Source organism: Triticum urartu, chromosome 5A (assembly GCF_056163025.1).
Source record: "Triticum urartu cultivar PI428250 chromosome 5A, HENAU_Tu73, whole genome shotgun sequence".
In the NCBI taxonomy this organism is placed as follows: Eukaryota; Viridiplantae; Streptophyta; class Magnoliopsida; order Poales; family Poaceae; genus Triticum; species Triticum urartu.
The window spans coordinates 580877229-580949317 of record NC_141877.1 but is presented as its reverse complement, the minus strand read 5'-3'; the positions used below and the strand labels follow the sequence as shown (position 1 = coordinate 580949317).

Sequence of the window (72089 nt, the reverse complement as noted above, 5' to 3'; positions counted from 1 at the left end):
ACTTGCTTTCCCAAAGTAGCCTAGCACTTGATCCAGCAACAGTCCGCAGAGCGGCTGTCCGATTGGCAAGGCAGGCAACTAAGAGAAAGCGGCAAAGGAAAAAAGCCAAAAGAACAATGAGCAAGAAAAGATAGATATATATATATTTACATAACATAGGCCCTTGGCCGAATTGTCGAGTAGAGGTTCAAAATACACCCCGCGGGTGGAATTGTGCGAATTAACAAGTTCTTCTAAGACTACTGAATCAGATAAAATAAAAGATACAGTGGTAGCTTAGGAGGCAGCAGACGGATTCGGAGGGTCGGAGGAGGCACCAGCGTCAGGCGTCGGGGCAGCCGGCTGGCTAGTCTCGGCTTGATCACCGCCGACGGTAGTCGACTCGGTCGCATGCGGCTCGTTGCTGGAGGCGCGTTCGGGCTGAGGCTGGCCGTCTGCTCCGTCTTCTGGTGCCTCCGCCTCGCCTCCATCCTCCACCTCGTCCTCCTCCTCGACGCTGGAGCCAATCACCTCCGCCGAGTCTTCGCCGTAGTCTGGGTTCATCCCAAACCACTCCGGCAGTACCTCCTCGCCGTCTTCAAACCACTCGGGGATGAAGATGCTGGTGTCGGTGTACTCGGCGATCGCCGCAGCACGTTTGACGAGGGCATCTTCCACAGCCGCCAGCTCCGGCTGGGCCTCCAACCGAAGCGTGGCCAACCGGTCTAGATCCAGCCCTGGGTACCATGCCTTGATGAACTCCAAGGCCCGGCGTGCTCCAGCCCGGGCCGAAGAGCCCTTCCAGGCCTCAAGACGACCAGCCGCGACCTCCAGCCAGTTGGCCGTCAGGCTGGGGGTGCGCGGAGCCTGCATATCCGGCCAAAGGGCGGCAATCGCCTGGGCACCGACGTGCTGAAGCCGGCGCAGCATCCGGTGAGCCGGCCGGAGGCGAGCCTCGATGCTCAGGATGTGCTCGTCAAGAGTTCGGGGGGCATCGGCGGCGATCTCTGCGCCCTCCGCCCTCCGACTTTCACGGTCGGCCTCGATGGCTTGGATGGCGGCCTGCGACTGCCCAGGGAAGAAGTCTGCAAAGACGCGAAGAAATGAGGAAGCTAGTCAAAAACCAGGAGTCGGCACGATTTAAATCGGCAGCTCGAAGAAAGAAAATAAAGAGACTCACCATCAACGATGTCTTCAATCTCATGGAAGCCGGAGGACAACAGCGCCTCCTTGTCAGACCAGGAGGAGCGCTCACTCGTGAACTCGGCCAAGAGGGCGGTTTCCATCTCCTCCACCTCCCTCTGCGACTTCACAAGCAGCTCCTTCTCCTCTGCCAACCGAGTGGCTAGCAGATCGCGCTCTGTGGCGAGCCTGCTGCACTCCTCCCCTTTGGCGCGCAGGGTGGAGTTGGCTTCGCTCAACCGCTGTTGAAGAGCAGCGTTGGCTCCTGAAGAAAAGGAAGAAAGACAACAGTCGTCAATAAAGTAGGTCGCAGGGGAGATCCGGCCCGACTGCTCAGCAGTCGGCCCGAATCTCGGGGACTACAGCCCACGGGTGTGCTAGCGCGCCCCCGCAGAGAAGGAAAAAAGGACTTACTCCGGCTCTCTGCCAAGTCGGCGGTCCGCTTGCCCAGCTCTTCAACGTTACGGTTGAAGGCAGTGACGCGGAGGTTGTGGTAATCCTGCGACAAGCATTTCAGACCAAGTTAGTACCCAGAAGCTCATCAATTGGAGTTCCGGGCCGCCTGCTCAGCAGCCGGCCTGAAACTCGGGGACTACACCCAGTGGGCGCGCTGGCGCGCCCCCATAGAGAGGAACAAGAAAACAAATACCAAAGGAAAAAAATATACCCGGACGGCTGCCCGCGACGCTAGGAACGCCTTGGTGCAACTCTGGAGAGCGTCGCCCTCAGCACGGAGCTTCGCCTGGACGTCCAGGAGTGCCCAGTTCAGCGGCCCTGTGCCGCCTCCTCGCACCCACCCAATAGGTGCGGCGCTCGTCGCTTCGGCGTCTGGGGCCGCCGAGCTGGCGGTGCCGGCTTCCAGGGGGCGGGGTGCCGAAGTCGCCTTCTCCAGACGACAGCGCGTTGGCGAGCCGACTTGGAGGAGTAGCCTTGCCACGGCCTCGTCTTCGGTCGGCGGCACCGGAGGGTCCGCTGGCTGCTCGCCTTGCGCACCTTCAGACAGCGGTGGAGGCGGCGGCGGAACGTTCATGTCCGGTGCAGAGGGGTCGCCGCCTTCCCTCTCCACGGAGGGGTTCTCCCCGCCGGCTTCTTCGGTCTGCCCCGTGAACTCCGGAGGCAGCGACGCAGAGTTCAACTGGGTGACGAGCAATGCCGACTGGCGGCGTGCGGCTTCCTCAGCCTGCTGCTTCGCCGCGGCGGCGGCTTTAGTTTTTTCTTAGCGGAGGCCTTCGCCCTGTCGGCCTCCGCCTTCTCCAGGCGGAGGGCCTCTTCTTCGTTGCGCTTCTCCTGTGCATTCCGCTCCGTCGCCTCCCGGAGGCCAGCAGCGGGTCAATCCGCCAAGTGGTGGCGGACGTCTCCGCTGACCCCATGACAGAGGCGGCGACGATCCGCTCAAGAGAGAGGGGAGCCCTGAAGCAAGAGGGGCAAGCAGAGACTCAGACAAATCATGAAGAAAGAATAAAACTTTGAAGACAGAATACTTACATGGAGACCAACGGCGGCTTCTTCACTTCCTTACGAAAGCAGATGGCCTTCGCGGCTGCCTCGTCCCACTGGGTCGCCGCAGCCGAGCCCTTGGGCTTCTTCGGCCGCCTGCCGAACAAGGTCGGCACGGCCCTGCGCTTCTTCCCGCCGCCTGGAGCCCCCGGCGTGGCAGAAGAGCCCGCGCCAGGCTGGCTGGCTCCTGGCCGATGGCGAGGGGCGACTTCTCCCTCGGCGTTGTCTTTAGGCCAGTCGGCGAAGGTAGCCGAAGGCCTGAAGTCGCCTGCTGTCCCTCCTCCTCCCTCGGCGTCGTCTTCCAGAGCCACCGCCCCCAAATCAGGGTCGTCGACGTCGCTCTCCGCCCGGTCGGCGAGGAACTCTAGGGCCGGCCCCGAGGTGCCGGCTGGTGGGTGAAGAAGGGGATTCTAACCAAAGCCGACTGGTCAAAACAAAACTCTGCAAGAAGAAGACAATCTAAAGAAAGAAAAGAAAGGCGACTCACCATGGGTGGGGGGTCGGCGCGGGAGTACGGCTCCTTGCCGAATCGCGAGTCCTCCGGGAGCCTACTGTCCGAGAGGTAGTTCACCATGAGGGCCACCTCTTCGTGAGGCATGTCCTTGGTGCACATCCGACTCGGGTCGCGGTGCCCGCTCATCTGGCATATCACGTGAGGGCGGCCTTGGAGTGGGAGAACTCGGCGCAAAACGAAGCGGCCAGCAGATCCGGACCAGTCAGACCCTCCGACTGCGTCAGCACTCGGAGTCGCGTGATGGCGCTGGCTCCCGTAGGCGTCAGCGACCTGGCCTGGTACGACCAGTTGGGCAGTCTCCCAGCCGGCGGGCCGGCTTCGAAAGCCGGCAGGTTGACCCAGTCGCCCCTCGTGGCGACGTTTGTGACATAGAAGTAAGATCTCCGCCACATCTTCACCGACTTTATCAGTGAGATGGAGGGGAAGGGATTGTCGGCCCCCGACCTTCGCACGATGATGAAGGCACCGCACTGAGCCGGCACGCCCGCGGCCTGGGTGCCGAGCTTGGAGAAGAAGAACTCCCCCCAGAGCTCGAGGGTGGGGAGGACTCCGAGGAAGTCTTCACACAGGGCCACGAAGGCGGACAGCAGCACCACTGCGTTGGGGGTGAGGTGGTGCGGCTAGAGACCGTAGAACTCCAGGAAGGACCGGAAAAAACTGCTCGCCGGCAGCCCCAGCCCGCACAGGCAGTGCGAGCAGAAGATGACCCGCTCGCCCTCCTGCGGTGCGGGGGAAATCTTCCCCTCTGGCGCAAGAGGTACCTGCACGCGATCCTCGCTGGGAAGCCGACGGGTCTGGCGAAGGAACTCAATGTGGTCTTCATGAACTTCGGAACCGTCCCAGGTGCCGGAGCGCACTGGGGGAGGCGCGGCAGCGGAGGAAGAACTCATCACGAGCTGTCGCCGCAGTGTTCACCGGAGCTTGGGCGTGCGGCGGAGCGAAGAAGAGAAGAGGAAGGAGGAGAGAGAGGAGCAGCAAGGAGGAAGAGAACGAGGAGTAGTGGGAAGGAGGGGCGCGCGTGCCCCCCTCTTCCCCCTACTTATAGCCCCGTGGGCTGCGAAGCCGAGGGGGCGGACGTGGGGATTTACTGCGCCCACAACCCCACGACCCCCCACGATCCACGCAAAGTTACTGCGCGCAGTAACTCCACGGGAATCCCAACCGTCCACCGGGGCCGCAACGGATCCGCTCGGGCGCCGAGGCGCGGTGGTGGCGGGCCCCGCCTATGGGCCTGTCCCGTTGCACGCGTAGGCTGGCAGGACGGCCTGGCCACGTGCCCTCGCGTGACAGGCCAAGAACGGGCGGCGGCCTGGAGGCTTAGCTAGCACGCCACTTAAAATCCCGCCGCAACGTTCGAAATACTGAGCAAGTCGGAATTCAGTGAGTCCGAGTTGGGCAAGTCCGACTCCTTCTAGACGACCCGGCAGAAGTCAATCAAAGACCATGTGTTGGGCACCCGGAAAGAGAAACTGCTGAGGCTTCTCGGCCGATCGTCCGCGGCACCTCACCAGCTTCGGGGACTACTGTCGGAGTAATGGGCCACGGGTAGGCCAACCCAAGTCCCATAACCTTTCAAGACATCGGGGCAGGCTGCGCCCCTCAAGACCCCAGGGCGAAGAGCCGCCTCCTGAGGAGTAGACGGCAGGGCGGCCGACTGCCGGGTCACGACCAAGTCCCAGGGACGACTTCCAGAGAAGCCGGCTTTGGGGAGTCAGCCGGCGACTCCAAAAACCCATGACCTCATCGAAGGGGACGGGGCAGGGGCGTGGCTACAGTGAAGCCCACTCCCCGCCCCTTACCAAGGGCAGGCATGGCCACAGCACGCCGTACCCGGGAAGATCTCCGTGCGGCGTGGCACTGTTGCCCAGTCGGCCCTGACATCAACACCACAGTACCGAATCCTGCACCCACGACGGCTTGTCTGTACGGCCTGGAGGCAGCAGGGCCCACCAGTCAGCGAGACCTCGGGAGATGGCGGGAGAACCGCCAGTCGGACCCGTCGGGAGTCGGCCCGGGGGAGTCGACCGAGCCCTCCCCCGGGGCCCACGCGCCATTAATCAAGATGAGATGGGGAGTGGCAATAGTGATCGCCCGCCAGGCGGTGGGACTGTTGCCACGACCCCATGACCAAGCCCGCGTCATTAGAAGCACGGCTACAGTAATCAGCGGCCGGCAAGACCCGCCCGCGGCGGACGCGGCCTGTCGGCTCCGTACCAGACCAGTCGGCGGGGCCCAGCAGTCGGCGGGCCCCAGCAGTCAGCGGAGAAGTCGGAGGTCAGAGGCACTGACGGCTGGGCCCGCGCCCAGTTGAATTACCATTGTACCCCTGGGGGGTAGGCCTATATAAACCCCCCAGGGCACCCATGCAAAGGGTTGGAACCCAGTAGCTCTAGACCATACCAGATAGAAGGAGAGAGCTAGCCTTGCCCTCTCCTACCTCTAAGAAACAGCTCAAGGAGCAACCGTGTAAACACTTGGCCATAGTGATCATGCGGAGACCCCGCAGAGCAGCAGTAGGGGTATTATCTCCCCGGAGAGCCCTGAAGCTGGGTAAGATTCGCCGGCGTGCATGTCTTCGCCTCATCCCGTTTCTAGGCACCGGCGACATTCTACTCGCCCCCACCATGATAAGCCATCCGTTGGCATATGTCGCACCAAACCCCCGACACATGTCATACAATCGAAGAACTTGGCGAATGCTCTTGACCGTCACAACATCTCTAGTTGAGTATTCCTGTTTGCACAACATGTATGCACAGCACAAACAAGGAGACATGAGAGCATGATTTCGCTTTAATAGCGGCCTCCTTGAACTCAACCTCCAACTATACTTGGATGAGGTCTGCCTGGAGTTCCATGATTTAATTCATGCGCCTTTTTCTGTAGTTCACCTGAAATGAAGCAAAGATTGCATCATTCAGCTAGCAAGAAGTACTTGCTCTTGTGAGCTGGCAGGTTCTTCTTTAGTAGTTGCACTAAAATTGAGGAACATTAAGGTTGGTTGTCTGGCTCATGTAAGGTGCAACTATAATTTTCTTATCCTTTTGTGCAGTTCCGCTAAAATAAAGTGCCATTGTGGCGACAATGACGGCTCCATCTTGCAAAGGCCAATAAAATGTTGCACGAGATTACCATCAGAACTTGACGGAGATTTTGGAAACTCCAATCACCATTTTGTGCAGTTTCACCAAAATTGAGAGATGTTGCCCACGAGACATTTTAGTTGGACTGCACAAGACACTCATTCCAAAAAAAAGTGTTTTGTGCAGTTCACCAAAAGGTCACAGTAGCAACAAGGTGAAATGGATATCCATATCTGCACAAAAAGATAGAAAGTAAACAGTTGCTGGTCAATAAGAATATACGAAACATATACAAAATGAAAAGAAGCATCTTAATTATGTTCATGGCAATCATGAAAGGACAGTAGAAATTTTAAAACGTCAGCAATGCTTCATGTTACTTTAATGGTGGCATGGCTTGTTTACCAAACACAGTAAATCAATAGCAGCTTAAGAGTTGGTTTAAGGGCATGGGACCATGGGGACACCAGGACACTCAGCAGCGTAAAGGAGCAACTTACTTATCATATTGGGGAAAACAACAGGAGTGCCATTTTTAACACAGTTTAATTGCATCTTATCACTGGAGGCATTAGATTAACAATAACACTGGTTAGACATGTCCCTTGGGTAACATTGTGATCGCTTCATTTTACATGCACCCTTACATTAACAACAACAAAAGGTTGGTATAAGGATGCGACAGTGGACACATCAACACAATGTACCTACAAGGAGGCATAAAGTGGTGATGCCGAGTTTGTTCATGCTATGTGAGGGCAGCAAACCTAATCCTAGAGACCTTGTACTATGTGAGGGCAGCAAATCTAATCCTGGAGACCTTTTACTATGTGCGGGTAGCAAATCTAATCCTGGAGACTTTTTACTATGTGAGGGCAGAAAATCTAATCCTGGAGACCTTTTACTATGTGAGGGCATCAAATCTAATCCTGAGACCTTTTACTATGTGAGGGCAACAAATCTAATACTGAGACCTTTTACTATGTGAGGGCAGCAAATCTAATCCTGGAGACCTTTTACTATGTGATGGCAGCAAATCTAATCCTGGAGACCTTTTACTATGTGATGGCAGCAAATCTAATCCTGTACATACTCTGTTGACTTGTCCACCAGCCGCCACTTTCTATCCTTTTTTCAACCAATAATAGATCTGTTCCTTATCCAGTTTGTACTGGGTTTTCCCATTATTTCCCTTTTCAACCAAGAGACAGGTTTGGTATCCGGTCTCTACTACTTTCACCATATTATTTCCTCTTTGAATCAAGTCCTAGATTCATGCTACAACTTTCCCCCTTTCTTCGTTGTTTGAACAAAGCCCTAGATTCGAATGCATGAAGTAGCTTTACCTCTAATAATACTTAAAATTTAGGTGGCTTTGGAAGAGCTGATGGGAGTAGAAAAAGATGCACATGCAGACACGTGGGGAGCTGGGGCAGTAGAGCAAGGCCGCTTTCGAAGAACTTATACCTGAGGGTCGTCGGGATGTCGGCGGCGGCAGGTCGGATCTGCGGACAATACGGCAGGGAGGAAGAAGGGTCGGAGGACTTCCCGAGCCAGCGCTGTGTCGGAGAGAACGACACGGGCAGAGGATCAGGCTCCTCCGGCAGCTGTGGGTTTCCTCCCTCGGCGGCGATGACCACGTGAATGATGCACCTTTTAGTCCTCTACACACACCGGCCGAATCTGTGACCAGCGGTGAGCAGAGAGAAAATGTTGCTACCGCTGTCTTGTTTATATCTGGAGAGGATGAGAGAATGAAGAGAGCAACCCTAGTAAAGCAAGCGCTCAGGCCCCTGCGTCAATATATAGTGGAGTGATTATCTTTTTTCTCTCCACAACAAGCGTTTCAATTTGTGTACGTGGCATTAAAGAAAAGAAACTCTCTATTTAAGGTGACTACTGTACGACTCCTACTTACTACTAGTAGTACTACAATATTGTTCACTTCTACTCCCCGCCCCTCCATTCATTGAACAACCCACGGGTGAATAAACATACAGTAAGTACTGTATTTATATAGAACGAACAAGCTCGAACTATTTTCGCGTAGTTAAAAGTTGAGGGCGGGGCTTTTCCCGGGCAGTACGCGCGGCAGTTTTCGGGTAGGGCCAGAAGACTATTTTAATTTTTTTAAAACTTCGAGACGGCCACATAGCATGGAGCCAACCCCAACGATTTTAAGGTTACATGCATGGTACACGCTATCCTAGACTACTCTACACATGAAACTGACACACGAGCGTCCGGGCTGCGCTTGGCTCTTCGCCTCTTCAGGAAGTCGAACAATGATGGAATACTACTGCACTGGAGGATACTACAGTACGCTTCTGGCCATCTGACACCGATTGAACTGCTGCATGTCCACCGCGTGCGGGAGGGAGAGCGTGTAGCGAAAGCTTCTCCTAGTCTTGCCAGCCACCACGCTCATGGGTGAGGGAGGGACGCTCCTGCCTTTGCGTGTATGACAGGTGGGCCCGACAGGTGTGTGGCCAACCTGTCATACAGCCAAAGGCAGGTGCAGTTAAGTCCGCGAGGGAGAGGATAATCAAACTTATCGTTGATGTACGAGTTGACGTGACACATCAAAGCACTGCACTCGATATATTTCAATAATTTGCGTGTGTGACTCCCAGATGCAGAGGCCCGGGGTCATCATCCTCCTTTTCGAGAAAAACAGACACGTGTGTGAGAGGACGAGTGCGTGCGTGCACCTCTTCTCTTCCTGTATAACGTACTACTAAACTCAGAGTACAAGTTTTTGTGGGTGGCACGATGGTGCGTGCGAGAAGTCCCGAGAGATAGGTTTAATGCGCCTGAAAAAAGACTAGCCTAGAGCTCGCCACACGGCTATTCCTGTCGAACGCACCATTAACCGTAAGATATGTATACGATGGTGCCAGTTATTGCACGTACACAACAGTACTCCCTCCTTTCCGGTTTATAGGGATTAATTCAAAAATCTCACCAACCAAGATGGTGAGTGGTGGAATATTTTTTGTAGTTTGCAAAAGCACCTAATTAATGCTCTTGTTTTTCTCAAAAGATTATGTTTATCAATGCATTAATTGCAATGCATGCATGCATAAAGTACATGCATTGGTCAATTTTCTCTTAATACTTGCATGCAATGATTTAATGCACCTTGGAATCTGAACATGTGTTGGGGAACAACCAAATTGAGCCTTATAAAATGGAAAAACTAAAATTTTTAGATAAGCCCTATAAAACCGGAAAGGAGGGAGTAGAAAAAGAAGTACTCCATCCGGGAATAGTGCCGCACTTCGAAACTAGAACCGTCAATAAATTTTGAGCTTGAGTCTTGTCACATTCCAAATTACTCCATACTATATTGAATTGCAAACCTGTTCACACCGATCACAACCTAAATGGTTTCCCACTTAGGAGCGTATTAGTACTCAGTTATAAATACTAGTATGCCAAGATGACTGCACATTCCTCCTCAACTCCTCATCCACAAAACAAACAAGTCATTCAACATCCTTCCCTTGCTCTGCCATGGCCAGCGTGAGTTCTGGGTCGAGAGATTGCCACCAGGGAGAGGTGAGCATGGAAGAGAAAGCACGAGATATGTCCCGCCTCGCTGTGAGAGCAGCCGACATGTCCCGCCGTGCGGAAGTAGCAGCACAGAGGTCCCGCCGCGCCGCTGAAGCAGCACGGAGGTTCCGCCGCCCGTCGATGCAGCAGACTGGTCCGGCCGCGCCGCGGAAGCAATAGAGATGTCCCACGACAGCACGAATGCAGCAGAGATGTCCCACCGCACCGCGGCGGCCTGGGAAAATTTCTCGCGGGCAGGCGACGACTGTTACAGGCGCATGCATGCGATCGTCCATAGCTAGATGGATCAGATCTCCGGCTCGGCGAGGTTGCAGGACGACATGATAGCCTTGTTTGAATAGGCTACTGGCATCATCCGACAACTAAGGGAGGGCAATGAGAGGCTCCAGGCCGAGTGCGACCTGCTGAGGGAGAAGATCGTCCGAAGTGCAGACCAGCAGGAGGAGACCAGTGCCTTGTTGAAGAGGACCGGCGTCATCTTCAAGAAACTTATGGACGAGAATGACATGCTCCGCAATGAGTGCCAAAGGCTGGTGGAGGAATCCGTGGATGTTCTCAAGCAGCGTCTTGAGGACACGAAAGAGCTCATTGCCGCTCGCCGTGGAGACTAGTTTCCTGGTTTCTTTTGATGTAATAATCGGTTTAGGATGTGGATTGTGTCATTGGTTGTGAAATGTTGGGTTCTAGCGCGGATGTTTGGCCTTTGTTGGCCTCTTGGGATGTTGCGATTTCAATCTGGTAGCTTTTAGTCCTTCGTGTTAGGCTGGAGTTGTGCTGAACTTCTTGTGAATTGTGGTGATTTTCAGTAATGAAAATCGGAAGGGGAAGCCCTTCTTTGATAAAAAAAAAATTAACCGTCCTTATATATATTCATCAGTCTTGCTATAAGTCGCAGTAGATGCTATATAGGTCTGTCAGATCTTACATCAAGATCCGTGCTTTCAGATTTTCTTTTCTCTCTCTTAAATCTCAGTCGAGTGAGACATAGCCACGCCATTAAACAGAGGCTCGGGCACCATTAATGGAGACCTTGGGAGAGAGGTGGACGGCAGATGGAGGTCAAAGGGCTTTCCTCCCGATAAGCATGCACAGGGGTCTGATCGCACGCCTCTCGTACTCAAATAGCTACCCTGCACGGCGCCTCCTAGCTAATAAAAAATGGGGACGCGTGGCGGCACGTAAATGGTACTAGTAAGTAGAACGCCCACAGTTTCAATAATACTTGTGTTTCCGATTGTAACGTGACAACACTTGTTCCAAAATGACTTTGTTGATTGTTAATGTGTGCGCCTTCGCAAATCGGACTGCAAATTTACCACAGCATGTTGGTGCCATGTCATGGCACCAATCCAAGTTTCATTATTTTCATGCATGTTTTGGATTTACAGGAATTAAAAAACTAAGTTTCTCAATGTTTCCAACCCAGCCACGACACCCAGAATTTTAAATTTCATTCCCATTTCTTGCATGGAACCTAGAAATTTACCCGAGGACACACATGTGATTTTTCAACCAACTTTGGTGCACTGGAACATGTGCTTGTATTTCAAATTTGAATTATGCACACAAAGGTGACACGTTCTCTCCCAGAACCATGAGCCTTCTTGAGGGAAGCTCCGGTTTGCAAGAAGCTTATACCAAAATTTGTTCCTATTCGGCCAATTTTTTTTACCACGGCATGGTACTACCATGACATGACACCATGCCAAGTTTCATGATTTTAAAACCAAGTTTCTCAATGTTCTCGACCGAGCCATGATGCCCAGATGTTTGAATTTTATTCTCATTTTTTGCATGGGACCTACTCCCTCCTTCCATCTATATAGGGCCTAATGTGTTTTTCAAGACAGCCTTTGACTATTGACAAGATTAATAGCACATGAGATGTGTACTATGAAAATTATATTATTGGAAGCTCCTTTGACATACAAAATTGAAGGTATGCTTTGTGTAAGTTGCATGTCATATATTATTGCTCTAAAGTTTGGTTAAAGTTAGCCTCGAAAAATGCATTAGGACCTATATAGATGGAAGGAGGGAGTAGAAATTCACCCGAGGACACAAATGTGATTTTTCAACCAACTTTGGTGCACGGGAGCATGTGCTTGTAGTTCAAATTTGAATTATGCACATTAAATGACCAAAAACTCAATTAATGTGTAAATAAGGCCAAACGAAGCTGGAATAATTCCAAAATTTAACAGGGCACTCATGTAGTTCTATGTTTCCTTTGTAAATAAACTCAAGGGGGACAACATATATCGTTTCGCACTCAAAGGTGGCACGTTCCCTCTCAGAACCACGAGCCTTCTTGAGAGAAGATTCGGTTTGCAAAAGCTTATACCAAAATCTGTTCCTATTCGGCCAATTATTTTACCACAACATGGTAGTACCATGACATGACATCCATGCCAAGTTTCATGATTTTCAGACGTGTTTTGGATTTACAAGAATTTTAAAACCAAGTTTCTCAATGTTCTCGGCCGAGCCATGATGCCCAGATGTTTTAATTTTATTCTCATTTCTTGCATGGGACCTAGAAATTCACCCGAGGACACAAATGTGATTTTTCAACCAACTTTGGTGCACGAGAGCATGCGCCTGTAGTTCAAATTTGACTTATGCACATTAAATGACCAGAAACTCAATTAATGTATAAAAAACGACAAACGAACCTGGAATAATTCCAAAATTTAACTGGGCACTAATGTAGTTCTATGTTGCCTTTGTTATGAAACTCAAGTGGGGGGGGGGACAACGTATATCATTTCACACTCAAAGGTGGCACGTTCCCTCTTAGAACCACGAGCTTCCAAGTCGGCCCAATTTTTTACCACACCATGTTAGTGCCATGACATGCCACCATGCCAAGTTTCATGATTTCTAGGCGAGTTTTGGATTTACATGAATTTAAAATCAAAGTTTCTCGATGTTCTCGGCCGAGTCATGACGCCCAGATGTTTGAATTTCATTCTCATTTCTTCCATGGGACCTAGAAATTCAACCAAGGACACACATGTGATTTTTCAACCCACTTTGGTGCACTGGAGCATGTGCATGCAATTCATATTTAGATTATGCACATTAAAAGTCCAGAAACTCAATTAATGTATAAAAAGGCCAAATGAACCCGAAATAATTCCAAAATTTAACAGGGCACTCATATAGTTCTATGTTGCCTCTGTAAATAAAATCAGGGGTGAGGCAGCATATATCATTTCGCACACAAAGGTGACACGTTCCCTCTCGGAACCACGAGGCTTGTTGAGAGAATCTCCGGTTTTGCAAGAGGCTTATACCAAAACTTGTCCCAATTCAACCAAAAATTATATGTATGAAAACAGGGTTTAGATTATCCCAAACATCTCGCTACCTAGACCAATAATGTACTATGATTTGAATTCAACATAAAATGGATACAAATATTTGAATTGGAGAGCGTATGGTACATGTAGTTCATAGTGAAATATGATTACTGCTATATGTATGTTTTTTGTTATCAAGATAATAATTAAATTATTGTATAACTTGACAACAATCATATTCAAATAAGGAAAATTTATTCAAATTTAGTCCATATGGTAGACGACAATATATATGTTCACATGGTGGAGTAAAATGTTCATATATGATGGAAGATCAAAATGTACGACTACATCAATTATAAACCGCAAGGTCACCTAACGATATATTCAAATTCAACATAACGTGGATTCAAAAATTGAAATTCGAGATCATGGCATCTGTAATCATATAAAAAGGGACATTACTCTTTCTTTGGTGGGAACTGATTTGTTTTTTGTTGTTGTTGAGGGAAGTGCGAATCGATTTGGTACTGTGAAGGGTAATCTTGTTCTCCTGATTTTTTTACATTTTCTTGTAGTTTTTTCAATGGCATCTATAGCAATATAGTAAAAGGGGACATGACTCTCTTGTGTCTTGTATGAATTTTTTTTACACGTTAAGTTTGTTCTGCCAAACAAGGAATCCACACCCTGTTATCCCGAAATTTTCAAGCTCGAGTATCTTTTGTCTCACCTGCTTTGAAACTCCCGCTTCTTCAACCCGCACCGTGCCTTGTTATCCCGAAATTTGGCCGCGCGCGAGAACTCCCTCCTCATCCGAAATCGCTCCCGCAGCCCAGACACGCGAAATCCCCCTTCTACCCCTCAGCTGGAAATGAAGCTCCGCGTCGCGGTGTCAAAACCGATGGGGGTACATTGGTAACTTACCCTACATTTCGGACAAGCGCGTCCCTAAGCTTGGCTCCCCCTCCCCCTTCGCCCCCATTCGTACACCGAGGCCGCCAAAACCCGCGAAACCCCATGCTCCTCCGTCGGCCTCCTGCTATGTCTTGAGCTTGCGTTGGTTTTCCCCGAAGAGGAAGGGATGATGCAGCAGAGTAGCGGAAGTATTTCCCTCAGTTTTTGAGAACCAAGGTATCAATCCAGTAGGAGGCCATGCTCAAGTCCCTCGTACCTGCAGAAAACGATAGCTACTCACAACCAACGCGATTAGGGGTTGTCAATCCCTTCACGGTCACTTACGAGAGTGAGATCTGATAGATATAATATTTTTGGTATTTTTGGTATAAAGATGCAAAGTAAAAAGTAAAGGCAAAGTAAAAAAGCAAAGCAAGATTAAAGTGATGGAGATTGATATGATAAGAATAGACCCGGGGGCCATAGGTTTCACTAGTGGCTTCTCTCAAGAGCATAAGTATTCTACGGTGGGTGAACAAATTACTGTTGAGCAATTGACAGAATTGAGCATAGTTATGAGAATATCTAGGCATGATCATGTATATAGGCATCACGTCCGTGACAAGTAGACCGAAACGATTCTGCATCTACTACTATTACTCCACTCATCGACCGCTATCCAGCATGCATCTAGAGTATTAAGTTAAAAACAGAGTAACGCCTTAAGCAAGATGACATGATGTAGAGAGATAAATTCATGCAATACGAAATAAACCCCATCTTGTTATCCTCGATGGCAACGATATAATACGTGCCTTGCTGCCCCTTTTATCACTGGGAAAGGACACCGTAAGATCGAACCCAAAGCTAAGCACTTCTCCCATGGCAAGAACTACCAATCTAGTTGGCCAAACCAAACGGATAATTCGAAGAGACTTGCAAAGATAACCAATCATACATAAAAGAATTCAGAGAAGATTCAAATATTATTCATAGATAGACTTGATCATAAACCCACAATTCATCGGTCTCAACAAACACACTGCAAAAACAAGATTACATCGAATAGATCTCCACAAGAGAGGGCGAGAACTTTGTATTGAGATTCAAAGAGAGAGAAGAAGCCATCTAGCTACTAACTATGGACCCGAAGGTCTGAGGTAAACTACTCACATTTCATCGGAGAGACTATGATGGTGTAGAAGCCCTCCGTGATGACGGCCCTCTTCCGGCGGAGCTCCGGAACAGGCCCCAAGATGGGATCTTCTGGATACAGAAAGTTGCGGCGGTGGAATTAGGTTTTGGCTCCTGTTCTGATCGTTTGGGGGTATGTGTATATATATAGGAGGAAGAATTACGCCGGAGGAGCACTGAGGGGCCCACGAGGCAGGGGGGCGCGCCCTAGGAGGGGTGCCCCCACCCTCATGACCGCCTCTTTTGTTCCTTGGAGCAGGGTCCAAGTCTCCTGGATCACGTTCAGTGAGAAAATCATGTTCCCGAAGATTTTATTCCGTTTGGACTCCGTTTGATATTCCGTTTCTTTGAAACACTGAAATAGGCAAAAAACAGCAATTCTGGGCTGGGCCTCCGGTTAATAGGTTAGTCCCAAAAATAATATAAAAGTGGAAAATAAAGCCCAATATAGTCCAAAACAGTAGATAATATAGCATGGAGCAATCAAAAATTATAGATACGTTGGAGACGTATCAGGCATCCCCAAGCTTAATTCCTGCTCGTCCTCGAGTAGGTAAATGATAAAACGAGAATTTTTGATGTGGAGTGCTACTTGGCATAATTTCAATGCAAATCTTCTTAATTGTGGTACGAATATTCAGATTCGAAAGATTCAAGACAAAAGTTCATATTGACATAAAAATAATAATACTTCAAGCATACTAACAAAGCAATTATGTCTTCTCAAAATAACATGGCCAAAGAAAGTTATCCCTACAAAATCATATAGTCTTGCTATGCTCTATCTTCACCACACAAAATATTTAAATCATGCACAACCCCGATGACAAGCCAAGCAATTGTTTCATACTCTAACTTTTTCAATCTTCACGCAATACATGAGCGTGAGCCATGGATATAGCACTATAGGTGGAATAGAATGGTGGTTGTAGAGAAGACAAAAAGGAGAAGATAGTCTCACATCAACTAGGTGTATCAACGGGCTATGGAGATGCCCATCAATAGATATCAATGTGAGTGAGTAGGGATTGCCATGCAACGGATGCACTAGAGCTATAAGTATATGAAAGCTCAAAAAGAAACTAAGTGGGTGTGCATCCAACTTGCTTGCTCATGAAGACCTAGGGTGAGGGAGTCCTGGATTAGGGGGTGCTCGGGTAGCCGGACTATACCTTCAGCCGGACTCCAGGACTATGAAGATACAAGATTGAAGACTTCGTCCCGTGTCCGGATGGGACTTTCCTTGGTGCTTTCATTGAGAGTTCCTCTGTGTCGTCGCCTTTAGGCCCGATGGCTCCCTTGATCATCAAAAACGATGCGGTCCAGGGTGAGACTTTTCTCCCCGGATAGATCTTCGTCTTCGGCGACTTCGCACTGCGGGCCAATTCGCTTGGCCACCTGAAGCAGATCGAAAACTACGCCCCTGGCCATCAAGTCAGGTTTGGAAGCCTAAACTACATGGCAGACATCCGCGGAGATTTGATCTTCGACGGATTCGAGCCACAACCAAGCGCGCCGCACTGTCTCGCGGGGCATGATCTAGCTCTGTCACCGAACAGTATCCCGGAGGCAGCAAACGCACCAGCTCTGAGCCTTAATTCGGAGCCAGTTGTGTCAATCGAGGATGAGCGGTTGCACATCACCTCGGGGGCTGCAATCTCAAAGGCGATCGAGCTGAACGCCGGCCCCACACTCCGCATGACTCACGACTCTGAGGATCCAGACTCTTCTCCGGACTCCGAACCCCCCGCGCCCCTGCCAATCGAATCCGATTGGGCGCCAATAATGGAGTTCACCGCCGCGGACATCTTTCAGCACTCGCCTTTTGGCGATATCCTGAATTCTCTCAAGTCTCTCTCTTTATTAGGAGAGCCCTGGCCGAACTGCGGTCAGCGAGGATGGGATACGGACGATGAAGAAATTCAAAGCCCACCCACCACCCACTTGGTAGCCACTGTCGACAATTTAAACGACGTGCTCAACTTCGACTCCGGAGACATCGACAGCATGGATGACGATGCAGGAGATACCGATGAACCAACGCCCATAGGGCATTGGACAGCCACCTCATCTCACGATGTGTACATGGTGGATACCCCTAAAGGAAGCGACAACGAGGAAAAAGGGGATGGAACGGGAGATCGACCCCCCGAAAAGCAATCAAAGCGTTGGCGTAAACGCCGACCCAAGCCCCGCCTCGATAAAAACCCAGCCATAGAGCAGGATGAGCCGGTAGACGACGAGCAAGCCTTAGAGCAACCGTCCGAATAGGGCAACACGGATAGAGAAACCGAACATCCCTCCTCCGGCGAAAACGGCATTCCGGACGACCTCACACCGGATAAACCCATGGAGCAGAGGAATCTCCACAAGAGGCTCGTTTCAACTGCACGCAGCATGAAAAAGCAGAAGCAGAAGCTAAAAACAGCAGAAGATGCACTCCGGATTAGATGGAGCAAAGTAATCAATACCACAGATAAATACGGCGACGGTCGCCGCACTAAAAGCTATCCGAAAAGAAAGCTACTGCCTGAATTCGACGAAGAGGCCCTAGAGCCCTCGCATTCAAAAAATAAGAAAGCCACACGGTCGGATAGACGACCCCATAAAGCGGCAAGCGGCGCCGCACTTAAATCGGCATGCGACCCACCTAAGGATTCACATCATGACCCAGTTAGGTCCATTTATGGGCCAAGAAAGCAAGCTCTCGTAAGCAATGCAATAAAGCCATCATCAGAATCCAACACACCCAAATACAGGGGTGCCGCACACCCCCTATGTTTCACCGATGAGGTCCTGGACTATGAATTTCCAGAGGGATTCAAACCCGTAAACATAGAGGCATATGATGAAACAACAGACCCTGGAGTCTGGATCGAGGATTATATCCTCCACATACACATTGCTAGAGGAGATGATCTCCACGCCATAAAATATTTACCCCTTAAGCTTAAAGGGCCAGCCCGGCATTGGCTTAAAAGCCTTCCTGAAAACACAATTGGAAGGTGGGAAGAGCTCGAGGATGCTTTTCGAGCAAATTTCCAAGGGACCTATGTCCGCCCTCCGGATGCAGACGATCTTAGTCACATAACTCAACAGCCCGGAGAATCAGCTCGGCAGTTCTGGAATAGATTCCTCACTAAAAAGAATCAGATAGTCGACTGTACGGACGCCGAAGCCTTAGCAGCTTTCAGGCATAACGTCCGAGACGAATGGCTCGCCAGACACCTCGGCCAAGAAAAGCCAAGAACAATGGCCGCACTAACAAGCCTCATGACCCGCTTTTGTGCAGGAGAGGACAGCTGGTTGGCAAGGTGCAGCCCCAGCGACCCAAGTACATCCGAAACTAGGGATGGAAACGGAAAACCGCGACGCAACAAGGACCGTCGCCGGACTAAGGAAAAAAGTCCGAAGAGCACGGCAGTCAATGCCGGATTCAAAGGCTCATGACAAAATCAGACAAAACCACCCCTCCAGGATAACAGGGACGATCCATCCAACTTAAATAAAATCCTGGACAGGATATGTCAGATACACAGTACTCCCGGGAAGCCTGCTAACCATACCCACAGAGATTGTTGGGTTTTCAAACAATCCGGCAGACTCAATGCCGAACACAAGGGGCTCGACACACCAAGCGAAGACGAGGACGAACCCCAAAAGCAGAGCACCAGGAAACAAAAGAACTTCCCACAAGAAGTAAAAACAGTGAACTTACTTCACGTAACAAAACGTGCGGCGCCCATAAAGGTACGCACCACACGACCTATCCCCAAAGGGTCCCGCCACTGGTTGTCAAAACCAATCATCTTCGATCAGCTAGATTATTCTAGAAATATCAAGAATGCAGGCTGGACTGCCTTGATACTCGATCCAATAATTGGCGGACTCCAGTTTTCAAATGTCCTTATGGACGGCGGCAGTGGACTAAACCTGATATATCAGGATACAATCCATCACATGGGGATAAACCCAGCAAGAATCCGCCGCAGCAAAACCTCCTTTCAAGGGGTAACACCTGGTCCGGACACCCATTGTATGGGTTTTCTCCGGCTCGAAGTTATATTCGGCTCTGCCGATAACTTCCGCCGCGAAAAGCTGACCTTCCATATCGTCCCGTTCTCAAGTTGCTATCAAGCACTACTGGGACACGAAGCTTTCGCTCGCTTTAACGCAATACCGCATTATGCATCTCTCATGCTTAAGATGCGCGGTCCACGAGGCATCATCTCTTTGAAGGGGAAGCACTATAGTGCACCTCCCCAAGCGGAGGACTGTGCGGCCGCTTTGACAGCCTCACAGTAAAATGGCCTCACCGGCCAAAAAAACTTCGAAATAGTTCATTAAAGACCACGAACGCGGATAGATGAGTTCGGTACAAAATCATCATTGATGCAGGCTTAGTGGCCATATACCCCCACACTAGGGGCTCCATGCATATACAATAAGAGACAATAAAGCTCAATTTTATATATTTTACTTTATACTTTGTTTATTTTAAACTTTTGTTCGGCACGACCCGTTTTCAACTCAGTTCCTCTCTTTTACAGATGAACGTCGTGCGGTGCCCATCCAGGATACGGCACAACGGAGACACAGGCGCAGACGTGCAGTAGGGACCCATCCTAAAGGATTCTTTTTAGATTAAGACCCTGCGTAAACCTTTTTTACTGTCTCTTGTTGCTACACATCCCCTGGTTTTTTCTGATATAACCAAGGAGGAGGCTGGCGTCTTGGCATGTGGCCACGTCAGAATTTTTGCACGTACCTGGACACTAGGGGCTTTTTTTAATAAAGTGTGTTGTTTTGCCCGCACTCATAAAGACCGAACACCTTAGGGAGTGTTCGGCGTCGCGAGTTTTGGCATTATATGCATCAGCTCCGAATCATGTCTTTGGTCAAATGTTGGGTTGCCCGGCTCCCGAGTTCGGCTACCTTACGTTCCGCTCTATCGGCTAAGGTAGCACCAAGAGAACTACTGCGATTGTGCCCCGGTTCGGCCGGGCGAGCACCTCAGTAGAGAAAGCCGAAAACTGACTGTCATGATGTAGCGTGAGACTGGTCAGCCACTCGATGACCTATCGGAATCTATCGGCTTCCTCCACTTTAACGAAGGGCCGCTTCCCGGTCAGGCACATACGCGCCCCGAACTCGAGCGAGCGCAGTCGCCACCAAGGGGCTACCTAAATAGTCTCACTGTCAAGCTCCTATGGCTAAGTGAAAGTGTTAAAGCATTATAGTCCGGTTGCCTGGCCCGCTGCGCTATCACCTACTTTGCAGGACCAAGACGTTGGGTTAAGTGTGAAAATGCGTCTTCTGTGAGCACCCCCGCACTATGTGCGTGGGGGCTGAAGCCAATGACTGCCATCTTTCAGATTTTGTATATATATATATATATATATATCTTAAAACGGCCGCACAGGAGGTGTTCCCAATACTTGAAGGCACAAGTATAAAAAGGCCACTACAGTTTATCAAAATATTACTTTATAATTACATATGCTATCATAACATAGCATCTTTCAAGCACTGCGTCTCTATTACACGAGCGCCTTCAAGGACTTCCTGAAAATAGTGCTCGGAGGGTACTCGACTTTTGTCCGAATCTCGGGACGCAACAACGGTGGTCTCCATCTCTGCCCAGTATGTCTTGACACGGGCAAGAGCCATCCTTGCGCCCTCTATGCATGCTGACCTCTTCATTGCATTAATACGCGGCACCGCGTCAAGGAATTGCTGCACCAAGCTGAAATAACTCTTCGGCTCCGATCTCCCCGGCCACAGATGACCCATGACGTACTTCATGGCGAGTCCGGACAACCTATTCAGTTCGGCCCATTGAACCAAACGATCGTCCACTGCCAGTGGACGCTCTGGATTGTGAAACTACGACCAGAAAAGCTTTTCCACTTCGCGATCTTTCTGATCTCGAAAGTGTTCGGTCGCATCAGCAGCACTTGCTGCCAAATCCAGATAGGTATCCTCCACACTCCACATCCGGTCCAACGGAGCAAACTTCGGATCACAAAATTTCCTTCGCAGCATAAAGGGCTTTCCAGCCGCAATCTGTTTGGCCTGACGCAACTCCTCCTTCGCAGCTCTCATTGCAGAGTGCGCGTCCTTGGCATTGGCAACGGACTTCTCTAAGTCCGTCTGTTTCGCCTGGTCTTCTTTCTCAAGAAGTCTGCAACGATCTGCAGCGCTCTTTAACTTTTCGGCCATCTCGGCCATCTCTTCCTTGCTTCGGCAATGAGCAGCCTGTTCGGCTCTCAGCTCTTCAAGGGCTTTCTTGGCAGCCGCATCAGTTTCTATTGCTTGTTCTTTAGCTCGGGCAAGTTCTGCCCTAAGACTCTCCATGGCGGCTGCACCATCTGCGTCAAGCACACACATCGTAAGACACTGGCATAAAACTCTTCTTACATGATGCCACCCGAGGAATTACATACCTTGAGCCTCATCAAACCGCTTGTTGACAAGCGCGATGTCGGCATCTGCCACGTCTAGTTGCTGCTTTAGTTCGGCAAAATCATCAGTTCGGCTCGATTCCGGACACCCTGCCGCCTACATTCAAAGGCGACATCTTAGACCTGGGATTATGATCCTCAGCGTGCCGTCATTTCTTAACGACACGCAGAGTCTCAGGGGCTACTATCGACACAGGGCGCATCTTATTCATGCGCAACTGACAAAAGTGTACATTATCTAATGTACCTCAAAACCCGCCAGTAAACTTTTGAGGGCCTCATGCAATCTGCTCTCTGCGGATGAGATCCTTTCAATCACCGTGCCCATCAATGCACGGTGCTCCTCCGAGATAGAAGCTCGCCCCAGCAGAATCTTTAGCTCCTCTGGCCGAGCACCAGACGGTGCCAGACTTGTCCCATGACCTCTTTAGAAGGCCGGATGCGGAGAACCTCGGGGGGCCACATAGCTATCTTCCGCCCCTGCCGGATTCGGAGAAACCCTCCGCGACGAGACCTCAGGGTCGCCCGCCTCGCTAGGCGGCACAGCAGGGGGAGGCGTCCCGCTCTCCATCATCTCCGGAAGGAGATCCCCCGAAGACGAGCTCTGCTGAGAATGGCTGAGGTCCGAGCTACAAGGTAAAAATTCGGTTAATCTTCTCAGATATAAATCAAGGATTTCCCTCATCCCTCAAAAGGAAAATCTTTCTCTACTTATGACTCGCTGGAGGGCTGATCCCCTTGAGGGCGTAGTCCGGCCGAGGAACTCCCCGGCGTCGGACCCTCTGACGAGGATTTTCCCCCCCCGCTTCGAGGCCATGGTTTCCGGGTCATCATAGGCGGCTCTCTTCTTCCCCTTAGGAGAGGAATTGTCGGTTCCTCCCTTCGGAGCAGCCTCCTTCGAGGAGGCCATAGTTTCCTTGTCCTCCCCCTTGCTTCCCTCCAAAGGCATTATCTCCAGCATCCTGGCCAGCATGGGATCCGGCCTGGTTTCGGGAAGGGGAGCCGGACACCCGATCAGCTTTGCCTTCGCTATCCACTCCTGTTTAAAAGGATGGCTCTTTTAGGGGCAAGTTTATGACAATTATACGGATAGAAGGTCCGGGCACAAGGTTGCTTACTCGAGTATCCGGGCGATTGCAGCTTAGGCCTGCGTCCTCGGTTAAATCCGGACACATCTCTTGTGATCCGAAGAACATTTTATACATCTCCGAGGGCGTTGCGCCCATGAAATTCTGGAGAGCTCGCGGTCCCTCTGGATTAAACTCCCATAGGCGAAGGGAGCGACGTTTGCCGGGCAATATTCGGCGAATCAGCATGACCTGCGTCACCTTGACCAGGCGGAGGTCTCCTTCCAAGAGATCCTTAATGCGGCCCTGTAACAAGGGCACATCTTTGGGCAAACCCCAATCTAACCCTCTGTTGACCCATGACGCTAGCCGTGGTGGGGGACCCGAGCGAAAGGCAAGAGGCGCCACCCACTTGGTGCTCCGGTGTAACGCCCCGAGACCGATGTGCCAAGTGTCGATCAGTTATTCTCTGTTGTTGCTTTGTCATTGCTTACATGTCATGCATTGCATATCATGTCATCATGCGCATTTCATTTGCATACGTGTTCGTCTCATGCATCCGAGCTTTTTCCCCGTTGTCCGTTTCGCAATCCGGCGCTTCGTTCTCCTCCGGTGGTCATTTCTACCTTTCTTTTGTGTGTGGGCATTAAACATTTCCGGATTGGACCGAGACTTGCCAAGCGGCCTTGGTTTACTACCGGTAGATCGCCTGTCAAGTTTCGTACCATTTGGACTTCGTTAGATACTCCAACGGTTAACCGAGGGACCGAGAAGGCCTCGTGTGTGTTGCAGCCCAACACCCTTCCATTTTGGCCCAAAACCCACCTAACTCTGCTCCATCATCTCGGTCGTTCGATCACGATCGCGTGGCCGAAAACCGCACCTCATTTGGAGCTTCCTAGCTCCCTCTACCTATAAAAGAGCACCCCTCCCCGAAATTTCGGATCATTTCGCAGTCTAAACCCAAGATCCACTCCTCCCCGCGCCACCGGACGCGTCCGCGCTGCACCGGACATGTCCGCCCCCGCGCGCCACCTCACTCCAGCCAATCAGAAGCCGCCACGTCTCCCCGCTACCGCTTCCCCTCCACTCACCGCGCGCCACATGGCACCGCGCTACCCCACTTCACCGCCGGGCCCGGAGAGCCCGCAACCGGCCCCCGCGGCCCATCCAACGCCACCGCCCAAGCCCACGGGGAGGCCGGATCCGCGCCGCCCGGTCCTCCCTTGCGCCGCCGCACGCTGTCTCGACGCCGGCCACCCGACGACGCCGCTCGCCGGAGTTCGTCAGCCTCGCCGGCCCCTCTCCGCCGCCCTTCTCCTCCTCGTCGCCTGGCCTCGTCGCCGCGAGCGCCGCCGTCTTCGCCCGGATCGGATCCGGCCTCGCCGGATCTATCAGGGTCCGCCCCGCCTCGCCTCGAAGCTCGCCGGAGCCCTCTGCCTGCCGTCGCCGTCGCCTCCATGGATCGGGGACCAGATCCCCGCTCGAAGACGAGATCCCTCCCCGCGTGGGCCACCTCGTCCGCACCGGCCCAAATGCGAGGCCCAGCCGGCCTCCTCCCCGCCGTGGCCTCCCAGGCCCAGCGTGCCGTCCCCGCCTTCGGTCCAGATCCGCACCGCGCCAGCCCAGCCGGCCTCGCCTCGGCCTCCTTCCTCCTCTACTGGGCCAGGCCCAAGGGTGAGCCGACCCCAGCGCCCCCTCCTCTATTTTCTTCCTCGCTGTTGGGCTTCCTCAGATTCGGCCCGATGCATGTTTTTTTCAGCGTCTGGATTTTTCTATTATCCTGAGACAGCAGTTTTGCAGTTTAGACCCTCATATTCATGCATTTAAAAACTCACTAACCGTGCATCGGATTAAAATGTTTTATATATGAAACTTGCTCAGAATTTTGTGTAGATTAATAATATCCAACTTTCATCTATGTTTAAAATATTTAAAATGCTGTTTGCATTAATTTGCTCCTATGCCATGTTAAAATGATTTTATTCATAACTAAATAACCGTAACTCGGATTTTAATAATCTTTATATGTAAATGGGGTAGAATTTTACCTAGTTTAACATGGTGGAATCATCTTGCATGTTTAACAACTCTAAAATTGTGTTTAGGGCAGAACAGTACCAAATCTATAATATGCTCATGGGGAGTTTCCGGAATTGTTGTTCGTTGCTTCCGGCCTCATTTAACCTTGACTAGATAGGTAGTTTTCATTTGCTTCACCCTCTTACCCTGTTTAATAACATTTAATATTGTTGGGTACATAAACAAGGGAGAACTAAATAATTGATGTGGTGTTTTGTCAATATGCATCCCGATGCATATTGAGCTCCCCTTAATTTGTAGGATTGCTTGTGCACTTTGCCATGACATGTATCATTAAACCGGACATGCATCATACTTGTTTGTGCATCATGCCATGTCTATGTGGTGGTTGTTTACCATGATTGTTTGCTTCTTTCCGGTGTTGCTTCTTCGGGTTGGTTCCGGTAACGTCGTGTTGTGAGGATCCGTTCGTCTACGTCCGTTTATCTTCTTCATGGACTCGTTCTTCTTCCTTGCGGGATTTCAGGCAAGATGATCATACCCTTGAAATCACTACTATCTTTGCTATGCTAGTTTGCTCGCTCTTGCTATGCCAATGCTACGATGCCTACCATTTGCTTGTCAGCCTCCCAAGTTGCCATGTCAAACCTCTAACCCACCATGTCCTAGGAAACCGTTGATTGGCTATGTTACCGCTTTGCTCAGCCCCTCTTATAGCGTTGCTAGTTGCAGGTGAAGATTGGAGGCCGTTCCTTGTTGGAACATTTACTTACTTGTTGGGATATCACTATATATCTTATTTAATTAATGCATCTATATACTTGGTAAAGGGTGGAAGGCTCGGCCTTATGCCTGGTGTTTTGTTCCACTCTTGCCGCCCTAGTTTCCGTCATATCGGTGTTATGTTCCCGGATTTTGCGTCCCTTACGCGGTTGGGCTATAATGGGAACCCCTTGACAGTTCACCTTAAGTAAAGCTTTGCCAGCAATGCCCAACCTTGGTTTTACCATTTGCCACCCAGCCTTTTTTCCCTTGGGAGTCACGCATCCCGAGGGTCATCTTATTTTAACCCCCCGGGCCAGTGCTTGTCTAAGTGTTGGTCCGAACTGTCAGCCGCCGGTGGCTACTAGGGGCAACTCTGGGCTGGCCTACCGGAAGTTTAGACAATCCGGTGTGCCCTGAGAACGAGATATGTGCAGCTCCCATCAGGATGTCGGCACATCGGGCGGTGTTGCTGGTTTAGTTTTACCCTGTCGAAATGTCTTGTTGTACCGGGATACCGAGTCTGATCGGAACGTCTCGGGTGGAGGTCTATTCCTTCGTTGACCGTGAGAGCTTGTGATGGGCTAAGTTGGGACACCCTGCAGGGATTTGAACTTTCAAAAGCCGTGCCCGCGGTTATGGGCAGATGGGAATTTGTTAACGTCCGGTTGTAGAAAACCTGAACTTGACCTTAATTAAAATGAATCAACAGCGTGTGTAACCGTGATGGTCTCTTTCCGGCGGAGTCCGGGAAGTGAACACGGTTGTTGGAGTTATGCTTGACGTAGGTAGTCTAGGATCACTTCTTGATCATACCTTTATCGACCGTGCTTTGCCTTCTCTTCTCGCTCTCATTTGCGTATGTTAGCCACCATATATGCTAGTCGCTTGCTGCAGCTCCACCTCATACCTTTACCTTACCCATAAGCTTAAATTGTCTTGATCGCAAGGGTGCGAGATTGCTGAGTCCCCGTGGCTCACAGATACTTCCAAAACCAGTTTGCAGGTGCCGATGAGTCCGTGCAGATGACGCAACCAAGCTCAGGAGGAGCTCGATGAAGATCTTGTCCTTTGTGTTGTTTCGTTCTAGTTGATCAGTAGTGGAGCCCAGTTGGGGTCGATCGTGGACCTTTGTCGCATTTGGGGTTCTTCTTTTATTTTGGTTCCGTAGTCGGACCATGAGTGTATTTGATTGATGTAATGTTTATTCATGTAATTGTGTGAAGTGGCGATTGTAAGCCAACTATGTATCTCTTTCCCTTATGTATTACATGGGTTGTGTGAAGATTACCTCACTTGCGACATATGCCTTCAATGCGATTATGCCTCTAAGTCGTGCCTCGACACGTGGGAGATATAGTCGCATCGAGGGTGTCACAAGTTGGTATCAGAGCCTTCCCTGACCTTAGGAGCCCCCATTGCTTGATCGTTTTAGCAGCCGAGTTGTGTCTAGAAAAATGTTTTGAGTCATTTAGGAGTTATATATCTGAGAGTTTAGGAATTCGTTTTACTTCCCAGTCTCCTCATCGCTCTGGTAAGGCATCCTGACGTAGAGTTTTGACTCTTCTCTTCTCAAATTTCACTAAATTTTTTTTTAGGATCACGCGGGTATCTTGGAATCGTTCCGATGGTTTTATGATGAGAACATTGTCTTGGTGCCTCCTGTCAGGGGTTTAGTGGAAGTGTCCCGGGGAGTTGAGCTCTGAGGTGTTGTCGTCATAATTTTATCGTTGCAATTCTGGAATACCTGAGTTTAGTACGCCGACATCGAAAATCTCTTTTATGCAGTTCGTTGGTGAGATAACCTCGACACCACCCAGTACTGGGGCGGGAGTTCGGGAGTATTGCCATAACTTGTATAACGGATGCTTTTCGAAGGTTGAGGTAGATGATTTCCGAAGGTTTCTTGGTTATGTGTTGAAGGATGGATACAGCTGGATGTAGGATTTGTTAGATTTGGGTGAGATATTATGCTTCCCCTGTATCCCCAACACCTGATTGCATAACCAGAAAATTTCAGGAGTTTCATAGGTGGGAATTCAAGTAGCTCTTAGGATTTCTTTCCGACAGATGTATGATATGAAATTGGGGTTCGACGTCTAGTTGTCCGCCTATTCACGGTCGATTTTACAGTGGTCTCGTTGTGTCTTAAAGAGTCCTTCGCTATGCCGACTCGGGGACGCTTCGTATGTCATGTGCACTGCCTTGTACATGATGGTGCTGTACGATCGAGCCCGTGTAGGTCCCACCACGAAAACTTCGGACGAAATCTCTATCATATGTTTGTTCCGGCTTATTCTGCAAGCCAATCATTTGTTTTCGTTTTGAGTTGTGGGATTCGAGTTGCTTCGAAGTCAAATGTTGATTCCATACCTTCCCCAAAATGGTGTTCTCATATTCCTATGTGAATACTAAGCCTTCTCGTTTATTGAGATTGTCTTGTCAATTTTTTCTCACCGGCGTGTCTCTCTTCAAGTGGATCCGTTCTTTTTCAACATCCGTAAGATTCAATCTCAGTTTTCTCAACGGTTTTGTTTCACCCGTCTCCTAGTTGCCTTTGTTTTTTCCCACCCTCCCTCCCTTGTTTTTCTTCAAGGACTCAGATTTCTTAATCGAGTATCCATCTCATTGATGTGAGGTCTCTCCATTCTTTTTCGTCAATTTTCTTATCCGGTGATGCTCATGAAGATACTAACGGAGCCTCAGGTTCATCATTATTCATTCTTTTCTTCTCCGGTGGAACCAATTCAAGCTTTCGGTGTTGATCATATCCTTTTTCCTCGTTTCAAATACCTTCTTATGCCGGTGCACCTCTTAATCTTCCCCGCTTGCTATTCAATTGTTCCGGAGTGCTCAAGATATCTCGAAGATTCGTGTCCCCACTCTGCTTTTGTTCAACCTCTTTTCGGGGATGTTATCTCATTCAATCCATTTAAATTCAACCGGTGCTATCTCGTTTTCAAGTTATCGTTCTACGGTGTTTCTTTTGAGTGGGCCCTAACCCACAGGTCTTTTTCCAGGATCTTACCCGACTCTTCTTATTTTCCCGGAGCTATCCTAAATTCTTCTCCAAGTTTGACGTAAGGATGAGTTATCATCAGTCAAATACTTTTCTCCAAGATCTTTCAAATTCTTTTCATAGTTGGCTCAACCTCTTTGCTTTTGATTCTTCCGGTGTGCCTCAATAATTCTTGGTGGTGTTTCTCATCGTCTTTCTCATCATTTGAAGACCGAAGAAGATTTTGCCTCCATATCTTATCCGTTCTCTCAGAGATTCGTGGTTCTAATTCGAGGTCATCCTCTCATAATTGTTTGATTGTGGGAATTATTTTTATCCTATCCGGAGCAATTCAAGATTCTTTTCAGTTTGATTATCCGGAGCCCATCATCTCATAATTATTCATTCCCAGCCTTCAGTTATCGTTCTCCTAATCTTACCGGTGCATAGTTCAAGTATTCTCTTATCGGCTCGTGATCTCTTCGTTCTTTTGTACCTAGATTGTCTCATGTGTCTTCGTTCATTTCCCAATTCTTCCCGGTGTTCCTCTATCTTCCCTTTTGTCATTTTAATTCTTACGGTGGTTCATTCAAGAATTTTTCTTCCTTCTTGTATCATATCAATTATTCGTTGTTTTCAATCCTTCCGGTGGTTCGTTGAAGACCTTCTTAAATTTGCGCTGTATCTCTCTTAATTTTTTCTACGAGAATAAGTAGTGTGTCAAATCCGTTGATTGTCATCAATTTAATTAAGGATAAGCATAACATAATTCTTATTCTTGTTTCATCCAAGTATTTAATTCTTTATTCCGGAGGCCCATCAAATTCTTGGTTTCACTTGATTCATTTTGCGTTCTCGGAGTCTCAAGCTCTGGCAATTATATCACCACGGAGATTCATCTAAATCATTACAAGGTTTCACCTTGTGTTTTCAACTTCTTTTTCCTTCCGTTGGATCATCTTTTTGTTACCGGAGTTCTTCATGGAGGTTCTACATGATGGTTCATCAAGGATTTATTTCCTTCTCGAAGTTTTCATCGAGATTCTTTTAAGGAGCTCAAGCAGTCTTCTTCTTGTAATCCGGAGTGAGATTCTGTCTACCATATTATCGGAGGTGGTGTTATGTCATTTCCGATAATTTTCCTTCGTGTTTCATGATTCACAAGTTATCAAGTATGAGATATTTTAAATCCATCAACCTATTCGTTGGAATTATCTTGGGTTATATTCCACCTAAAGCCTTCCCTAAGGTTTGTTGCTATCTATGGTGCTTATAAATGACCCAAGTTCTTCATTTATCCTCCCGGCGAAATAAGTTCTCGTCTCCTTGTTGATATCAATCCAATCCTTTTCCCGTGAGTGGCAGGTTGTCACCTCATAATCTGAGATGTATTCCATAAGACCATATCAACCTTATTCTTTTCGTTGGTGGTTTTCCAACAACCCCGTTCAACCCTTCTCCTAAAGATGCGTTGTCAAGCTCTTTTGTGGCAGAAGTTGGCATTTTCTTCTCCATTCCCCTATCTCAATTATCTATCTTCTATTCTTTTGTTCCGGAGGCATTGTGATGTTGCTCTCTTCTACGCATCTTCTTGTTTTGTCATGATAGTATTCTTTTCTTTGCTTATCCATTCAACCGGAGTGTCGTGTTTTTCTTTCGAGCTCTCTCATCTTATCAATTTTTGCATCCCTTCTCAACCGGAGTGCTGTCCAAATTATATAAGTCTTATTCCTTCTCTATCTTGTCCTAACCGGAGTGGTTTCAATATATATCTTGCCTTTCAACCTCAAGGTTTTTTCGCAATGCTCTTTGTCCCTCTTTTCTAATGGAGTGTTTTCGACCTAGTTCACCTTCGTTGTATTATTTTCTTGAATTTGTTTAACCTCGCAAGGTTCTTGCTTTCACTCGTTTGTCAAAGAAGCAATTTGGTTTACCTCTTCTCTTTCTCTTCCGTTTTCCCTCCGGTGCCATTCTAGATCTCGGGACAAGATCCTCTCGTAGTGGTGGAGTGTTGTAACGCCCCGAGACCGATGTGCCAAGTGTCGATCAGTTATTCGCTGTTGTTGCTTTGTCATGGCTTGCATGTCATGCATTGCATATCATGTCATCATGCGCATTTCATTTGCATACGTGTTCGTCTCATGCATCCGAGCTTTTTCCCCGTTGTCCGTTTCGCAATCCGGCGCTTCGTTCTCCTCCGGTGGTCATTTCTACCTTTCTTTTGTGTGTGGGCATTAAACATTTCCGGATTGGACCGAGACTTGCCAAGCGGCCTTGGTTTACTACCGGTAGACCGCCTGTCAAGTTTCGTACCATTTGGACTTCGTTTGATACTCCAACGGTTAACCGAGGGACCGAGAAGGCCTCGTGTGTGTTGGAGCCCAACACCCTTCCATTTTGGCCCAAAACCCACCTAACTCTGCTCCATCATCTCGGTCGTTCGATCACGATCGCGTGGCCGGAAACCGCACCTCATTTGGAGCTTCCTAGCTCCCTCTACCTATAAAAGAGCACCCCTCCCCGAAATTTCGGATCATTTCGTAGTCTAAACCCTAGATCCACTCCTCCATGCGCCACCGGACGCGTCCGCGCTGCACCGGACATGTCCGCCCCCGCACGCCACCTCACTCCAGCCAATCAGAAGCCGCCACGTCTCCCCGCCGCCGCTTCCCCTCCACTAACCGCGCGCCACATGGCACCGCGCTGCCCCACTTCGCCGCCGGGCCCGGAGAATCCGCAACCGGCCCCCGCGGCCCATCCAACGCCGCCGCCCGAGCCCACGGGGAGACCGGATCCGCGCCGCCCGGTCCTCCCTTGCGCCGCCGCACGCTGTCTCGACGCTGGCCGCCCGACGATGCCGCTCGCCGGAGTTCGTCAGCCTCGCCGGCTCCTCTCCGCCGCCCTTCTCCTCCTCGTCGCCTGGCCTCATCGCCGCGAGCTCCGCCGTCTTCGCCCGGATCGGATCCGGCCTCGCCGGATCTATCAAGGTCCGCCCCGCCTCGCCTCGAAGCTCGCCGGAGCCCTTTGCCTGCCGTCGCCGTCGCCGCCATGGATCGGGGACCAGATCCCCGCTCGAAGACGAGATCCCTCCCTGCGTGGGCCACCTCGTATGCACCGGCCCAGATGCGAGGCCCAGCCGGCCTCCTCCCCGCCGTGGCCTCCTAGGCCCAGCGTGCCGTCCCCGCCTTCGGTCCAGATCCGCACCGCGCCAGCCCAGCCCAGCCTCGCCTCGGCCTCCTTCCTCCTCTGCTGGGCCAGGCCCAAGGGTGAGCCGACCCCAGTGCCCCCTCCTCTATTTTCTTCCTCGCTGTTGGGCTTCCTCAGATTCGGCCCGATGCATGTTTTTTCAGCGTCTGGACGATTTGTCTATTATCCTGAGACAGCAGTTTTGCAGTTTAGACCCTCATATTCATGCATTTAAAAACTCACTAACCGTGCATCGGATTAAAATGTTATATATATGAAACTTGCTCAGAATTTTGTGTAGATTAATAATATCCAACTTTCATCCATGTTTAAAATATTTAAGATGCTGTTTGCATTAATTTGCTCCTATGCCATGTTAAAATGATTTTATTCATAACTAAATAACCGTAACTCGGATTTTAATAATCTTTATATGTAAATGGGGTAGAATTTTGCCTACTTTAACATGGTGGCATCATCTTGCATGTTTAACAACTCTAAAATTGTGTTTAGGGAAGAACAGTACCAAATCTATAATATGCTCATGGGGAGTTTCCGGAATTGTTGTTCGTTGCTTCCGGCCTCATTTAACCTTGACTAGATAGGTAGTTTTCATTTGCTTCACCCTCTTGCCCTGTTTAATAACATTTAATATTGTTGGGTACATAAACAAGAGAGAACTAAATAATTGATGTGGTGTTTTGTCAATATGCATCCCGATGCATATTGAGCTCCCCTTAATTTGTAGGATTGCTTGTGCACTTTGCCATGACATGTATCATTAAACCGGACATGCATCATACTTGTTTGTGCATCATGCCATGTCTATGTGGTGGTTGTTTACCATGATTGTTTGCTTCTTTCCGGTGTTGCTTCTTCGGGTTGGTTCCGGTAACGTCGTGTTGTGAGGATCCGTTCGTCTACGTCCGTTTATCTTCTTCATGGACTCGTTCTTCTTCCTTGCGGGATTTCAGGCAAGATGATCATACCCTTGAAATCACTACTATCTTTGCTATGCTAGTTTGCTCGCTCTTGCTATGCCAATGCTACGATGCTTACCATTTGCTTGTCAGCCTCCCAAGTTGCCATGTCAAACCTCTAACCCACCATGTCCTAGCAAACCGTTGATTGGCTATGTTACCGCTTTGCTCAGCCCCTCTTATAGCGTTGCTAGTTGCAGGTGAAGATTGGAGGCCGTTCCTTGTTGGAACATTTACTTACTTGTTGGGATATCACTATATATCTTATTTAATTAATGCATCTATATACTTGGTAAAGGGTGGAAGGCTCGGCCTTATGCCTGGTGTTTTGTTCCACTCTTGCGGCCCTAGTTTCCGTCATATCGGTGTTATGTTCCCGGATTTTGCGTCCCTTACGCGGTTGGGCTATAATGGGAACCCCTTGACAGTTCGCCTTAAGTAAAGCTTTGCCAGCAATGCCCAACCTTGGTTTTACCATTTGCCACCCAGCCTTTTTTTCCCTTGGGAGTCACGCATCCCGAGGGTCATCTTATTTTAACCCCCCGGGCCAGTGCTTGTCTAAGTGTTGGTCCGAACTGTCAGCCGCCGGTGGCTACTAGGGGCAACTCTGGGCTGGCCTACCGGAAGTTTAGACAATCCGGTGTGCCCTGAGAACGAGATATGTGCAGCTCCCATCAGGATGTCGGCACATCGGGCGGTGTTGCTGGTTTAGTTTTACCCTGTCGAAATGTCTTGTTGTACCGGGATACCGAGTCTGATCGGAACGTCTCGGGTGGAGGTCTATTCCTTCGTTGACCGTGAGAGCTTGTGATGGGCTAAGTTGGGACACCCTGCAGGGATTTGAACTTTCAAAAGCCGTGCCCGCAGTTGTGGGAGATGGGAATTTGTTAACGTCAGGTTGTAGAAAACCTGAACTTGACCTTAATTAAAATGAATCAACAGCGTGTGTAACCGTGATGGTCTCTTTCCGGCGGAGTCCGGGAAGTGAACACGGTTGTTGGAGTTATGCTTGACGTAGGTAGTCTAGGATCACTTCTTGATCATACCTTTATCGACCGTGCTTTGCCTTCTCTTCTCGCTCTCATTTGCGTATGTTAGCCACCATATATGCTAGTCGCTTGCTGCAGCTCGACCTCATACCTTTACCTTACCCATAAGCTTAAATAGTCTTGATCGCGAGGGTGCGAGATTGCTGAGTCCCCGTGGCTCACAGATACTTCCAAAACCAGTTTGCAGGTGCCGATGAGTCCGTGCAGATGACGCAACCAAGCTCAGGAGGAGCTCGATGAAGATCTTGTCCTTTGTGTTGTTTCGTTCTAGTTGATCAGTAGTGGAGCCCAGTTGGGGTTGATCGTGGACCTTTGTCGCATTTGGGGTTCTTCTTTTATTTTGGTTCCGTAGTCGGACCATGAGTGTATTTGATTGATGTAATGTTTATTCATGTAATTGTGTGAAGTGGCGATTGTAAGCCAACTATGTATCTCTTTCCCTTATGTATTACATGGGTTGTGTGAAGATTACCTCACTTGCGACATATGCCTTCAATGCGATTATGCCTCTAAGTCGTGCCTCGACACGTGGGAGATATAGTCGCATCGAGGGTGTTACATCCGGGCAGCGGTAATATAAAACCAGTCTCGTTGCCACAAGCCTAGCTCCTCTTGAAAAGAGCCCTCGGGCCATGGAGCATCAGCATTTTTGCTTATAACAACGCCTCCGCACTCTGTGTGCCGTCCCTTGATCATCTTCGGCTCCACTTTGAAGGTCTTGAGCCATAATCCCAAGTGAGGGGTAACACGGAGGAACGCTTCACACACGACAATAAACGAGGAGATATGGAGGATGGACTCTGGAGCTAAGTCATGGAATTCCAGCCCGTAATAAAACAGCAGTCCCCTCACAAAGGGATCCATTGGGAAGCCCAACCCCCGAAGGAAGTGAGACATGAACACCACGCTCTCACCGGGCTGGGGACTGGGAATGACCTGCCCTTGAGCAGGCAACCTATGCAAAATTTTGCCGGTCAGGAACTTAGCCTCCCTCAACTTTAGTACGTCCTCCTCCGTGATGGAGGAGGGCGTCCATCGGCCTTGAAGGTCAGAACCGGACATTGTCAAAGGTCCGAAGCGCCTCGAATCTGGAGCCTAGGGTGTTGGAACTCGAGGCGACGGGCGAACTCGCTTGAGATTGAAAAAAGGAGTAAGGCCTTGGTCTCTTTATAAGAGGTTGAATACCAAGAGCCCTCCCCGTAACCGTTTGGGACTCGTCTTTAATCGAGGAAACGTGCTAACGGGCGCGGTTGGGTTACCCACGTCCGTATTGATGAGAATCCTGTAAAAGGGGGTACACGATCTCTGCTTTGACAAGACATGCCAAGGAAACCGCCTCACAAAACGTGCTGAGGTGGAAAAGTAAAAACGATTCGAGTAAAGGACTTGGCCGTAGTGTGATGACGCACTGCAGAATACGTCGGCAGATTTGATTTGTGTTAATATTATTCTCTCTATGGCAATATGTGGAAAATTATTTTGCAGAGCCGGACACTACTCTTGGTGTTTACAATCTTCTATGAAGGACTTGGAGGAGGAACCCGCCTTGCAATGCCGAAGACAATCTGCGCGCCGGACTCGTCATCATTGAAGCCTGGTTCAGGGGCTAATGAGGGAGTCCTGGATTAGGGGGTGTTCGGGTAGCCGGACTATACCTTCAGCCGGACTCCAGGACTATGAAGATACAAGATTGAAGACTTCGTCCCGTGTCCGGATGGGACTTTCCTTGGCATGGAAGGCAAGCTTGGCGATGCAGATATTCAAGATCTCCTACCATTGTAACCGACTCTGTGTAACCCTAACCCTATCCGGTGTCTATATAAACCGGAGGGTTGTAGTCCGTAGGACATCAACTCCATATACAACAATCATACCATAGGCTAGCTTCTAGGGTTTAGCCTCCTTGATCTCGTGGTAGATCTACTCTTGTACTACCCATATCATCAATATTAATCAAGCAGGAGTAGGGTATTACCTCCATCGAGAGGGCCCGAACCTGGGTAAAAACATCATGTCCATTGTCTCTTGTTACCATCCGGCCTTGACGCACAGTTCGGGGCCCCCTACCCGAGATCCGCTGGTTTTGACACCGACATAGGGCAATTTGAGGAAGCCCATCATTGGAATATACAAGCCAAGTTTTATAATGTAAAATTCCCACTAGTATATGAAAGTGATAACATGAGAGACTCTCTACTATGAAGATCATGGTGCTACTTTGAAGCACAAGTGTGATAAGAGGATAGTAACATTGTCCCTTCTCTCTTTTTCTCTCATTTTATTTATTTATTTATTTCTTTATTTTAATTTGGGCCTTTTCTCTTTTTTATGGCCTCTTTTTATTTGGGCTTCTTTGGCCTCTTTTTTTTCGTCCGGAGTCTCATCCCGACTTATGGGGGAATCATAGTCTCCATCGTCCTTTCCTCACTAGGAAAATGCTCTAATAATGATGATCATCACACTTTTATTTTTCTTACAACTCAACAATTACAACTCGATACTTAGAACAAAATATGACTCTATGTGAATGCATCCGACGGTGTACCGGGATATGCAATATGACAATGATGGCATGTGTCATGAACGGAATGGTGGAAAGTTGCATGGCAAATATATCTCGGAATGGCTATGGAAATGCCATAATAGGTAGGTATGGTGGCTGTTTTGAGGAAGGTATATGGTAGGTGTATGATACCGGCGAAAAGTGCGCGATATTAGAGAGGCTAGCAAAGGTGGAAGGGTGAGAGTGCGTATAATCCATGGACTCAACATTAGTCATAAAGAACTCATATTCTTATTGCAAAAATCTAGAAGTTATCAAAGAAAAGTATTACGCGCATGCTCCTAGGGGGATAGATTGGTGGGAAAAGACCATAGCTCGTCCCCGACCGCCACTCATAAGGAAGACAATCAATAAATAAATCATGCTCCGACTTCATCACATAACGGTTCACCATACGTGCATGCTACGGGAATCACAAACTTTAACACAAGTATTCTTTAAATTCACAACTATTCAACTAGCATGACTTTAATATTATCACCTCCATATCTCAAAACAATTATCAAGCTTCAATGTTTTCTTAGTATTCAACACACCCAAAAGAAAGTTTCACAAATCTTGAATACCAAGCTTATTATTATTAAGCAAATTACCATGCTATTAAGAGACTCTCAAAATAATTTAAGTGAAGCATGAGAGATCAATAGTTTCTTTAAAACAAATCCACCACCGTGCTCTAAAAGATCTAAGTGAAGCACATAGAGCAAAATTATAACGCTCAAAAGATATAAGTGAAGCACATAGAGCAAAACTACTTAGCTCAAAAGATATAAGTGAAGCACATATAGTATTCTATCAAATTTTAATTCATGTATGGCTCTCTCAAAAGGTGTGTACAGCAAGGATGATTGTGGCATACTAAGACACAAATAATACAAGACGCTCCAAGCAAAACACATATCATGTTGGTGAATAAAAATATAGCTCCAAGTAAATTACTGATGGAAGTGGACGAAAGAGGGGATGCCTCCCGGGGCATCCCCAAGATTTGACTTCTTGGTGTCCTTGGATTATCTTTGGGGTGCCATGGGAATCCCCAAGCTTAGGCTCTTGCCACTCCTTGTTCCATAATCCATCAAAATAATTCACCCAAAACTTGAAAACTTCACAGCACAAAACTCAAAATAGAAAACTCGTGAGCTCCGTTAGCGAAAGAAAACAAAAGACCACTTCAAGGTACTGTAATGAACTCATTATTTATTTATATTGGTGTTAAACCTACTGTATTCCAACTTCTCTATGGATTATAAACTATTTTACTAGCCATAGATTCATCAAAATAAGCAAACAACACACGAAAAACAGAATCTGTCAAAAACAGAACAGTCTGTAGTAATCTGTAGCTAGCGCAAGATCTGGAACCCCAAAAATTCTAAAATAAATTGCTGGACGTGAGGAATTTATCTATTAATCGTCTACAAAAAGAATTAACTAAATATCACTCTTCAAATAAAAACGAAAGCAGTTCTCGTGAGCACTAAAGTTTCTGTTTTTTACAGCAAGTTCAACAAGACTTTGCCCAAGTCTTCCCAACGGTTCTACTTGACACAAACACTAATTAAACACAAAAAACACAACCAAAACAGAGGATAAATAATTTATTTATTACTAAACAGGAGCAAAAAGCAAGGAATAAAAATAAAGTTGGGTTGCCTCCCAACAAGCGCTATCGTTTAACGCCCCTAGCTAGGCATAAAAGCGAGGATAGATCTAGGTATTGACATTTTTGGTTTTAGAGAGAAAGAGAGAAAACTTGTTATCTATGGAATTAATCTTTCTATTTTGACAAAGTACATGTCCATTAGTGGTAGAAGAAAGATTAAGAATGTTGCGGAAATTGGCATCTAGGCTAGCTTTTATCTCTTTAATAGATTCGTTTTGGTAAGAAAGCAAGAGAGATGTGATTTCAGCTTTCTCATTAATGGGGTGCCCAAATATAGTTTTCATCCTCTCATAGGTATCTATGGGGTCCCCTTCAAGGAAACCCCCTTCGAAAATAGAATCTAAAACTTGTTTGAACGAAGCAGGCAGCCCAACATAAAAGCTTTTTAAGTAAACCTCAATTTGATATTGGGGTACATAGCAAGCCCGGATCCTTAACAGCCTATCGCAAGCATCTTTCAAAGATTCATCAAGTAAATAACGAAAAATTCCAGAATCATCTTCATCAAAATTACTAAGGTTCTCATTGATAACTCTGGCAAGTTGTTCTATAGCATTCCGATTTATAAGTTTAGATAAGATAGCAGGATTGTCTAAGGCACTAGAACTTGGGAGAGAACCCCCAACTCTTTTTGGTTCTGACATGGTGAGGGAAAAGAGGCAAATATAGAGGGAGGATAGAGTGAGAGAGGGCGAATAAAACAGCAAGGGTGAAGTGGGGGAGAGGAAAACGAGAGGCAAATGGCAAATAATGTAATGTGAGAGATAGGGATTGTGATGGGTATTTGGTATGTTGACTTTTTACGTAGACTCCCCGGCAACGGCGCCAGAAATCCTTCTTGCTACGTCTTGAGCTTGCATTGGTTTTCCCCGAAGAGGAAGGGATGATGCAGCAGAGTAGCGTAAGTATTTCCCTCAGTTTTTGAGAACCAAGGTATCAATCCAGTAGGAGGCCACGCTCAAGTCCCTCGTACCTGCACAAAACGATAGCTACTCGCAACCAACGCGATTAGGGGTTGTCAATCCCTTCACGGTCACTTACGAGAGTGAGATCTGATAGATATAATATTTTTGGTATTTTTGGTATAAAGAAGTAAAGTAAAAAGTAAAGGCAAAGTAAAAAAGCAAAGCAAGATTAAAGTGATGGAGATTGATATGATAAGAATAGACCCAGTGGCCATAGGTTTGACTAGTGGCTTCTCTCAAGAGCATAAGTATTCTACGGTGGGTGAACAAATTACTGTTGAGCAATTGACAGAATTGAGCATAGTTATGAGAATATCTAGGCATGATCATGTATATAGGCATCACGTCTGTGACAAGTAGACCGAAACGATTCTGCATCTACTACTATTACTCCACTCATCGACCGCTATCCAGCATGCATCTAGAGTATTAAGTTAAAAACAGAGTAACGCCTTAAGCAAGATGACATGATGTAGAGAGATAAATTCATGCAATATGAAATAAACCCCATCTTGTTATCCTCGATGGCAACGATACAATACGTGCCTTGCTGCCCCTTCTATCACTTGGAAAGGACACCGCAAGATTGAACCCAAAACTAAGCACTTCTCCCATGGCAAGAAGTACCAATCTAGTTGGCCAAACCAAACAGATAATTCGAATATACTTGCAAAGATAACCAATCATACATAAAAGAATTCAGAGAAGATTCAAATATTATTCATAGATAGACTTGATCATAAACCCACAATTCATCGGTCTCAACAAACACACTGCAAAAACAAGATTACATCGAATAGATCTCCACAAGAGAGGGGGAGAACTTTGTATTGAGATTCAAAGAGAGAGAAGAAGCCATCTAGCTACTAACTATGGACCCGAAGGTCTGAGGTAAACTACTCACACTTCATCGGAGAGGCTATGATGGTGTAGAAGCCCTCCGTGATGACGGCCCTCTTTTGGCGGAGCTCCGGAACAGGCCCCAAGATGGGATCTCGTGGATACAGAAAGTTGCGGCGGTGGAATTAGGTTTTTGGCTCCTGTTCTGATCGTTTGGGGGTACATGTATATATATAGGAGGAAGAAGTACGTCGGAGGAGCACCGAGGGGCCCACGAGGCAGGGGGCGCACCCTAGGGGGGGCGCCCCCACCCTCGTGACTGCCTCTTTTGTTCCTCGGAGCAGGGTCCAAGTCTCCTGGATCACATTCGGTGAGAAAATCATGTTCCCAAAGATTTTATTCCGTTTGGACTCCATTTGATATTCCGTTTCTTCGAAACACTGAAATAGGCAAAAAAATAGCAATTCTAGGCTGGGCCTCCGGTTAATAGGTTAGTCCCAAAAATAATATAAAAGTGGAAAATAAAGCCCAATATAGTCCAAAACAGTAGATAATATAGCATGAAGCAACCAAAAAATATATATACGTTGGAGACGTATCACCTCCCGACCGCCGCCCAGCCGGAGACTCTTCCCCGACTACGCCGTCCAATGCAACAGCTCGCCGTCCCTGATCCACCGCACCGGATGAGGATCCGTTGTCGATCTCGTCGTCCCGCCGGATCAGCCGCCCCGTCCTCCACCTCCAAGGAGCTGCCCCGACGTTCGCCTCGTCTATCGCGCCACCTCAATCCCCACAGCGCCATCTTGACCCGCCCCACCGGAACCGCAGCACCCTCACCAATTCCTCCGATGAAGCCAAGGCCAATTCGGCGCCACCAAGGAGGTTCTGCACTCACCGCTGCATTTTATCTTTTATTTGATCTCACGGGGCTGCCGGTGCTCGATACCAAGCAGACATGGCGTGTCTCCATCGACGGCGCCGTCGCCGGCCACATCATCCATGGCGTCTCTCCCCCATGTTGTTGCTTCCTCGGCGGTGACTTCCACAATGGCACCTAGTTGCAGCTGCTCCGGCTCTCGCTCGCTCTGCGGCTCTGTTCTTGCTGTCGGTTGTGCTGTTGCACTGCTCCTGCTTTCGTTCGTGCTGCTGCTCTGCTCTTGCTCTCGCTTGCGCTGCTGCTGCTACTGCACGACCTCCGACAGCTACAGGAGTTGCTACTTTAGCACTCGCTTGCGGTGCTACTGCATGACTTGCTCTCTATTAGTGCGTTCCCTGCTCGAGCGTCTGCTGATTTAGATCACTGCTTCTCTGCTACTAGTGCTCGAACGCCCTAAACATCTATTGCAATGCTCTGTTACTAGTTCAATCAGTTTCGACAGTAAAATTCAGCTTCGATTGTGAAGTTCATTTTCGAGTGAACAGTACTTACAACATCTGTTGGGGCGGCCGTGGCGTGGCTGATGTGTTTTACATCTACCACTTTTTGGTGATGTATTTTATATCATCTATTGCAGATGATATTAGGGTCCCACTTTAGATTAACATTGTCTGTCTTTTCATGCTTCAACCTCGTCGCCGTACACCTTAGCGGAGCTACTCCAACGACGGAACCGTCCATCACAGCGGAGCAGTACCCTCGGCGCCGTTTCCAGAGGCCTCAGATCTTCTTCCCCGCCTCCGACAGTCACACCAGCATCGACACCATCCTCCACGTCTAACCCAATGATGTTGAGGTCCACAAGGCTATGCCAAAGAGGTTGTACACTCGTCGCATCACTTTGTTTCTCCATTCCTCTGTTCTTCCAATTCATGTGAACCAAACACCCAGGTTGACTGAAATCCTATGTTTCCAAATGCTCTGTTTTGCACGTGCATTCCTATCCTATTCCTGTGTTTTTCCTGTCCCTGCGTTTATAGAATCCTCCAATTCTAAGGAGCCCTTACAGATTTACTTCATTTTCAGATAGGCGTCAAAGAAAACTCTGTGTGTTATGTCCTGCTCCTGCCGTGCCGTCATCCACCCCACCTGAGGTGCACCATCGATAGACGCATTCACTGCAGCAGAGATCCCCCCTGCAGACTTCCTTTCGCCGCCTCAGATCATCTTCCCCGTTGCCGGCAGCCACGCCAACTGCATTACCATCATCGACTGAGCAGATGAACCTGAGGACTACACAGTTCCGGAAGAGAGGTCGCAGTCTTTCGTGTTTGCTTACGTTATACATCGGTTATTATTACCTGCTACTTTATCGTTCAATCTTGAGTTTTGAATTGCACATGAGTCTCACATCGAGCCAACAATGAATAGTATTTGTCTACTATCTGGTTCATCTGGGGTCTTCTATGTGGTTCATGTTGGGTGGGCAACAAACAATAGATGATCCATTGTTTATCTTTTTAAACTGAAGCTATAATCTACCTGCTATCATTAGTTTTGGATCCATCCACTCGTTTGCTACCATCAGTCTTGATTTTTGCATGCACCCCTTAGGCCTTACAAAATCTAACTATTTTTTTATTATGCATGTCCGATATTGTACACAATCATACCCAACATGTAGAGAAAAGAGAAGACCGTTGCGTGCGAATATAATGTCATGCAGACGCCGCTCCATGGTGGGAGAAGTGCCCCCCTCGTGCATTTCCAGATTGTATTCCATAGGAAGATAACTGTTCAGATGGAGATTCAGAAGGAGCCGACCACGCCTGTTTACCACCTGAGGTGTTTGCTCTAACCTGGCATGCTGATGTTGGTCATATCATGCATATGGCGCCTTGCATTGCTTACATTATACATCTTATATGTCATCAACTTAGTTTAGATTTGCTTTGTGTGAATGCCACCTGTTTGGTTTCTATATCATACTCCCACCATTCCTAAATATTTGTCTTTTTAGAGATTTTAACAAGTGACTACATACGAAACAAAATGAGTGAACCTACACTCTAAAATATGTCTATATACATCCGCATGTGGTAGTCCATTTGAAATCTCTAAAAAGACAAATATTTAGGAACGGAGGGAGTATATGGGAATTATGCAATGCCATCTTCTTTAGCCAGGCATCATATACGTGAATCATGCAATGCCATCCTGTTTAGCCAGTCATCGTATATGTGAATTGTATCGTGCCATATTTTTTCCATAATGTATTCCAATTTGTCAATAATGTTTATACATTCATCTACTCTTCCTGTGCATCAGCCATTTGAGTTGGTCATGGGAAAATCTGGAGTGAAAACAAGGTCTTCTGAGCAGCCAGTGCTACCTGTCGATGCAGATTTCTTGCTGGTTACAGATAGCTCCTCAGAGGAGGATTCAGAGAGAGATGAAAAGTTGTATCCCCCCCGAGGTGCATGCTCTAACTTGGCTGGGTTATATTGCTCATATCATGCATATGGTGTCTCGCATTGCCATGCCATCTGCTTAGATTAGACATGCTTTGTGTGAATGCCTCCTGTTTGCTTTCTATATCAGATATGTGAATTATGCAATGCCATGTTTTTCAGCCAGTTATCATATATGTGAATTATGCACCGCCATGTAGCCAGGCATCATATATGTGAATTATCTCATGCCATCGTTTTTTTCATTACGTATTCCATTTGTCGATAATCTGTGTATATTGAACTACTCTTCATGTGTATCAGCCATTTGAGCCGGTTATGGAAAAATCTGGAGTGAAAACAAGGTCTTCAGAGCAGGCAATGGTACTTGTTGAAGCATATATCTCGATGGATACAGGGAGCTCCTCAGAGGAGGATTCAGAGACAGATGACCAGTCCTATATCCCACCTGAGGTGTATGCTCTAAGTTGCAATGTTTATATTTCTCATATGATGCATATGGTGTCTTGCATTGCTTAGTTTAGACATCATATGCACAATATTGAATTCTATCTGCTTAGTTTAGAGATCATACATGCGAGTGCCAGCTGCTTAGTATATGAATCAATTATGTCAATTATATCATGCCATCCTATATACTTAGACAACATGTATGTGAATTATTTCATTCCAACCTATTTTAGAAACACATCATATAGTTTTGTCATGTCACCCTGTTTAGGTACTCATTATATGTTGAATTATGCCATTATATCCTGTTAAGTTATCCATCATATATCTGAAACTGTGTCATGCTATCCTGTTTAGTTAGGCATCATATATGTGAAATTGTGTCATGCTATCATGTTTGGTTAGACAACATATATGTGAATTACCACATTTGTCTATCATACAATGTCTATACGTTCAATTTCTTTTCTTGTTTATCAGCCATTTGAATTGGAGGGGGTGATGGCAGTATCTAAGGGAGCAAAAACCCGTTCTTCACAAAAGACAGTGCTACCCGTCGATGCAGATAGAACCATGGTTGTACTGGCCCACAAACTAGCCCCACCACACATAATCGAGACTCTTCCAGATTGCACACTTACACCGTTGGGCTGAGAACCAGCTACAACCCATCTAACCGCAACCCCAGCGGATAGTAACCCACTTATAGTTGACAAAGCACCATGTCCACCACAGACTACCCCCACACGAGCAGTTTGTAAAGCTACAGCAGTGCCCAAAGCATGAAGACCACCACAGCTAACCCAAACTGCACGTTTAAAGCAAAAGAGCAACTGTTCTCAGGTCAGATTCCGTAGCTATGGTCCATACTCCTTTGCTGTTGCATCACTATATTTACTATACCAACTACTTTCGAATTCGAAGGATCCAATTGAAACTCCAATGGCGCAACAGGTATGTTTTAAACCTATTTCTTTAACTGGATTACTGTTCTAACTTTTTGCTCTATGTTGATTTTAGTTTAGGTTGTATAAACAGTTATGTTCCCATGTGATGCACATTACAAGTGCTGCCAATGCTGTGTAGTTTCTCACACTTATATTCTGTCTATGCTGCTGTGTCTTAAAAATATATGAGTTGAACTGTGTCTCTATCTTGATTAGGGAACATAAACTAGAATGATATGGACAATACAGTGACCATAGTACATAGATATATGTTCGTTTCATGTTGTTATCCTGTCCACCTTACTACTGAACCGGTTTACCAAAATGAGTTTCGTATACTACAAGCTAAACCTGTGATGTGTCTGCTTGTTTCTCTTGTAGTATGCAAACAGAATATTGGAGAAGAGCACCCCACTATGCAATGGTAGAGAAAGTAATGCAGATAAGGTTCAAGATAGTGAGACAGCCCTGTTGGTCTCCAAGAAAGGTGATAAAAACGATCTTGTAGACAGTGAGAAAACCCCACAGTTCTGCGTTGATGTAGTGTTCGAGTTACTGGCCAGTACCGCTGGCACAAGCTCTTCGAACTCGCTGCCTGAATCACTTCGGCTTCTTCAGTCTCAGCTACAAGCTGAAAGGCATCAGTCAGCTGTGCTGCGGCAAGAAGCCGAAGGACTGAGGAAGTCCCTGCAGAATTCAGATGCTTACTTTCTTGTGCAACAGCAAGCGCCGGAGGATTTAAGCGCCAAACAAGAGAAAGTTAATAAGCTTGCTAAGCATCTTGCCAGCATTATGGGTACCCAGAATATTGTTTCTTGAACTCTTCTGAAGTGGTTTCAGTTCTGGACTTGTTTTGCTGCGGCGTTTATATGCTGCTTTGTTCCCTATATTTGCACTGGTGGCGAACTTTGATGCCCAGTGGATGTAATATGTGTAATAGCCGTGATAGCCTAGCATAAGTTGCTTGCTTATTTATTTCCTTGTTGTCTTGTCTATTTGTTTGCTTGTAGTCAGTGCAGTTCTTTTTCCGCAGTTTGTTAGTGGCTGCAATAACCTATTTTTTAAAACTAGGCCACAATAACCATGGGCTAATATTTACTGTAGTAACACTGGGCCTCCTACGAGCCGTAGAAATAGTGGGCCTTCTACGGGTCGTAGAAACAGTAGGCTTTCTACGGGTCGTAGAAACAATGGGCCTTCTACGGGTCGTATCATCAATGGGCCTTATACGGGCCGTATGATCGATTGGCCAAACATGGGCCAATAACAAGCCGCATTATGGCCGTAACCAGGCTAGAGTTGGAATCGTCCGTTCATGGGCCGACCATAAGGGGCCATTGTTAATAGGCCGTATTTGATGACGCTATGAAAATGGCCCAACGTATTAACGGACCACAAACGGGCCGACTGTAACCACATGCTAAATTTGGCCCACAAGCAGGAAATGATAGTAACGGGCCGTAAGTAAACGAATGCTGGAAATGAGCCCAAGACTAAATGGGCTCTGAGAAGGCCGAAAGATAACATGGGCTGGAAACGGCCCAACGGAATAACGAGCCGTTAATGGGTATAAAGTGATACACTGTTCATTACGTGCCAGTTTCACCACAGGCCGTTAATGGGTGTAAAGTGATACACTGTTCATTACGGGCCAGTTTCACCACGGGTTGTTAATAGGCCAAGAGTTACATAGGGCCTCATATGGGCCGAAAGACGTCATGGGCCATACATGGGCCAGAAGTGAAAACGGGACTGGAATCATATTGGATGGCCCAGATGACGCTACTGGGCCTAATTTGGATAGGGCATAACGGGCCTTGGGTTAGCGGGATGTAAATGGGCTATATGCGAACAGGCTGTTAACAGGCTTTCCATGGGCCGGCCCGCCACCTTTGGACCAAGTCAAACAGGCCGGCCTTTTCACAGGAATGGGCCTCTGTTGGGCCGTGCCACGTGTCGACGTATCATAGGCGCCTTCTGTCCAATGAGTGGATGACATCTCTCCCAATGATGAGCTGACACGTGTTTCCTCCAGCCAATGATGATTTTACACATGGAAAATCCCTATTGGTCGGGGCTGTTAACGGGTTATCGGATCCAAAACCCAACCCGATAGCTTAACGGCATTCCGTTACGGTGGATGCCACGTGTCGGTCACCCTTGACGAAAGCACTTCTATGACGCGCGATTTATCGTCATGGACGTGCACACTTCCGTGATGATAATTTTGGTAATGTCATGGAACACTTCTACAACAGCACAGGTATGACTATCTTGATTCTGTCATAAAATCGTCATGGATGTACATGCATGACAGAAAATGCGACCTACTGTCACAAACACGTATCATCACGGAAGTGTTTTTTTGTAGTGATGGCAGTTCCTTACCTCCCGTCGTATTTGAGGGATAGATCTTGGTTCTTTGATCTTTCAAGTTCTTTATAGTGATCAGCAGATATAAATACCATGTGACTCAAAGAATAGAGCTATGCTCCCCTGCAACGGCGCCAGAAAATAGTCTTGATAACCCACAAGTATAGGGGATCGCAACCGTTTTCGAGGGTAGAGTATTCAACCCAAATTTATTGATTCGACACAAGGGGAGCCAAAGAATATTCTCAAGTATTAGCAGTTGAGTTGTCAATTCAACCAAACCTGAATAACTTAACATCTACATCAAAGTATTTAGTAGCAAAGTAATATGATAGTAGTGGTACCAGTGGCAAAAGTAATGGTAGCAGTTTTGGTTTTATAGTGATTGTAACAGTACCAACGGAAAAGTAAATAAGCGAAGAACAATATATGAAAAGCTCGTAGGCATTGGATCGGTGATGGAGAATTATGTTGGATGCAATTCCTCATGTAAAAGTTATAACCTAGGGTGACACAGAACTAGCTCCAGTTCATCAATGTAATGTAGGCATCTATTCCGAATATAGTCATACGTGCTTATGGAAAAGAACTTGCATGACATCTTTTGTCCTACCCTCCCGTGGCAGCGGGGTCCTAATGGAAACTAAGGGATATTAAGGCCTCCTTTTAATAGAGTACCGGACCAAAGCATTAGCACTTAGTGAAAACATGAACCCCTCAAACTATTGTCATCACCGATAAGTATCCCGATTATTGTCACTTCAGGGTTAACGGGTCATAACACATAATAGGTGATTATAGACTTGCAAGATAGGATCAAGAACTCAAATATATTCATGAAAACATAATAGGTTCAGATCCGAAATCATGGCACTCGGGCCCTAGTGACAAGCATTAAGCATAGCAAAGTCATAGCAACATCAATCTCAGAACATAATGGATACTAGGGATCAAACCCTAACAAAACTAACTAAATTACATGATAAATGTCATCCAACCCATCACCGTCCAGCAATCCTATGATGGAATTACTCACGCACGGCGGTGAGCATCATGAAATTGGTGATGGAGGAAGGTTGACGATGACGATGGCGATGGACCCCCCCCTCTCCGGAGCCCCGAACGGACTCCAGATCAGCCCTCCCGAGAGAGTTTAGGGCTTGGTGGCGGCCCCGTATCATAAAACGCGATGAATCCTTCTCCCTGATTTTTTTCTCCCCGAACACGAATATATGGAGTTGGAGTTGAGGTCGGTGGAGCACCAGGGGGCCAACGAGGCAGGGGGCGCGCCCCCACCCGCATGGACAGGGTGTGGGCCCCTTGGCCTTGATTCTTTCGCCAATATTTTTTATATATTCCAAAAATAATCTCCGTTGATTTTCAGCTCATTCCGAGAACTTTTATTTCTGCACAAAAATAACACCATGGCAATTCTGCTGAAAACAACGTCAGTCTGGATTAGTTCCATTCAAATCATGCAAATTAGAGTCCAAAACAAGGGCAAAAGTGTTTGGAAAAGTAGATACGACGGAGACGTATCAATCGACTATCGGTGATGGTCGCTCTTCCTTTGTTCCTCCTACTATGAAAAGATCACAGAGGAGGAACATAGGTGACCTCCATAGCATCCATAGCATCCATACAAACAACATGAACTAATAGATGCATCAACAATTATCTATACAAGAAAATTAATAATTATCTACATTCATCCATCCTTCTTTGCATCCATGTATGCATTCATGCATACATACATACATCCATCCATCTATATATTGATATATACAAAAAACTACAAAAAAAATTACTACCAAAAAAGTCCATGCATCAATCCATGCATTAATACATACATATATACGTTCATACATCCACGCATCCATCAATCCTTGCATCCATATAAAAATCCATGCATCCATACATACATTCATGCATACATACAAGATCGGGGAGGGGGAGACACAACTCACTGAGAGGGGGAGATGGTGCCGACGGGGTTGGGGGTGTCGGCGGGGTCAGGGGGCGCAGTGGGGCGGGGAGGGGGATGGGGTGGGGTGAGGGACCGGCCGAGGGGGAGGGCGCCGGTGGGACGGGGGGCCACTCGGTGGTGGGGGGAGGGGCGCCGGTGGGGTGTTGGGGGCATGGTGAAAAAGAGAGAGAAGAGACCGTGCGGCGGAGTTAAGTGTTCGCTGACCTTTACCAAGAGTCTGTCGGTGCGGTTCTTGATAAAGGTACGAGACCTAGATCTAGGGTTTACACCTTTTCCGAGAGTCATGCTCGGTAAAGGATATAACCTAAGATCTAGTTTACCTTGTCCCTAGAGCGGCACTTGAAAATGCCACACATATCGAGAGCTGCAGTCGGAAATGACACTCCTCCCTCATCTGTGCAAGCCCTAGGCATGCCACAAGGATATCACAAATGATTTCACATGCCGCTACCGGGCATAATTTCATTCGGCGCCTTGCTGATCTGCAATTTCCGGCGATGAAACCATAGCAGAGCAATAAATTTCTCAAATATTGCACGCGTCCCCGAAAAATGCGAGGCTGTGTGTGATAGCTGGCTTGTTAGGGATGATAGGCTACTCATATCAATAAGGAATTCTTTCTTTTTCGGGAGCCCATTCGGACATAACTCCAAAGTTAAGCGTGCTCAGCTTGGAGTAGTTTCCGGATGGGTGACCGACCGGGAAGTTGCTCCGGGGTGCGCACGAGTGAGCACAAAGTGCGCAGAAAAGACTAGTATTGATCTGTGGGGCCAGTCTAGATCCCGCCAGGAGTAACGACCACCGGCGGATGTGTCCAGGGCGTTACACCGTGGCACATGCCATGCGGTTGCCCCCTCTTAGAGCACGAGAAGTTTCGAGGCCAACGGAGAAACATGACTAGCACTTCCTGCGCAAATTGGACATGTTACCTCTCGATACCCAAATACTAGCTCGGAGACAGTGCGGTTTACAAGCGGCCTCAGGGGAGGCTTACTCGAAATGCGTCCAAACTTTTACCACACCCTACAGAGGCCCTGTGATGACACCGTGCCAGATCTACGCCGACGGGTGTATGCCGACGGTGGCCGTCGGCATAGACCTAGGCCGACGGCATAGGGGGGTTAGTCCGGTAGTGGTCGGTGGAGAGAATTAAGATGAAACCAGAGAACTAACACCCGCAACATTTTTCCATCAGCAAACACATACTAGTATTTCATAAACAATGCAGAAGACATCCATGTTTTTTGTAAGAACATTTATGTTGCGAATATTATGATGAAAAGAGCATGACCATATATCCGAATAGGTTGGACTATTAGTTGTCTTGTCTAAATTAAACGATGAAAACTTTTCATAGTAGATCTATCAAAAATGCTAGACGTACAGAAAACTTCTACAAGAATTAACGGACTAACCTTCTACCCTCACTAATCTGTTCCCCTTTGATTTTCAGAGTGGGCCCCGTTTCATCTTAACAACCAATCAATACACCCCATCTCCAGTCTAGCCCGTAAAACTCCTGTAGATGTAGCATTGCTGGTAGATCTATGGTGCCAATTAAAACGAGCTTTTGTATCTATCTTCGACACATGATAGCTTTTATCACTCGGTTTCAGAAGGGTCAAGGACATGACCAGCAAAGACCACCGTATGGGACACCTCCTCCACTATGTAGAAGGCAAAAGGATGGTCTGCTACAAAATCAACAGGCACGGACGGAGGTGTCCAACAATATAATACGGTCATGACGGCGGTGAATGCAGCCGCCTCGGTGCCTTCCTCGTTCACTTCCACAACCGCCCTGTGGAACACATCCTCTACCCGCAGCGGCACGTCGTTTCCGGCCGAGTCCTTGTCCACCATGTCACACAGATCGGCCTCCCCGCTGAACGCCGCCCGGAGCCCCAAGATCTCCAGAACTTTCTTCATGCTGCAGAAGAAGGACAACTTGAACTTGGGTAGCCAGAGCTTGGTCACGCTCCTAGACTGAGTCGGCAGGTGGTCGAACAGGAAGCTTGGCCCACCGGTCGCCATCTCGTCGGCAAGGCTACACAGCCCGTCTCGCGCTGTCGGGAGGAAGACACACATCGAATAAGTGGAGCCGTTGTTGGCCGCCTTCTTGCAGGGGAGCTTAAGCAATGCTACACGTACAAACGATTTACTAGGTTTTACAAAAAGGGTTAATTTGATTGGTCAATAGGTGGGGAGGCGGTCCAACCCCTGAAAATCAGGGGGGCAAGTTTATGATTGGTTAGTAGATGAAAAAAATTCTAGTCAGCGTGTAATTACGTGTAACTCTTTATATGTTTAGCATTATTGCTTAAGCACCTTGAACCCGTCATATGTGGACACCAGGTACTTGTGGCGTCTGTTTCCGTCCATGAATGGCACCTGAACGGTGCTGCTGTCGAGGCGGTGCCGCGGTGGAACGTGTGGTCTTTTGTGCGGCTCTTGCTGAAGGCGTTCTCCCACATACCCTTGAAGTAGATGGCATTGGTGAACTGAGCACGAGCCTAGTGTCGCGGTGCACTGAGCCCCGTGGTAAGACGTTGGTGATGAGCTTCTTCGTGGCCTTAGAGACCCACCTGTTGATCTCCTTCCTCGCATCCTCCGGCTGCATGCAGGAGAGAGATGGATCAGCATTGAAACTTGAAATTGAAAGCCACAAATATACTCTATTTGATATCTCAATATATTTTTACAGATCGAGATGGCATCGCCGAAGAAGTATTGTACTGACCTTTTTCACAAAGTCGACGGCGCGTACGTCCGCCTTGTAGGACTTGACGGCGGCCTTCCGGTAGGCCGGCTTCAGCGCCAGATCTTTGTGGCACCACACGCTGCACGCGGACGCAACGACCAGCGGACCGGACGGATCGTCGGCGGCAAGGGCATGCTTCGACACTAGTCGCATGACCCCCGCGAGCTCGTCACGCGAGGTCCCGCCGAGCACGGCTAGGATCTCGTCCATGGTGTCAGGAGGCCCAACGCGGTGTAGATGGACAGCGGCGAGAACATGATGTTCTGGCCCTCGTGCTCCTCGCCGCCTAAGAATTTTTTGGAGAGGCGGAGGGCGAGCGCCGCCAGGCCGTCGGAGTCGGTAGACATCGTACGAGCCTTCTTGCTTGGACGTCTCGCCGCCTTCTCCATGGTGCCCTAGCTATAGCGCTTGCCGAGTCAAAAAGGGCTGCGCAGGGTGTTCACCTCTTTTTTTTGAAAGATCCAGCAATTGCTGGCGTTTTCATTGATCATAGCAGAAAGCAACGGAAAAACAACAATGGTGGTGAGGGTCCTAGGATCGAAGTTTTAGGGTTTAGGGAGTGCCATACACGGCCAAAAACCCTAGAAACAAAAGTGGGTTTATCTCTCAAGGGGGGGTCCCCGAAGGGGCTCTCTAAGCATGCAGCTCCTGTGGTTCTCCATAACTCGATGTTGTCTCGTATGCGTTTGATGATTCCGGCTACGCACGGCAGTTGCTACCTGAAGGTGCTGTTGTTTCTCTCCTGCCAAATCTCCAAGCAAGCAAGCCAGCACAACGTCCGCACTCCCTTTCGCCATTGGTGCGGTCTCTTCTCCAGGATGCCTTGCACGATTGCGGTGGAGCTGTCATGGCGCCAGCTCGCGGCCAGGGTGAGAGCCGAGCAGTCGTGCCACAGTCCCAGCTAGGCCCACACTCGTCCAGTTTCTTGGCAGCTCCAAAAGAGGTGGCGCGACGACTCCAGGTTTCTGACGCAGAGTTGACAGAAGTAAGTGTTTGTCCAGCCCCGCTGCTTGAGTCTGTCATTGCACCAGAGCCGGTCCTGGAGAAGCAACCAGGTAAAAATTTTGATTTTGCCCGGCGCCCAGGCTTTCCAAACCAGACGGTCGAAGAGGGTCGCCATTCTACCCTAGAACTGCACCAGGTAGTCCGACCTTGCTGTGTACTTTCCTGAGCTCACTTTACTCCACGTCAGGTCATCCGGCACTCCTGGCTGCAGCTGCGCGTCCGTCCCCTGGAGCAGGCGATGAAGGGCGAGGACGTCCGGCAGGAGATGGCGGTTGTTGCCGCGGGCGAGGTCGCGGATCCACGTGTCGTCGCTGAGGGCCTCCCGCACCGATCTGTTCTTGCGCCGCGAGTAGCTGAACAGCCTTGGGAACTGCTGCGAGAGGCAGCCCTGGCCGATCCATGGAGAGAGCCAGAAAGAGGCCCGAGCCCCATCGCCGATCGCCACGCTGGTGGAGGCCGCGAAGAGCGCCTTGTCCGCGCCGCCGCAAGGCAGCTCGGTGCCCACCCAAGGCCGCTCCGAGTGGTGCCATGCAATCCAGAGCCAGCGCAGCCGTAGCGCTCTGCCAAAACGCTGTAGGTCAGGGATGCCCAGGCCTCCTTGCTCCATCGAGGCGCAGACCGCTGGCCAGTTGACCTTGCAGCTGGCGCCCGAAACCTCGTCGTCCTGGCACTAGAGGAAACGTCGTCTACACCTGTCGATCTCTTTGAGAATTTTCTGTGGGACATGGAGGACGGTGAGGGCGAAGGTTGGTGAGGGGGTCCTGGATTAGGGGGTGTCCAGGTAGCCGGACTATACCTTCGGCCGGACTCCAGGACTATGAAGATACAAGATTGAAGACTTCGTCCCGTGTCCGGATGGGACTTTCCTTGGTGTGGAAGGCAAGCTTGGCGATGCGGATATTCAAGATCTCCTACCATTGTAACCGACTTTGTGTAACCCTAACCCTCTCCGGTGTCTATATAAACCGGAGGGTTTTAGTCCGTAGGACAACATCATCATACAACAATCATACCATAGGCTAGCTTCTAGGGTTTAGCCTCCTTGATCTCGTGGTAGATCTACTCTTGTACTACCCATATCATCAATATTAATCAAGCAGGACGTAGGGTTTTACCTCCATCAAGAGGGCCCGAACCTGGGTAAAACATCGTGTTCCTTGCCTCCTGTTACCATCCGGCCTAGACGCACAGTTCGGGACCCCCTACCCGAGATCCGCCGGTTTTGATACCGACATTGGTGCTTTCATTGAGAGTTCCTCTGTGCCGTCGCAATCAGGAAGGATGCCTCTTCCCGTCTTTAAAGACGGCGCCGTTACTAAGGGAGCCTTGGCTGTCGGCCAAACTCTCCGGCTAGGCGGTTTTCTCATGACCGCCTGTTCGGCCGTTGCGCAGACGGTGACCTCTCGGGTCATCAAAAGCAATCTCCACGTCAGCTCGGAACTCGTCGAGCAGTTAGATCCGATGGAGCTCTCTTCCGTAAACGAGCTCTTGGATCGCATCGCCGCCTTGGGGGTCACTACGGATTATGACCAGGTTGGGTTTAAACCCGATCTAAGAGAAATTAATTCTCCCCAAGTCACCCATCATGTTGCCGTGGTAGAGGCACAGTACGGCGACTCTTCATCTATCTTAAGGACTAGCTACATCCGGATTCCCGATCCCTCCAAGCCGGATACTCGCGGAGGGGAGGATGTAACTCAAGACCTGAACTTAGAATCAAGCAACGGGCTAGATTCACTGGACAACATCCAAGAATCCAAACTTCAGAGTTCGGAAACTCCTTGGCCTCTGAGTCTTAGATTGGGTGAAGTTCCGGATTTAATTCCACCCACCCACCCAAACATAAGCGATCTATCCCAAATCAGGCAAAAGCCCGAAGAAACAGTACATCATTACTGGGCAAGGTTCCTCCTGGTTATGAACAGGATAAAGGACTGCCGCGAGGAAGACGCAATCTCAATCTTCTGCAATAATTGCACGGACAAGGGAATCCTCAACGCCACAGGTCGTCGTGATCTTACACGCTTCGCTGACTTGGCAACCATAGTACAAAAGTACTGTGCGATGGAAAGCGCCCGGGAAACCGAAACTAAATTTTGGGACAATCCAGCCCTGAATAGAAACCTCGTCCGAAATAAAAGGGTGCATCATCATCAGACACCCGGGTTAAAAACCAAAAAACCAAAAACCTCTACACGGCATGGAACCGTACTGGAGGGATGGCTTAATGGGCCCTGTAAAATTCATAGTACAGAGGACGCCACACCAACTCATAGCCTTAGAGCATGTTGGATACTCTGGCAGGTGGCCAAAAGGGGCGAAGATCTCCTAATTCCGGAGGCCGCAGAAAGCCACCTCAGGGACTCCAGTACAGTCTTAACAGTCTTCGAGACTTTCGCATCAAATAATATGCGAAAAAGAACACTCCGCAGCCTCGCCGAAGTCTATCAAGTAGCAACAATAAACCCATGGAGTGACACGGCTATTACTTTTAATGCCAGTGATGAACCTAAATTCCGAACAGCTCGAGCACCAGCCGCATTGGTACTCAGTCCTATAGTGGACGGCTTTCGCCTCACCAAGGTACTCATGGACGGAGGCAGCGGATTGAACCTCATTTATGAGGAAACCCTTCAAAAAATGGAAATAGACTGGAACCGCATTGAGCGAAGCAGCACAACCTTTAGAGGAATAATCCCCAGTCGGGAAGCGCGTTGTACAGGAAAAATCACACTAGATGTGGTGTTCGGCACGCCGGATAATTATAGGTCCGAAGAGGTCACATTCCAAGTGGCCCCGTTCAGTAGCGGACACCACGCTCTGCTGGGACGGGAAGCGTTTACAATCTTCCAAGCAATACCCCATTATGGGTACATGAAGCTCAAGATGCCCGGGCTACATAGCACTCCGCGTCGAAAACAAGACAACCGCATTGGCCCTTGAGGCACTGTCCGAAGCCCTAGCGGTTGAGCAACTGACTACGCTGCGCTCCACGGTAAATAGGGATGATGTGATACTTGACAAAAGATCCAAGTCCACCTCCTTTAAACCAGCGGATGAAATAGACAAATTCCAGGTCCATCCAATGGACCCCAATAAAACAGCTTCCATCGGGGCGCGATTAAACCGCGATGTGGACGCCGCACTGCGAGAATTCCTACGAGAGAACTGGGAGATTTTTGCCTGGCACCCTTCAGACATGCCAGGAATCCCACGCAGGCTGGCCAAACACAGCTTAAATATCCTAAAAGGATTCAAACATGTCAAACAAGCCCTTCGGCGTTTCTCTGAGCCCAGGAGACAGGCAATGGGAGAGGAGCTAGCCAAATTATTGGAGGCCAGATTCATCAGAGACATAAAACATCCAGACTGGCTAGCAAACTTGGTGATGGTACCAAAGAAGGACAAATCCTGGCGCCTGTGCGTTGACTTCAAAGACCTTAACAAGGCTTGCCCAAAGGATCCCTTCCCCCTCCCCCGCATCGATCAAATTATCGACGCCACTGCAGGACACGATTCGTTGTGCTTCCTCGACGCATACTCCGGTTACCATCAAATCAAGATGGCCGAGTCAGACCAAGCCGCAATGGCATTCATCACCCCATACGGCCCATTCTGCTTCAACACAATGCCTTTCGGGCTCAAAAACGTCGGCGCAACATATCAGCGCATGATTCAGAAATGTCTGGCAAACCAGATCGGCAAAACAGTAGAGGCATACGTGGATGATGTGGTCGTAAAAACAAGACATGTCGAATCTCTAGTAGACGACTTGAGGCTTACATTTGACAACCTCCGAGCATATGACATCAAGCTAAATCCGGAAAAATGCGTTTTCGGCGTTCCAGCCAGAAAGCTCTTGGGCTTCATTGTATCCGGTAAAGGAATCGAAGCAAATCCATCCAAGACCCAAGCTTTGTCACAATTGGATATCCCAAAGGACCTCAAACAAATACAAAAATTAACCGGATGCGTGGCGGCTCTAAGCCGCTTTATCTCCCGTTTGGGAGAAAAGGCGCTACCCCTCTATCGCCTCCTTCAGCGCACCGAACAATTCGAGTGGACGGATGCCTCCACGGCCGGACTCGAGGAAATAAAATCCATATTGGCAACAAACCCTGTCCTGGCCGCGCCAAACATCGGCGAACCAATGCTATTGTACATTGCAGCAACCCATCAAGTTGTTAGCGCAGTACTCGTCGTCGAGCGGGAAATGGACGGACACAAATTCCCCCTTCAAAAGCCGGTTTACTACGTGTCCACTGTCCTCACCCCATGCAAATCACGGTACCCACATTATCAAAAGATTGCATATGCGGTATTCATGGCATCCCGGAAGCTACGACACTACTTTCAAGAGTGTTCAATCACAGTAGCATCGGAAAGTACCACTCAACGATATTATAAACAACCGTGACGCAACGGGCCGGATTACAAAATGGGCCATTGAGCTCCTCCCGTTCGACATAACTTATAGGCCACGTCGAGCTATCAAGTCGCAAGTTTTGGCCGACTTCGTCGCAGAATGGACGGAGGCCGAACTCCCTAAAGAGTACGGCACATATTCAAACTGGATCATGCACTTCGACGGTTCCAAAATGTTGGCCGGACTAGGGGCCGGCGTCGTTTTGACGTCCCCCATAGGAGACACAGTTCAATATGTACTCCAGATTATGTACACGGACTCCAACAATGTAGCCGAATATGGGGCCCTTTTACATGGTCTCCGGATGGCAGTATCCATGGGCATTCAACGCCTAGAGGTGCGCGGGGATTCGAACCTCGCGATATCCCAAATAAATGGAGACTTCGATGCCAAGGATCCAAAAATGGAAGCTTACCGCAATGCCGTCCTCAAAATCTCAGCTCGGTTTGAAGGGCTCGAATTTCACCATATAGCCCGAGAAAACAATCAAGCGGCAGACGTCCTGGCACGCATCGGCGCAAAACATGATGCGGTCCCCCCAACATCTTCCTGGAAAGGCTGTTCAAGCCATCTGTAGTATGGGAAGGGGAACATGGCAATATTAGCTCGGACCCAACCGCACTGTCCGATGCCGAACAATCTGACATAATCAGAGGCTCTGCCAATGAAATCACAACCTCAGCCCACGTACTAATGGCCGTTATCTCCCCATGGACAGAACCATTCCTAGCCTACCTTACTAGGCAGGAACTCCCAGAGGACCAAAACGAGGCACGCTGTATAGTGCGGCGATCTAAAGCCTATAAAGTCCATGAGGGAGAACTTTATAAGAAAAGCACTACCGGAGTCCTTCAAAGGTGCATCTCCGAAGAGGAAGGGCGGAACTTGCTGGCTGAAATTCATGCCGGACTCGGTGGCCATCACGCCGCAGCCCGGTCCCTTGTAAGCAAGGCCTTCCGTATAGGCTTTTATTGGCCGACGGCCCGGGCGGACGCTCAGGACTTGGTCCAACGATGCGTCGGCTGCCAGCTTTTTGCAAACCAAAGCCATATGCCACCCACCGCCCTCCAGACTATCCCCATCACTTGGCCTTTCGCGGTCTGGGGGCTTGACATGGTGGGATCCCTTAAAGGCGGAACCCGCAAGAAAAAAATACTTACTGGTCATGGTGGATAAGTTCACCAAATGGATAGAAGCCAAGCCTGTTAAGACGGCCGAATCCGGACCTGTGATAGACTTTATATCCGGGGTCGTACACCGTTATGGCGTCTCCCACAGCATCATCACCGATAACGGGACGAACTTTACGGCCGATGAGGTAAAACTCTGGTGCAAAAACATGGGCATCAAGCTCGATTATGCTTCCGTCTATCACCCACAAACTAACGGTCAGGTCGAACGTGCAAATGGTCTCATCATGAGCGGCATCAAACCCAGATTAGTGCGGTCCCTCAAGGAATCTAACACGCACTGGGTAGAGGAGCTCGACTCCGTACTCTGGGGGCTGCGGACCACGCCGAATCGCACCACCAGATACACACCATTTTTATGGTGTACGGCGCAGAGGCAGTCTTGCCCTGCGACATAATTCATGACTCACCTCGAGTGCGCATGTACGAAGAAAGGGAAGCCGAGCTCGATCGGCAGGACAGTTTGGACACCTTAGAGGAGGAGCGCGACGTGGCAAAAGCCCGTTCTGCATTCTATCAACAGCAGGCTCGAAGATATCAAAGCAGAGAAGTGCGGGCCAAAAACTACAACATTGGTGAATTAGTTCTACGCCTGCCGGACAAGAAAAAGGACAAGCTGAAGCCCAAGTGGGAAGGTCCCTTCATAATCGACCAAGTCCTGACTGGTGGAGCATACCGCCTGCGAGAAGCGTCGGATAACCGACTCGAGCCGAACCCATGGAACGCAGCCCGTCTCTGAAGATTCTATGCCTAGCGCCGGACTCTGTGTTTGTCTCCTTCCTCTGTCCATTTTTTACATTTTCTATCTTACATTTCTCTCCTTCCCCTTTTTTCTTTTATAGCCCTTAAAGGCTCCTCAAGTGACGTGCTACTCGCGCTCATTAAACCTGGGGGCTTCTTTAACAGAAGCTTATTTACACGGGCTTCACGCCCACCACATGTGTCAAACTTCCGCATGTACCTTTTCTTCACCATTATATGCATCGATATGACTTAAGTTTTGGCCAAGCTGGGTTGCCTGGCTCCTGTGCTTACCCCTACGTTCCCGATTGTTCGGCTAGGTGGTAAAGGGAGCACCTCTATGATTGGTACTGCCGGATCAGCCGGATGTGTACCTCAGACTAGGTGAAGCCGAAAGCTAGCATTCTTAAGGGAATATTTGGTCGGTGAACTAAAAGATGACCTTTTTTACTTATTTATATATATGCCCCCAGATGATTTTCCTACGTTTGTAGTCCGGACATGCACTTTAGGGCATGCCTCCTAGAGAAAGGAACCCCTAACGGAACTATTCTCTCTGAAAGATGTTTCGTACTAACCATGTAATATAACACAACTAGTTGGGCACTTGTCTGATAAAGCACTAATGACCCCTACACCTGGTCTCCACGCATACCCCGGTTCTTACATAACCGGTAGGGTATTCGGACACACTCCGGACCGTCAGGTCCTGAGGTTGAAGCGAAAAGGTCAGCAACGACAAACGATCTACAATCCGGCTAGAAGGCATTACACATGTCAATTAAAATTACATAGTCACTCTGACTGATTGTATTCCTCTTGTATACCATCTAACAGGCTGTCTAACTTACAGTCCTGCTGGGAATACTTTGCGGCCAATTCTACTTGGCCGTACACTAAGCTTACAGGGATGTCCTTCCCGTCAGGCCCCACAGGTCCGACCTCGGCCATGTGGTTTGGGTCAGACTTCGTGTACCGCGTCTTCACCATGGTCCAGGCCTCCCTAGCGCCTTGTCGGCAGGCCGATATCTTCCACAACCGGAAGCGCCGCCGAGCCCCCTTAAGCTTCTCCGAAAGCTCTCCAAGGCCCTCGGGCATGGAGTGGGAAGGCCATAAGGCTTGGGCAATGCCTCGCATCGCCTGCCGAACTCGCCCATGCAGTTGCGAGAGCTCGGGAAGAAGGTCACCCGTAGAACCGGGCATCTCCTCTGCAGGACGACCCATTAGCATACCTACAGACATTACTCTGTTAGTTGACTTCCTCGCCGAACTCTTTTCTTTCAAAGATTCGCTTAAGCACTTACTAAATATGCCGTGTCGAAGCCGCTGATTCTCCTTAGTAGAGTCCGACAGCTGGCCACGAACATCTTTAAGTTCAACGTCCAGCTTGGTGTTGGCATCCTGAAGATCATTCTTCTCCCGCCTCACCCTTGTCAGCATACTCTCACCGGCCTTTAGCCGGCGTAAGAGTTGTTGCCTCTCCGGATCCAGTCTGGCGCCATCTGCAATATGATTTGTCAGATTTACACCCACGCCGCACTTCGCAAAATACTAATCTTTCGATGTGTATCTTACCAGAGGGGGTCTCTTTGGGCTCCCCTGCCGTGGCTAGTGTGGCCTCCAGTTGGGCTTTGCACTCTTCCAGCTCATGGGACAGTACGGTATTCTTCTCCGTAATAACCTGCATAACAAATGATCCTTAAATCAGTTACTCTGACTGTTTCAAGTCTCGGGGGCTACTGGTGTATATATATATACCAATATTTTCTTACCTGTATGTCTTTTACATATTGCTTCGCGGCTCTGGCTAAACCATTTTGAGCGGCACGGAGGTACGCATCTCCCGAATTGAAGGCATCTAATGCCTCTTGGGAGAAACGAGCGTCGCGAAGAACTGTCCGGCGATGCCTGTGGTTCATGGCACTCTCCACCTCGGAATTGGTGGCAGACAGCCTGTCCGCATCCTCTGTCGGAGGAGCATCTGGTGCGCGCCTTGTGTTCGCTTCTGCTTCCGGGCCAGGCGTTGGAGCCTGGCTGGTGGAGGCGCGATTGGCAACCTCTCCGGATATAGTCAGGCGAGGTCTCTTCGTTCTGTAGATAGCACGAACGTTAATATGCCCTGAAGGAATAACACTAGGGAAAAAGAGGGTGCGCTATACCTTTGCGCCAGCGTCTCAGTCCGGACTACATTCCTTTTACCCCACGGGGCCCTGCGGCCCCTCGTTGGCTAGCCGCCGCAGGTTCGGCCTCCCGCCTCGGAAACCTCCCCTAACAAACATGGTCGTTGTCAGGAAAACTGAAATGCGTGAGAATGGATTCCTTCTCAAGGGGACGAGACTCCGTTCTCTGTTACCTGGGATGCCGGGATTAACCCTGGGTAATCAGCCGTGATAGCCACCAAGGTATTGTCCTTGCTTAGCTGATGAAACACCCCGTCAATCAGCTCCACCGATATGTCCGGATCCTCTTTGGAGTCCGGATCGAGGGACCGTTCTGGATCCTCGGGCTATGGGGGACGGCTGTTTATATCCTTTACTTCCTGATGCAGTTCCTGCGTTGAAATCATTAGACTACATATTTAATCATGGGAATATAAAACGGATGGGTAAGCACAATTGTCCACTTACCCAACTCGGAGGGTTGTACATAGTAAATCTGCCCTGCGGGTTGATGCGGAGGAATTCCTCCTCTTCTCCCTTGTACAAAGAGGATAAGGTCTTTATTAGAGCGGCGGCTGAGGCTGGCCCCTTACGACCGTAACGGGTGGCGTCATCCTCCCCGTTAAGATCCCACATGGGGTGGCCTCTATATTGAAGCTGTTGCACCCCCCGCATAATGCATGCAGCCATGACTCCAATCATGGTTAGTCCGGAATGAGCCAATAGTCTTATCCGACCCATCAGGTAAAGGACGTCCCTGTCAGTTTCTCTTTGAGAGCTCCGTGGACGCCAGCTTAGGCGTTTCTTTAAGGGAGCACTGTTGAATTCGGGGAGACCGATCCGGATAGGATCCGGCAGCGGGACATCATCTATATAAGACCATTCTGAAGGCCAGTCCTCGGACGCCTTCTTTGGGGTTCCGCATAGATATCCGGTCCCGGCGATACGCCACACTTCGGCTCCGCCCACTTGATATATAGACCCCTCTTGAGAGCGGGGCACCAAGCAGAATAACCTCTTTCACAGCACGAAATGAGCCTCAACACCCAAGAATAGCTCGCAAAGGGCGACGAAGCCCGCGATATGCAATATAGAGGCGGGCGTGAGATTGTGCAGCTGGAGGCCGTAGAACTCCAGAAGCCCACAGAGAAATGGATGAATTGGAAATCCAAGTCCTCTTTATTAGATAAGGGACGAGGCACACCCGCTCTCCTTTGGAGGGATTGGGGGTGCTCTCCGCTTGCTCTCCACCATTATAGGTGGCGAGTCCGGCTCGGACCGGGACCATATAGGCCTGAGGGAGAAATCCCTTGGCCTGAAGCGACACTAGCTCACTGTGCGAGATGGAGCACCTCTCCCAGTCTCTAGGTTTAGGACTGGAAGGGCGAGAGGAGGAGCTATGACGGCTGGCCATGTTGGAATGGACCTTTGCTGGAGGCGCTCTGATGATTACTTGCGGGGAGGAGAAGGTGTGGTTTGGATCTGAATCCCCATCCCATTAAATAGGTGGCTCGTTTATGCAGCTAGGGGTGTGAATGTAAAAACACCCCGACTTTTCACATTCGTTTGACACGTGGAAGACGTCCATTATTGGGCCTGGAAGCCAAGGTGCGCTAAATTATGAAAATCGGACGTTATTCAGCAGCTACACGGAATTTGGAGAAGAACCCGCTTTGCAATGCCGAAGACAATCTGCACGCTGGACTCGTCGTCATTGAAGCCTGGTCTGGGGGCTACTGAGGGAGTCCTGGAGTAGGGGGTGTCCGGGTAGCCGGACTATACCTTCGGCCGGACTCCAGGACTATGAAGATACAAGATTGAAGACTTCGTCCCGTGTCCGGATGGGACTTTCCTTGGCGTGGAAGGCAAGCTTGGCGATGCGGATATTCAAGATCTCCTACCATTGTAACCGACTTTGTGTAACCCTAACCCTCTCCGGTGTCTATATAAACCAGAGGGTTTTAGTCCGTAGGACAACATCATCATACAACAATCATACCATAGGCTAGCTTCTAGGGTTTAGCCTCGATCTCATGGTAGATCTACTCTTGTACTACCCATATCATCAATATTAATCAAGCAGGACGTAGGGTTTTACCTCCATCAAGAGGGCCCGAACCTGGGTAAAACATCGTGTTCCTTGCCTCATGTTACCATCCGGCCTAGACACACAGTTCGGGACCCCCTACTCGAGATCCGCCGGTTTTGACACCGACAGTTGGCATGGCACCCAGCACGCATCGGACGAGGACGCGGCGGCCGTCCATCGGTAGCAGCTTGACCTTCCAGCCCGCAAGCCTTGCCTTGATCCTGTCGATGATGAACTGGAGGTGAACCAAGCGCAGGCGTCCCGTAGAGACCGGCAACCCAAGGTATTTGATGGGGAAGGGGGCGATGGAGCCTGCAAAACCCTGTAGCACCTCCTCGATGTTGATGTTCTCACAACGGATCAGCGAGACCATGGATTTGGTCAGGTTGATGCAGAGCCCTGTTGCCTCGCCGAAGTCGCTAAGGATGTGCAGCAGAGAATCTACCTCTTCTCGTCTAGGGTTTATGAAGATGATTGCGTCGTCTGCGTAGAGGCTCACACGAAGTGCCAGGTCGCGACCTGGCAGGCGATGTAACAGCTGCTGGTGTACCGCCACTGCGATGAGGTCGTGCAGTGGGTCGATGGCCAAAATGAAGAGGAATGGGGAGAGCGGGTCTCCCTGGCGCAACCCACGGTGATGGAGGATGCTTGGGCCGACAGAACCATTGAGGGAGACCGCCGAAGAAGCCGAGACGAGCAGACGAGCCACCCAGTCCTGCCATCGCGCACTAAACCCTAGTTGTTGGAGCAGCTCCAGCAAGTATTCCCAGGAGACAGTGTTGAACGCCTTTGCTATGTCTAACTTTACTAGCAGGCCCGACGTTTTGCGACGGTGAAGGGCGCGGACGGAGTTTTGTACGAAAAGAAAACTGTCGTGGATGCACTTCGACTTCAGGAATGTCATTTGCGCCGGTGAGATAATGGAGCCGATGACTGACGCCAATCTAATCGAGAGAACCTTGGAGATGATCTTGGTTATTGAATGGATCAAATTGATGGGCTTGGAGTGGGTGATCTCTGTTGCCCCATCCTTTTTTGGTAGGAGAATGATTGTAGGATTGTTGATCACCGACATGTCGCCGCCTGAGAGATTGTAGAATTGGTGGAAGGCGGCCATGACGTCAGTCTTGATGATGGACCAGCACGCGCGGAAGAAGGTTCCATTGAAGTCGTCCGGCCCCGGGGCCTTCTCTTGCGGAGATTTGCAGATCACCGCCCACACCTCATCCTCGGTGAAGGGGTTGTCGAGGCCGGCTGACGGCAAGGACGGCAGGTGAATGGCTTCCCGGTTGATGGTTTGGTTGCGAGGCGGTTTTGTGCCCAGCGAGGATCGGAAGTGCTCATGAATGATCCGCTCCTTGTCGCCGTGGGAGGTGGCAATGGAGTCTCTCTTGTCTAGGGCATGGATGAAGTTTTTTTGGCGCCGCGAGTTGATTTTTGCCTGGAAGAACGCCATCTTGGTGTCGCCTGTGTGTAGCCAGGTGGCGCACGAGGCCTGTCTCTTACGCGCCCTCTCGATGACGGCGATTCCAAGGACTCGCATCTTGAGCCTTTTCCGCAGCTGGAGTTCATCTACTGTCAGTTGTCTACTTACCTTAGCTATGTCGAGGCGGAGCACGATCACGTTTGCGATATGCATTTGAAGCTTTGTCTCACTGAAGAAGCCTTTAGCCCAAATTTTCAGGTCTTGGGCCACTCGCGTGAGCTTTGTGCTGATTCTCTGGAAAGCACAGCTAGAGGCGACTGGGCGATCCCACGCCCACTGCACCGTAGTGTGGAAAGGAGGGAATCTCGGCCAAAAGGACTCGAAGCGGAAGCGATCTGCGTGGCAAGGGGCCACTTCCTCTGACAGCAGCAACGGGTAGTGGTCAGAACACAAGGTGGATGCGGCGTGAAGGAGGTAGGAGGGAAACATCGAGGCCCAGGGCATGGTGCAAAAGAATTTATCTATGCTAACTAGGGTTGGAGACGCGCGCTCGTTGCTCCATGTAAATCTTCTATTCTTGCACTTGATCCCCTTCAGCCCCGCCGCGTCGATCGCAGCTCGGAATTTTCCCATGATCCTACAGTTTATGTTGGTGTTGTTTTTGTCGCGCGCCTCGTAGATCAGGTTGAAGTCATCGTTGATGAGCCAGGGGGCATTTGAGGGCGGAGCAGCCCGCACCAGCTCGGCCAGGAAATCATCCTTCCTTCTGTCGTCGACCGGCCCATAGACTGTTGTCAGCCAGAACGTAGCACCGCTAGCGGTGATGGTGATCTTAGCTGTAATGGAGAAGCAGCCGATGGCTTGCGATAGCACCTCTACTCGATTCTTGTCCCAGAAGATTGTGATGCCGCCCCTCGTGCCTGCGGCAGGGAGGACGATGCAGTCGGCGAGCCGTGCTCCTCCAGTTTCCCTAACTAGTGCCCTGGTCCATTCATCGATCTTCGTTTCCTGTAGGCAGAGGATGGCTAGTCTATGCGTCTCCGCCGTCTCCAAAACTACTTCTCGTCGGGCCGGCGAGTTCAAACCCCGCACGTTCCAACTCATTATCGGACAGTTTGTGTCACTCATGGGGAAACAGAAGATAGCTCCGACAACTACTACTACTTGAAGTTAAACACAGGTACACCACCATTGGGCGGGGGGGTTGCCGGCCAGCGTTCATCCTAAGCCAGGATCGAACTCTCCATGAGATTCATAGTTGCATTACTTATAGCTTCCTTATTCGTAGACAAAGCAGATTCGGAATTGTCTTTCCTTCCGAGGATAACTTGTATCCATGCGCTTCAGCGGCCACCAACAAGCCCCAAATTCCGCCGGCGAACAACTACACCTCGTTCTCCAAGGATACCTACACTATTACAATGCATGATGAAACCTAACTCAACCCAGTCTAGTGCATGGGGTCGCCGAAGACTGCTGCCACTAGGAAACACTAACATGGAGAGGTGGTGTCCTGCGAGGCCTCTCCGTTTGGACCGTACTGAAGGAAATATGCCCTAGAGGCAATAATAAAGTTATTATTTATTTCCTTATATCATGATAAATGTTTATTATTCATGCTAGAATTGTATTAACCGGAAACATAATACATGTGTGAATACATAGACAAACATAGTGTCACTAGTATGCCTCTACTTGACTAGCTCGTTGATCAAAGATGGTTATGTTTCCTAACCATAGACATGAGTTGTCATTTGATTAACGGGATCACATCATTAGGAGAATGATGTGATTGACTTGACCTATTTCGTTAGCTTAGCACTTGATCGTTTAGTTTGTTGCTATTGCTTTCTTCATGACCTATAGATGTTCCTATGACTATGAGAGTATGCAACTCCCGTTTACTGGAGGAACACTTTGTGTGCTACCAAATGTCACAACGTAACTGGGTGATTATAAAGGTGCTCTACAGGTGTCACCGAAGGTACTTGTTGGGTTGGCGTATTTCGAGATTAGGATTTGTCACTCCGATTGTCGGAGAGGTATCTCTGGGCCCTCTCGGTAATACACATCACATTAGCCTTGCAAGCATTGCAACTAATAAGTTAGTTGCGGGATGATGTATTACAGAACGAGTAAAGAGACTTGCCGATAACGAGATTGAACTAGGTATTGAGATACCGACGATCAAATCTCGGGCAAGTAACATACCGATGACAATGGGAACAACGTATGTTGTTATGCGGTCTGACCGATAAAAGATCTTCGTAGAATATGTAGGAGCCAATATGAGCATCCAGGTTCCGCTATTGGTTATTGACCAGAGACGTGTCTCGGTCATGTCTACATTGTTCTCAAACCCGTAGAGTCTGCACGCTTAACGTTACGATGACAGTTTCATTATGATTTTATATATTTTGATGTACCAAAGGTTGTTCGGAGTCCCGGATGTGATCACAGACATAACGAGGAGTCTCGAAATAGTCGAGACATAAATATTGACATATTGGACGACCATATTCAGACACAGGAATGGTTCCGGGAGTTATCGGGTATAAAACGGAGTACCGGGGGTTACTGGACCCCCCTCGAGGGGGTTAATGGGCCTCATGGGCCCAAAGTGGAGCAGAGGAGGGGCGGCCAGGGCAGGCTGCGCGCCCCCTTCCCCTCTAGTCCGAATTGGACAAGGAGGGAGGGGCGGCGCCCCCCTTTCCTTTCTCTCCTCTCTCCCTTCCTTCCCCCTCTCCTAGTTGGACAAGGAAAGGAGGGACTCCTACTCCCGGTAGGAGTAGGACTCCTCCCTGGCGCGCCTCCTCCTGGCCGGCCGCCCCTCCCCCTTGCTCCTTTATATACGGGGGCAGGGGGCACCTCTAGACACAACAATTGATCCTTGAGATCTATTAGCCGTGTGCGGTGCCCTCCTTCACCATAATCCTCGATAATATTGTAGCGGTGCTTAGGCGAAGCCCTGCGATGGTAGAACATCAAAATCGTCACCACGCCGTCGTGTTGACGGAACTCTTCCCTGACATTCTGCTGGATCGGAGTCCGGGTATCATCATCGAGCTGAACGTGTGCTAGAACTCGGAGGTGCTGTAGTTTCGGTGCTTGATCGGTTGGTGAGGGAGTCCTGGATTAGGGGGTGTTCGGGTAGCCGGACTATACCTTCAGACGGACTCCTGGACTATGAAGATACAAGATTGAAGACTTCGTCCCGTGTCCGGATGGGACTTTCCTTGGCGTGGAAGGCAAGCTTGGCGATGCGGATATTCAAGATCTCCTACCATTGTAACCAACTCTATGTAACCCTAACCCTATCCGATGTCTATATAAACTGGAGGCTTTTAGTCCGTAGGACAACTTCATCAACTCCATAGACAACAATCATACCATAGGCTAGCTTCTAGGGTTTAGCCTCTTTGATCTCGTGGTAGATCTACTCTTGTACTACCCATATTATCAATATTAGTCAAGCAGGACGTAGGGTTTTACCTCCATCAAGAGGGCCCAAACCTGGGTAAAACATCGTGTTCCCTGCCTCCTGTTACCATCCGGCCTAGACGCACAGTTCGGGACCCCCTACCCGAGATCCGCCGGTTTTGACACCGACATTGGTGCTTTCATTGAGAGTTCCTCTGTGTCGTCGCCGTTAGGTCCGATGGCTCCTTTGATCATCAACAACGATGCGGTCCAGGGTGAGACTTTTCTCCCCGGACAGATCTTCGTCTTTGGCGGCTTCGCTCTGCGGGCTAATTCTCTTGGCCACTTGGAGCAGATCGAGAGCTACGCCCCTGGCCATCAAGTCAGGTTTGGAAGCTTAAACTACACGGCTGACATCCGCAGAGACTTGATCTTCGATGGGTTCGAGCCACGGCCAAGCGCGCCGCACTATCTCGAGGGGCATGATCTAGCTCTGCCTCCGGGTAGTGTCCTGGAGGCCGCACACGCATCGGTTCCGACCTCTAACTCGGAGGCTATTGCGCCAATGGAGGATGAGCGGTTGGACGCCACCTCGGGGGCTGCGATCTTAAAGGCGATCGAGCCGAATGCTAGCCCCGCACTCTGCATGATCCGTGACTCCAAGGATCCGGACTCCTCCCCGGACTCCGAACCCCCCGTGCCCCTGCCAATCGAATCCGATTGGGCGCCGATAATGGAGTTCACCGCCGCAGACATCTTTCAGCACTCGCCTTTTGGCGTCATCCCGAATTCTCTTAAGTCTCTCTCTTTATCAGGAGAGCCCTGGTCGGATTACGGTCAGCGAGGATGGGATACGGACGACGAAGAAATTCAAAGCCCACCCACCACCCACTTTGTAGCCACTGTCGACGATTTAACCGACATGCTTGACTTCGGCTCCGAAGACATCGACGGTATGGACGACGATGTAGGAGACGAACAGGAACCAGCACCTATAGGGCGCTGGAAGGCCACCTCGTCATATGACATATATATGGTGGATACTCTAAAAGATGGAGATGGCGATGGAACAGTGGGGGAGGACACCCCCAAGAAACAGCCAAAGCGCCGGCGTCAGCGGCGCCGCTCTAAATCCCGCCAAAGCAAAAATGGTGATTCCGGCACGAGAGACAATACTACCCCGGACAGCACCGAAGAACACCCACCTCAGCAAGATTCAGCACAGGAAGATGGAGAAGCTAGCCCTCATGAGAGAGCGGCAGACCAAGAAGTTGAGGATGATAACTATATGCCTCCCTCCGAAGACGAGGCAAGCCTCGATGACGATGAATTCGTCATACCATCAAACCCCGCCGAACAAGAGCGTTTTAGACGCAGGCTTTTAGCCACGGAAAGCAGCCTCAAGAAAAAGCAGCAGCAGCTTAGAGCTGCCCAAGATTTGCTAGCTGACAGATGGACTGAAGTCCTTGCGGCCGAAGAGTATGAACTCGAACGCCCCTCCAAGAGTTACCCAAAGCGCAGGCCGCTACCCCAATCAGAGGAGGAAGCACCTACATCACCAGCGGATGACATGGCAGACTGGCCACCTCGCGGTCGCGACAGAGAGGTCTCTAGACCCTCCACCCAAGCCATGCCCCGACGCCACTCAACTAAGGCACGGGAAAATGCGCCAGACCTGCGAGACGTACTGGAGGACAAGGCAAGACAAACAAGATCGATCTACGGATCGCGCAGGCGCCCTACGGCACGTGACGATGACCCTTACTCCGGATACAACAAATCCGGCCGGGCCGAACACAACAGACATAGCTCTTCCGAGCTACGTCGTGATATAGCCCAGTACAGAGGCGCCGCACACCCGCTATGCTTCACGAATGAAGTAATGGAGCATAAAATCCCAGAGGGTTTCAAGCCCGTAAACATCGAATCATACGATGGCACAACAGATCCGGTGGTATGGATCGAGGATTATCTCCTTCACATCCACATGGCACGCGGCGATGATCTACACGCCATCAAATACCTCCCGCTCAAACTTAAAGGACCGGCCCGGAATTGGCTTAACAGCTTGCCAGCAGACTCAATCGGTTCTTGGGAGGACCTGGAAGCCGCATTCCTCGACAACTTCCAGGGCACTTACATGCGACCACCGGATGCCGATGACTTAAGCCACATAATTTAGCAGCCAGAGGAATCGGCCAGACAATTGTGGACACGGTTCCTAACAAAGAAAAACCAGATAGTCGACTATCCGGATGCAGAGGCCCTAGCAGCCTTCAAGCATAACATCCGCGACGAGTGGCTTGCCCGGCACCTGGGACAGGAAAAGCCGAAATCCATGGCAGCCCTCACGACACTCATGACCCGCTTTTGCGCAGGTGAAGACAGCTGGCTAGCTCGCAGTAACAACTTATCAAAGAACCCTGGTAATTCGGATACCAAGGACAAAAGTGGCAGGACACGTCGGAACAAACAAAAACACTGCGTTAACAGCGACAGCAATGAAGACACGACAATCAATGCCGGATTCAGAGGCTATAAATCCGGTCAGCTAAAAAAGCCATTCAAAAAGAATACTCAGGGCCCGTCCAGTTTGGACCGAATACTCGATCGCTTGTGCCAGATACATGGCACCCCCAAAAAGTCAGCCAATCACACTAACAGGGATTGTTGGGTGTTCAAGCAGGCAGGCAAGTTAAGAGCCGAAAACAACAAGGGGCTGCACAGCGACGACGAGGAGCCCAAGCCGCCGAACAACAATGGACAGAAGGGCTTTCCCCCACAAGTGCGGACGGTGAACATGATATACGCAACCCACATTCCCAAGCGGGAGCGGAAGCGTGCGCTACGGGACGTATACGCGATGGAGCCAGTCGCCCCAAAGTTCAACCCATGGTCCTCTTGCCCGATCACTTTTGATCGGAGGGACCATCCCACTAGCATCTGACATGGAGGCTTCGCCGCATTGGTTCTTGACCCAATCATCGATGGATTTCACCTCACAAGAGTCCTCATGGACGGCGGCAGTAGCCTGAACCTGCTTTATCAGGACACAGTGTGGAAAATGGGCATAGACCCCTCAAGGATCAAACCCACAAGAACGACCTTTAAAGGCGTCATACCAGGTGTAGAAGCCAACTATACAGGCTCAGTAACACTTGACGTGGTCTTCGGATCCCCGGATAATTTCCGAAGCGAAGAGTTAATCTTCGATATAGTCCCGTTTCGCAGTGGCTATCACGCCCTGTTCGGACGAACCGCATTCGCAAAATTCAATGCGGTGCCGCACTACGCATATCTCAAACTCAAGATGTCAGGCCCTCGGGGAGTAATCATGGTCAACGGAAACACCGAACACTCCCTCCGTACGGAGGAGCATACGGCGGTTCTCGCAGCGGAGGTACAAAGTAGCCTTCTTCGGCAATTCTCCAGTCCGGCCATTAAAAAGCCATACACTGCCAAGCGCGCCCGGAGTAACCTACAGCAAGACCGCTTGGCACACTCCGAGCAAGCGTAGCAATGCGGCCCCAACCCCAGCCTTCGCGACCTAGCGAAACTAGTACCTCGCATACATAACTACGCCCTTGAAATACCATGGGCACAGGGGAAGGGGCACAATAATGGCATGCCCAAAATACGGCTTAAAACGTACTAGGGGCTGCCGGATACTTTTTTCAACTTTTTCTTACTTTCAGGACTCCATACTTCGGACGACCTGTTCGGCAATTCGACTGCCGCACAAACGATGCAAGATCCAGGAGGCAGACAAGCCATGCCGCATTATGGAACTCCTAGGTGGTCTCTGTTACGAGCGGTATACCTGTTTTAAATACAACTCCGTGGCCTGCCCCTGGTCAGGACATACTAAATAGTCCAATATCATTTTGCTTATCGCACCACTTGTATCGTTCGACTTTGATAAATAGCCTGTTTATCAACAATGCATAGCTTTCCGCC

General features: G+C 49.2%; 1 pseudogene; it reads right to left on the bottom strand.

Moving 5' to 3' along the window:
- Positions 1-50517: 50517 nt before the first annotated feature.
- On the bottom strand, positions 50518-52065 carry LOC125506592 (serpin-Z2A-like; annotated as a pseudogene).
- Between the last annotated feature and the right edge of the window lie 20024 nt (positions 52066-72089).